Below are 72,089 nucleotides of genomic sequence, written 5' to 3'. Positions count from 1 at the left end.
ACGGCCTGTACCCTTAATGACTTTGTCACCCGTAGACCTGTCGGTCCGGCTGTAGCTAGCAGCGAGGTGCGGGGTTGTCAGTCCCGTATAGATCTATACACAACAGTCACGCTCTCGCTACAAGAGACTCTGGTCACAAGTGCTAGTCCTACACTCTTGCTTCTGTGAGAGTGTTACCAAGGACGTGCCTCAAACTTAGCCTAACAAATTTACAAGTAATAATACTAAAAATCATGTTTATGATTTGCATGAATCCTTTATAAAATAATACGTTTTACTACAAGATTCACAAGTTCATTATTCTAGTTTTGAAAACTGTTCCTACGAGTTGATTTCTTAATCGTTTGGTAAAGCTGTTTTCCTTGTTAAAAACATATTGAAAATATAATTATCTTAAGCAAAATAACATATTTTGAGCACAAGTTTCCTTATGCTTTTGCTTGTGTTCCCCCCTTGAAAATGTTAAAACACGGAAAATGTAGGGGTATGAACTCACCTCGAGCAATTCGAATGAAAGATCGATACGGAAAGCGGGATGTTCAAGTGAAGCCTTAAACACGATTTGATCCTAATTAACATGTAATGACACATAAAAGAGTCAAATGATGGTATTTCACCACTAGATGTGATGAAGAACCACTCTAACAACTTGGGACTACTTGCACTAAGTGTTAGGACCTCAAAGGATTGCATGAGGGAGGTGTATGGCCACCTTAAAGGTGTGTGCGGCCATGGGTGTGCGGCCCAAGGGGTGTGCGGTCGTACACCCATGATGGAAGGTGTTCTTTGGGTGTTTCAAGGTCCATACTTGCAAACCATGAAATGTTCTTGGTCCAAACTTAGTGGTAGTACAAGCCTAGGGTCTTAGAAGTGGGTTTGTGGCCCTATGGTGTGTGTGTATGGTCGCACAAATGTGTGTGCTGCTGCACAAGGGAGTGTGCTACCTCACACAGGAGTGTGCTGCTGCACACAGCAGTGTGTGGCCGTACACAGGAGTGTGCGGCCGCACACATGAGTGTGCTGCCGCACACAGGAGTGTGCTGCCGCACACATGAGTGTGTGGTCGCACTCCTTCAAAAAGATGAAGAACATGACGGGACTTTCATGATACAAGGCCTAGATCAAGAGGTTCTTCATTTACAACAAGTTAAGGGATGGATTACTCACGTTTTGAAGCCTTGGGAGGGTTTGTGGTTGAAGAAGCTTGAGAGAAATGGTGTTGTGTGCTGCCAAGGAGTTAAAGGAGTGAAAGGAAAGGGGTCTACCCTTTATATAGGAGTGAGGGTGCTGCCCAAAAGGGTGTGTGCTGCCAGGGAGTGGGTGTGCGGCCGCACACCCATGTGTACGGCCGTAGACTCCTCCAAGAGGTGTGTATGGCCCGATTTTCTCACTATTCAACACTCTAACTCATTCCTAAACTCAGCCTTGGTTATATATAAGCTTAGAACACTTAAATGAACCCTTAATTAGTACCATAAATCAGCAACACAAGTTGAATATTGATTGAGTTGATTAATTGTATAAGTTTGAAGTTCCGGGTTGTCACATCATCTCCCCGTTAGAGGGAATTTCGTCCCAAAATTCAAGGATAAAGTATAATCATGAACTTGGAAAGAGATGGGGGTACTTCTGCTTCATTGAATCCTCACGCTCCCAAGTGAATTCAGGACCCCGCTTGGCATTCCAGCGGACCTTCACTATCGGGATGCGACTCTGTTTTGTACGCTTGACTTCCCGATCCATGATTTCGACAGGTTCTTCCACGAAGTGTAGACCCTCGTCTAATTCGATCTCGTCGAGAGGAATCACAAGTGTCTCATCGGACAGACACTTCTTTAGGTTCGACACGTGGAAGACAGGATGGATGTTGCTGAGCTCTCGAGGTAACTGGAGTTTGTATGCTACGGGATCGATCCTAGCAAGGATCTCGAATGGTCCAACGTACCTTGGGTTTAGCTTTCCACGTTTTCCGAAACGTATCATGCCTTTCCAGGGCGAGACCTTCAGAAGGACACGGTCACCGACCTGGAATTCCAAGGGTTTTCGTCTCTTATCGGCGTAGCTCTTTTGTCTATCTCGTGAGGCTTTCAGTCGTTCTCGGATTTGCACAATCTTTTCAGTCGTCTCTCGGATAATTTCAGGACCAGTGAGAGTGCTGTCAGGGACTTGACCCTTGACTAGCTGCGTGTCACCCAATTCAACCCAGCACAGAGGGGATCTGCACTTGCGGCCATAGAGGGCTTCAAACGGCGCAGCCTTGATGCTGGTATGGTAGCTGTTGTTGTAGGAAAATTCAACCAAGGGAAGATGAGTGTCCCATGACGCGCCGAAGTCGATGACGCAGGCTCTCAACATATCTTCCAATGTCTGAATTGTTCTCTCACTCTGTCCATCAGTCTGCGGATGATAAGCCGTGCTCATATCCAATTTAGTTCCCAGAGCCTTCTGTAGTGATTGCCAGAATCTCGAGGTAAGCCTGCTATCTCGGTCGGAGATAATAGATACAGGTACCCTATGAAGGCGAACTATCTCTTGAATGTAGATTCGTGTGAGTCTCTCCATCTTGAAGTTTTCTTTGATTGGCAGGAAGTGGGCGGACTTCGTCAACCGATTATTTCGTCTTGTAAGCCTCATTCATAACAACCTCTCTGTACCCGCCGAACATTGGGGTCCAGATCCTGTTCATGAAGGAGTACACTCCGTCTCCCTTGACCTCCAAGTTCTTGTCCATTCCCCGCAAAGCTTCATCTGCCATGTTTTCGGGTTTTAAAGCTTCCAGCTGAGCCTCTCTGATTTGCGCGGACAGATGGGAACGGATGGTCAGTGTTAGTGCCTTCACCTTACGCCCTGAATGCTCCTTTCGGATGAGGGCATCTGCTACCACATTGGCCTTGTCGGGATGGTAGCGAATTTCGCACTCGTAGTCACTGAGTAGCTCTACCCATCGTCGTTGTCTCATGTTTAACTCCTTCTGATCAAAGATGTGTTGCAGGCTCTTATGGTCGGTGAAGATTGTGCACTTGGTTCCATAGAGATAGTGTCTCCAGATTTTCAATGCAAAGACCACTGCTCCCAAATCTAGGTCGTGAGTTGTGTAATTGACCTCGTGTGTTTTCAACTGCCTCGAGGCATAAGCGATGACCTTTCCTCGTTGCATGAGCACACAGCCTAGGCCCTGATTGGATGCATCACAATAGACCACGAAGTCTTCCGTCCCTTCGGGCAAGGACAAGATAGGTGCGCTGCACAGGGCCTGCTTCAATGTTTGAAATGCAGTGTCTTGCTTGGCTCCCCAACTAAAGGTTACACCTTTCTGTGTCAGGGTAGTTAAAGGCTTAGCGATCCTGGAGAAGTTCTGGATGAACCTACGATAATAGCCTGTGAGACCCAAGAATTGCCGGATTTCTGTGGGCGTCTTAGGTGCAGACCAATTCTCTATCGCTTTGATCTTGGTGTTGGATAAGGTGTCTAAGTCCATAACTATTTCTGGTATGTACTTGACCCGACCCGGCATGGTCCATTTGGGTTGCATGGCATCATGCATTTGGATAGACTAAATGAGAGAAATAACACTTGTGGTTTATTAATATATTATAAGTTCTAATATATTAATAGTATTATTTAATTAGTATTGATCAAGAATTATTCTAGGATTAATTAAGTGATCAAAAGATGACTAATTAAATATATTGGTTGATCATGTAAATCATCCATAACTTGTATAGTGGGCTAAAAGGCTCCATGGATAATCAAGTTGGGTTAAACTCATTGAATTCTCCATGGAGGCTCCATGGGAGTTACAAACCCATGGGTCATGGAAATGAAGAGTCATGCCACATTAGGGTTTACATGGTGTAACCCTAGATGCGACACACTATATAAGCAACATGTTCTCCACCAAAATCGGTGACACTAAGAAACAAGAGGGCTAGAGCCGATTTTGCAAGTGTAAGATTCTCTCAAAGTTTACTCCTTTGCATTTGGTGTTGTGTGAAGCATTTGAGGCATCACACTTGGGGTGCTAGGCTCACAAGGTTTCAAGGATCATAATCAACAACAAGGTAAGTTATTCTATCTTTCATTCAAGTTAAAAATGTTCCCCATGTATGCTAGATAGGAATATAACCTTGGAATTCAACTTTGCATGATTATTAGACAAACATAGATCCAAGGTTATTAGGGTTGCATGTACACTTAGGAAGTGTTAGAATGCTCAAAACCCATCAGTGGTATCAGAGCCTGGTTCGTTTGTTGTTTTTTTTTTTTGTGTGCAAACAGCTTGAAAAAAAAATCGTTTTTCTGTTTTCTGCTCGTATGAAAGTTTGCACATTTGTTGCTGGAAATGGACTAGAAACATTACCCTAAACTGTTTTGATGTTTTAAAGCTTGTTTTAGATGGTGTAATGTTTATGCTAATCCATTTACAATGACAATTATTAAAATTACAAGTTTTTTTTAAGTGTAATTTTTGATTCTTGAAAGTGTTCATATTCATGTTCTTGAACTTATGAAGATTAGATGATCATAGGAATTGTTTGTAACCTTCATGGTAGTTTAATTCATGATCATAATGTGTTTTAATGGAGTCCATAACTTGTCCTCAAGTTATGGAAAACCAAAAGTCTCACTTTTATTAAAGCCATTAAAAGAACACAAGAGTTATAAAAATGAAGAGTCTTCATTTTTATTACTCAATTAATTCATAAGTTATAAGAAATGAAAAGTTTTGGAAGCTTACAAAACTTGCCCTCCAGTTTTGGAACATGTAAAGTCTTGATTAAAACTTTAGTTCCAACCCTTAGATTTTTAAAAGTTAAAATTCAACCCTTATACTTTATAATATTATAAGTTACTAATATATATACATATGTATAACGTCAAGTCGTCTTACCGCTAGTACGCCTCATTCACGAAGCCGGTCTATAAGGGGGGTATAAGGTTGTTCCCTATAAAATGGCAACTTAATGGGTGTCCACTCTCACCCACCGCTTCCTTGATCGGTGGAGGGTCGTTAGCCGAATGGGTAAGACAAGGACTTATAAATTCTCATTAAAAGTATGATGAATATTGTAAAGTAACTAAATGCTTTTATTAAATTCCCAATCTTAGTTACTTTAGGAAAATGTGAATAAGGTGCTAATCCATGAAATTACACTTTACACTTTGTTTAAGTCGTTGGTGGAGCGTGTGTGGTTAACCGGCACACTAACTTGGACTTAACAAGGTAGGTAAAGGGTGACTTAAGGTTTACCATAGCATCGGTGGAGCGTGTGTGGTTTACCGGCACATCGATTGAGTGATAAACCTTGAGGGTACCAAGTGATTTGCATGGTTACTTCACACCTCGTTTTGTGATCCTCGGTATCCCAGTCACAAAACTTGGAGGGCACACTCGAGATTGAAACATTCCTTTGAAAAGTTCATTGAATCTCAAAAGAATCTAGGAATTTCTAAGAACCAATTGAAAACCTAATATTTATATTTCGTTTTTCATGGTGGAAATTGGTGAATCATCATTCACCTACCTTTCAAATATGTTATAGCTTGGATTACGGCATACCTCTTCTAAGTTATAATATATTGTGATTGGATCGTAGCCTCAATATTACATTTGGGTGTTTTATTAAGGACTCTCTTAATATCTAAACTAATCTTGTCCTCTTATTTCAGATGTCTTCAAACAATGCTGCTTCTGGCTCTAATCCTAATGGCTCCTTTACCCTTATGAACTTGTGTGGGAAAGTCACTTTTGATGGATCCAACTTCAATGAATGGATCAGAAACATCAGGATGATTACCCGCTACGAGGACAAAGAATATGTCCTTGACAAGGAGCTTAAGGAGATTGGTGAGACCACTGCAACTCCCCAGGAGATCGCTGACTTCCGGGCACATGAAAGGGATGCTACAAAAGTGGCATGCATCATGTTGGCCACCATGACAGCGGAACTCCAAAAGTCCTATGAGGACTTCTACCCTTTTGAAATGCACCAAGATCTGATGGAAAGATACCATCAAAGTGCACGACAAGAGAGGTATGAAATCATATGCTCTATCATAACAACCATGATGAAGGACGGGGAATCCATCACGAGCCACATGCAGAAAATGCAAAGGTATGTGGATCGGTTGCTGAAGCTTAATGTGAACTTCCCTGAGGAGCTTGCAATAGATATCATTTTGCACTCCTTACCATCGTGCTATGATCAATTCCGCATGACATATCACATGAATAAGGAAGAGGTCACACTCAGCAAACTTCAGGGACTCCTCAAGACCGTAGAAACAGGTCTTAAGGGTAAGTCAGTTGTTAACACTCCTACTCCAAACTCCGCCCCGGTTTTGGCAATCGGGAAAGGTAGAGGGAAGAAGAGGAAGAGCTCTTCGAAGGGTACCAAGGGTAGGACCCTTGATGGCTCTTCTTCAAGTGGAACCAAGAAAGGTTTTGTCACTTCTTCTTCTGACCCTAAAGAGGCTGAATGCTTCTATTTCCATGAAAAGTCACATTGGAAGCGGAACTGCCCAAAGTACCAGCAAGATGTGAAGGATGGGAAAGTTAAACCCAACCATGCAGGTATTTACACTATCTTATCTAATAACTCACCCCATTCTAACTCTTGGGTCCTTGATACCGGTTGTGGTATTCATATATGTTCTGATTTGCAGGGACTAAGAAGAAGTGAGAATGTGGAGCATGGAAGAATAAACTTAATCATGGGGAATAGGAAAGCTTTACCTGTCACCAAGATTGGAGTTTATACTTTATCGCTAAGTAGTGGGTTTAGTTTAGATTTGAATAAATGTTGTTATTCGCCAGAAATGGCAAGAAATATTATTTCCTTTCATGCATTGTATAAACAAGATTTCACCTTTTCATTTGATAATGAAGTTGGTTCGATTAATGCTTTCTTTAATAATGTTCTTTATTTTAAAGCATTACCTTGTGATGGTGTGTATGAAACTGTATCTGTGGTTGATAACTTAGTAAATAATGTATTGTGTATTGATTCTGTTAATGATAATAACTTGGATAAAGCATCATTATGGCATTGTCGTCTTGGACATATAAGCAAGAAACCCATAGGCCAACTCCAAAAGGATGGAGTATTGGAGTCATTTGACCTAAAGTCAGATGATAGTTGCGAATCATGATTACTTGGAAAAGTGACAAAGTCACCCTTCACAGGCTCTTGTGAGAGGGGTGAAGGTTTGTTGGATCTTATACACACGGATGTGTGTGGGCCCTTCAAACATGCCACAAGGGATGCTAATCGTTATTATTTGACTTTTACTGATGATTACAGTAGATATGGATATGTCTACTTAATCAAGCATAAGTCAGAGACTTTTGAGAGGTTTAAAGAGTTTAAACAGGAAGTCAAGAATCAATTGGGCAGGAACATTAAGATGCTTCGATCCGATCGAGGTGGTGAGTATCTTAGTTCAGAGTTCCTCGACTATCTTAGGGAATGTGGGATTGTCTCATAATTGACACCTCCCAGGACACCGCAGTTGAATGGTGTAGCTGAGAGACGTAATCGAACCTTGTTGGATATGGTTCGTTCCATGATGAGTCGAGCTTCGCTACCAATCTCATTTTGGGGGTATGCCTTAGAGACTGCCGCCCATATCCTTAATCTAGTTCCCACAAAGAAAGTTGGCAAAACTCCTCATGAGATGTGGACTGGTAAAGTACCCAAACTAGACCACATTAAGATTTGGGGTTGCGAGGCTTTCGTGAGACGCGAGACTCATGATAAGCTCGAACCTCAAAGTGAGAGGTGTATTTTCATCGGCTACCCACAGAAATCCTTTGGTTACCTCTTCTACAGACCTAGTGAGAATGTGGTCTTTGTAGCTAGGAGGGCTTTCTTTCGAGAGAGAGAGTTCATAAGCCAAGGAGATAGTGGGAGGCAAGTTGACCTTGAAGAAATTCAAAAGTCAAGTGGTGAAGGAACTTCAAACCCTAGCACTCAACTTGAGGAGGAAACTCCTGTTGAGCCAATTGACAAGTATGTACCTCTGAGGCATTCCACAAGGGTTAGGAATGCACCTGAGCATTACTATGGATTCCATATTACTGCGGAAGGTGATACACTTATCAGTGATGAGACACTGATAGGTCTGGATGAACCTAACAGTTACGCGGAAGCCATGGCAGGCCCTGAGTCAGCCAAGTGGAAAGAGGCAATGGACAGCGAGATACAGTCCATGTATGACAATCAAGTTTGGAACTTGGTTGAGAATGTACTAGGTCGTAAGACTGTAGGGTGCAAATGGATCTTCAAGAAGAAGACCGACATGGATGGTAATGTACATACTTATAAGGCACGACTGGTTGCAAAGGGTTTCTCACAAACTCCGGGAGTTGATTATGATGAGACCTTTTCTCCAGTGGCCAAGATTAAGTCTATTAGGGTTCTGTTAGCCATAGCCGCATTTCATGACTATGAAATATGGCAAATGGATGTCAAAATCGCTTTCCTTAATGGAAAGTTGGCTGATGATGTTTACATGAGTCAGCCAGAGGGTTTTGTCAACACAGAGTACCCTAATAGAGTGTGTAAGCTTGAGAAATCCATTTATGGGTTAAAGCAAGCACCTCGCAGATGGAATCTTTGCTTTGATGAGAAAGTCAAGGAATTTGGCTTTTCTAGGAGTGAAGATGAATCTTGTGTATATGTCAAGGCTAGTGGGAGTATAGTTAGCTTTTTGGTATTGTATGTGGATAACATACTACTCATAGGAAATGACATCCCAACTCTGTAGGAAGTTAAGTCCTGGCTTGGGAAGTGTTTCTCTATGAAGGACCTAGGAGAAGCTGCCTATATTCTAGGGATAAGGATCTTGAGAGACCGGAGTAAAAGACTAATTAGACTTAGTCAGAGTACTTACTTGGATAAGGTGTTGAAGAGATTCGGCATGCAGGACTCCAAGAAAGGAGAGTTACCCATCCAGAGTAACGCCAGATTGAGTAAGACACAAAGCCCTTGTACTGAGGCTGAGATAGCAGAAATGAGTTGAATACCTTATGCTTCGGCTGTAGGATCTATCATGTATGTTGTGACGTGTACTTGACCTGATGTAGCCTTTTCTTTGAGCATGGTTAGCAGGTATCAGGGGAACCCTGGCAAGGCACACTGGACTGCGGTAAAGAATATCCTCAAGTACCTACGGAGGACTAAGGACTGGGTCCTTATCCTCGGTGGGAGTGAAGACTTGAGAGTTGTAGGGTATAGTGATGCTAGCTTTCAGACTGATAGGGATAATTTCCGCTCTCAGTCAGGCTGGGTCTTTACCTTAAATAGAGGAGCAATTTGTTGGAAGAGTTCCAAGCAAGAGACAGTGGCTGATTCAACTTGCGAATCAGAGTATATAGCAGCTAGCGAGGCAGCAAAGGAGGCGATATGGTTGAAGAACTTCATTGGAGACCTTGGAGTTGTACCAGCTATTAAAGAGCCAATGGAAATTTTCTGTGATAGTGAAAGTGCAGTTGCCTTAGCCAAGGAACCAAGGGATCACGGGAGATCCAGACACATCGACAGAAAATACCATTTCATCAGACATCGAATAGAAGAAGGACTCCTCGTGGCAAAGAGGGTATCATCGGATGAGAATCCAGCAGATCCCCTCACGAAGGGACTGACTCGGGTTAAGCATCTCCAGCATGCTCGGAGCATAGGGCTGAAGGATGATATTAGATTTAGTAGTTAGATAACCTTGAAATTTGTAAAGTGTAATTGACATTAGATGATGAATAAAAGGTGTTTTATTTATGAGTAAAGTGTTGCTATCTCTTGTCGATCGTTTACTATATTTCTTTTGCATGTTTTGACTTCCAGAATAATTATGTTTGGTATATCATATTCTTCGAACCTCCACAGTCGGTCATATGTCGGAAGTAGGTATGAATCAAGACTGTCATGATTGGTTGCAGAGGTCTAAGTTGTTGGACATGGCTACAACACTCATGAGTGCTCATAAGTTCTGAGCATTGGACTCAACCCACGCTCACTGGAATCACTTCATGGAATTTATCTCGAGTGATCGTGAGACGGTAATATCATATAAGTCTTCAAACCTAGAGATATGATTTGTTACTTATGAGTTGGTTATGCATTGATTGTACGTTAACGCATTGGTAACTCGATGTTATAAAACGTGCTTTTGTGTATAATTCAATGACTGGTAGAACAAACATATGAGTCGAAGTTTATCTGTTCCTTCTTGGATTAGAAGCTAATATCTGGGCCCCTCGATGATTTTGTTTTGACCTATGTACCGGGCCCGGTCAGAACTAAGTTGATGTGTTCAATTAAGTTCTTTGTCAAACAAATCGGAAATCGGGAAACAAACTGCTGGACAATAAGTAAGACATTGTTCCATGTATTTGTCTGGCTGATATCTAGAACAGAGGATTATATGATCACTTATCTGAAATGGCGTATCATCATCTTCTCAGTTCCGAGAAACCTTGAAAAGAGCTACGATTGCTGATCGGTTCCTGAAGTCATACTTGCAGTTATAGTTATTAGACTTATCCAAGTGGGAGACTGTTGGATAAGGTGTCTAAGTCCATAACTATTTCTGGTATGTACTTGACCCGACCCGGCATGGTCCATTTGGGTTGCATGGCATCATGCATTTGGATAGACTAAATGAGAGAAATAACACTTGTGGTTTATTAATATATTATAAGTTCTAATATATTAATAGTATTATTTAATTAGTATTGATCAAGAATTAATCTAGGATTAATTAAGTGATCAAAAGATGACTAATTAAATATATGGGTGATCATGTAAATCATCCATAACTTGTATAGTGGGCTAAAAGGATCCATGGATAATCAAGTTGGGTTAAACCCATTGAATGCTCCATAGAGGCTCCATGGGAGTTACAAACCCATGGGTCATGGAAATGAAGAGTCATGCCACATTAGGGTTTACATGGTGTAACCCTAGATGTGACACACTATATAAGCAACATGTTCTCCACCAAAATCGGTGACACTAAGAAACTAGAGGGCTAGAGCCGATTTTGCAAGTGTAAGATTCTCTCAAAGTTTACTCCTTTGCATTTGGTGTTGTGTGAAGCATTTGAGGCATCACACTTGGGGTGCTAGGCTCACAAGGTTTCAAGGATCATAATCAACAACAAGGTAAGTTATTCTATCTTTCATTCAAGTTAAAAAGGTTCCCCATGTATGCTAGATAGGAATATAACCTTGGAATTCAACTTTGCATGATTATTAGACAAACATAGATCCAAGGTTATTAGGGTTGCATGTACACTTAGGAAGTGTTAGAATGCTCAAAACCCATCACTTGGAAGGGTCCACGTGTATGCCTTCTTTGCTAATCACGTGACCAAGGAAATTCACCTTCCTGATCCAGAACTCACACTTTGAAAATTTTGCATATAGCTTCTCCACCCTTAATGTTTCCAGCACCTGCCTCAAGTGCTGTTTATGATCGTTCTCACTCCGTGAATAGACCAGTATATCGTTGATGAATACGATCACGGACTTGTCTAGGAAAGGGCGGCACACCCAATTCATCAGGTCCATGAATACTGCCGGTGCGTTGGTTAGACCAAAGGGCATCACTACAAACTCGTAGTGTCCATAGCGAGTTCGGAATGCTGTTTTGGGCACATCATTCTCCTCAACTCGCAACTGATGGTACCCTGATCTCAGATCGATCTTTGAGAAATAACTGGCTCCCTGAAGTTGGTCGAAGAGATCGTCGATTATGGGTAAGGGATATCGGTTCTTGATGGTAAGATTGTTCAGCTCTCGGTAGTCGATACACTTCCGGAAAGATCCGTCTTTCTTCTTCACGAATAAGATCGGAGCTCCCCAGGGTGAGGAACTCGGCCTTATGAATCCTTTGCTGATCAGCTCATTGAGCTGGCTGGATAATTCCTGCATTTCCGCTGGCGCTAAGCGGTAAGGAGATTTAGCTACAGGAGTAGCTCCAGGGATTAAGTCGATACGAAACTCGACTTGACGCTCGGGAGGAATTCCAGGGAGATCTTCGGGAAAAACATCAGGAAAGTTACAGACTTTGGGGATGCTCTCGAGGTCTCTAACTTTTTGCGTTTCGTCGACAACATGAGCTAGGAATGCATGGCACTCCTTCCGCAGGTACTTCTGAGCTTTGATGCACGAAATGATACGGGGGTTTGAACTGAGCTTATCACCATAAATCATAATGGTTTCGCCAGAGGGAAGATTGAGACGGATAACCTTCTCGAAGCAAAGAATATCAGCATGATTGGGACTCAACCAATCCATGCCGATAATGACATCGAAGCTCTTGATGGACACAGGCATAAGGTCGATGGGAAAGGAGTAATTGTCTAGGGTAAGAGTACAGCCTATGAATATGTCGTTGGTGCTCTCCTTCGTTCCGTTAGCCATCTCGACAGTAAATGCTTCGGTTAAAGGTTGGGATTGACATTTGATTAGATGTTTGAATGCATGACTAAAAAAACTCCTCTCCGCACCAGAATCGAAAGGAATGCATGCATGAGAGTTGTCAAGGAGGAACGTACCCGTAACAACGGTAGGATCAGCGACCGCTTCCTCCTGGCCCATTGCCAGCACCCTTCCTGCATTTCCACCTGTTGTTGCCTTGGGACAATCTCTCTTGAAGTGCCCAACCTCTCCACAGCCATAACAGGCTTGGCTAGCACCCGCCCCAGGAGCCTGATTGGTTGGTTGGACTGGTCCTTTGCAAAATCGAGCTGTGTGTCCCTTCTTGCCACAGCTGGTGCACGACATCTCCCGGCACTGTCCCTGATGATGGTAGTTGCACTTGTTGCACAGAGGTAGTTTTCCAGCGTAGCGACTAGGGTTTGTTGGAGTAACGGGGACTGCAGCAGGAGTAGTAGCAGCATGGACTGCCACTATTTGTTGTTTCTTGGAGGGCTCCTGAGAGGACTGACCCTTGCGCTTGTTTCGAAATTTCTTCTTCCCACTACTCTCCTTCTGTGGTGCAGCAGTAGCCGTCACCTCGTCAAGATCGACTCCATGATCGATCAGAGTCTGAGCCAGATCCTTGGCGCTCTCAAATGTGGTCGGCCTCGCAGCCAAGACATTTCCTTTGGTTGGTTGCGTCAGCCTCCAGATGTACCTCTCGATTTTCTTGCTTTCCGTGGTGACCATTCCCGGACAGAGGAGTGCCAAGTCACAGAACCTAGCAGTGTAGGCGGCGATGTCAGAACCCTTCATCTTCAAGTTCCAAAGTTCGTGCTTCAACTTTTGCACCTCGCCCCTCGGGCAGTATTCAGCCAGCATGAGTTCCTTCAGTCTTTCCCAACCCATGGCATTAGCCACTGGCAGGGTTAGGGTTTTGACTCGACCATTCCACTAGGTCAAAGCTCTGTCAGTGAAGGTGCAGGCGGCGAACTTCACCTTGTTGGCTTCGGAACAGGCGCAAATTTCGAAGATGGATTCGATCTTCTCGAACCATCGAGTCAGAGCGATGACTCCTCCGTTTCCGTCGAAGGACTTGGGTTTCGCGGTCATGAAGTCCTTGTAGGAACATTCCTTTTGTTGTCCCTGGGTTCCGTCTGGCCTTTGAGGGTTGTTCCCACCTCCAGCCCCACCTGAGTTCACTTGAGCCATTGATGCAGTCACGGCGGCTGTAACTACGGCCTGAAACATGACGGGGTCGAACTGAGGGGGTGGTGGTGGCGGGGTGGTGTCGTTCCTTCTGATGGGTCTTGGTCGGGGAGGCATTTTGTTCTAGAAACAATCAGGAAGAAGAGGATGGTAAGTCCTCAAGATATATGAAACAAAATATATCTTATCCTGATAATTAAGTGTTCTACCAAGCGACAAGCAAGAAAGGTTACTAATGTAACTAAGTTATCGCTATGAAACAAATAGGCAGCAACACTAAGAATGAATTTCCTCACTGAATTTGGCTCTAGCAAAATACTCCTATAGTATTTTATGTTGACTGTTTTTTGTAAGTTTTAGACCTGCTGTAGCACCACCGTTACTCCCACGCACATGTTGGTCATGTTTTGACTGAATATAGTTGATCAGGCTATATTCACCCGAAACATGATTACATAACTGCCCAGGTTAAACCGCAGTGCCCTAACATCCAAATACTTTTTGTTTTGTTCTATTTATGACACGGATTCAGATACTCGGGTATACTTATATACTTTTATAAAAATAATTGTATTTCTCAAAGTATACTTTTAGTTTAGAGCGCTTAGGCCCCTTAATATTTATAGTTGTATACCATTTAAGGTCCGGTATACTTAGTTCGCTATAAACAAGGGCTCTGATACCAATCTGTCACACCCCGAAACCGTGATGGCGGAATCGTTCCGGGGTGGAGGACGTCATATGTAGTACCACAACATTTGTATAGCAAGCATAGTAAACACAACCAAACATTGAATACAATCATGAAAAGTGTTTACATTGGTTTGAAACTTGTCTTAAATACATCTAAAGTATGTAAAATATAGAAAAAAAAACATGACTCTTATTGCTCCGGCTCCTCTAATCCAAGAAGTACCTGTCTACTGATTCCCTGAGAATACAAGCAGTTTTGAAATATATCAGCATAAAGCTGGTGAGTTCATAAGCATTTAGTTTTGGTGGAAAAATGTTTCTTGACTCCTTTGAAAAGTGTTCCTCAAGAAAATCCTATATTTTCTTATGAAAAGCGTGTTTGAAAACCCATTCATTTCATGACTTCCAGGTTCGTACAGAACATGTACGAATCCAATGAGTCGTGGAATGAATATGAATATCCGTTGGTTGTAAAACAATCAGTTTGAATAGCCGGTTTATCCCGGGAAAAATCCTATATTTTCCCTGAAGGTTGAAGGTTGATTATCCGTTTTAAACTGAGGTTTGCAAGTATCTACCATACTCGTGTATATAAAAGCATTTTTCTTTTAAAAACCCTGGTTACACCCAGAGAAGTATATTAGTCTTAAAAACTAAATAAAAGAAAACCGTGACGAACTAAGTCTTGAAGATATTATTATTAATACCCTCCAGTAATTAAATCGGTTATTACTTTGAGGTTAGTTCACTTGATTCATTATTACAAAAGTAAATATCTGTTATCTAGGTTTTGAGTTTTATAACCATAACTGACTGGCTATAGCCCGCAACGGCCTGTACCCTTAATGACTTTGTCACCCGTAGACCTGCCGGTCCGGCTGTAGCTAGCAGCGAGGTGCGGGGTTGTCAGTCCCGTATAGATCTATACACAACAGTCACGCTCTCGCTACAAGAGACTCTGGTCACAAGTGCTAGTCCTACACTCTTGCTTCTGTGGGAGTGTTACCAAGGACGTGCCTCAAACTTAGCCTAACAAATTTACAAGTAATAATACTAAAAATCCTGTTTATGATTTGCATGAATCCTTTATAAAATAATACGTTTTACTACAAGATTCACAAGTTCATTATTCTAGTTTTGAAAACTATTCCTACGAGTTGATTTCTTAATCGTTTGGTAAAACTGTTTTCCTTGTTAAAAACATATTGAAAATATAATTATCTTAAGCAAAATAACATATTTTGAGCACAAGTTTCCTTATGCTTTTGCTTGTGTTCCCCCCTGAAAACGTTAAAACACGGAAAATGTAGGGGTATGAACTCACCTCGAGCGATTCGAATGAAAGATCGATACGAAAAGCGGGATGTTCAAGTGAAGCCTTGAACATGATTTGATCCTAATTAACATGTAATGACACATAAAGGAGTCAAATGATGGTATTTCACCACTAGATGTGATGAAGAACCACTCTAAGAACTTGGGACTACTTGCACTAAGTGTTAGGACCTCAAAGGATTGCATGAGGGAGGTGTATGGCCACCTTAAAGTTGTGTGCGGCCATGGGTGTGCGGCCCAAGGGGTGTGCGGTCGTACACCCATGATGGAAGGTGTTCTTTGGGTGTTTCAAGGTCCATACTTGCAATCCATGAAATGTTCTTGGTCCAAACTTAGTTGTAGTACAAGCCTAGGGTTTTAGAAGTGGGTTTGCGGCCCTATGGTGTGTGTGTGTATGGTCGCACAAATATGTGTGCTGCTGCACAAGGGAGTGTGCTGCCTCACACAGGAGTGTGCTGCCGCACACAGGAGTGTTGTGGCCGTACACAGGAGTGTGCTGCCGCACACAGGAGTGTGTGGTCGCACTCCTTCAAAGAGATGAAGAACAAGACGGGATTTTCATGATACAAGGCCTAGATCAAGAGGTACTTCATGCACAACAAGTTAAGGGATGGATTACTCACGTTTTGAAGCCTTGGGAGGGTTTGTGGTTGAAGAAGCTTGAGATAAATGGTGTTGTGTGCTGCCAAGGAGTTAAATGAATGAAAGGAAAGGGGTCTACCCTTTATATAGGAGTGAGGGTGCTGCCCAAAAGAGTGTGTGTTGCCAGGGAGTGGGTGTGCGGCCGCACACCCATGTGTATGGCCGTACACTCCTCCAAGAGGTGTGTATGGCCCGATTTTCTCATTATTCAACACTCTGACTCATTCCTAAACTCAGCCTTGGTTATATACAAGCTTAGAACACTTAAATGAACCCTTAATTAGTACCAGAAATCAGCAACACAAGTTGAATATTGATTGAGTTGATTAATTGTATAAGTTTGAAGTTCCGGGTTGTCACAACATTTTTTTTCGACAATCGATCGACACCTACCTGGTGTATTCTTCTGAATCGATTATAGGTCTCCCTCCCCTTTCGTCTTCTGTGTTCTAAATAGATACCTCATGTCAGCAATAATACGAGAATAAGGCTTTGGATGATTTCTTATTCAATAATTAAGGAACAAAGTCGATTCTTACCTATTAATCTGGAACCATAAATCGATTTATTCGACGTGTATGTGTTCGAGAATTTGGAACAAAATCGATGGTGACCCATAAATCTGAAACAAATTGATTTTGACCCACACCCAAACCATTGTCTCTCTACCTATTCCTATGTTTTTTTATGAGGCAATTGACACTTGATTGGATTCTTAAACGGGAAAAAAGATTATGGATGAAGAAGATAGGTGAAATAACTCACTATAAAATTAGTTTTAGATTCAATTTTTTTCATATTGCATTTGGGTTACCCACTTTAAATCTTGACAGGTCGACGATGGTTGAATCTTGATAGATTCGAAATCGATTTCGTATCTGATATGTCTTCAACTTCTCACTTGATTTCTTTTCTTGTTCTTGAAGAGAAAACCCAGAAACCTGCAGCTCTTTCATCCCCAAAATCAGGATTATTTTGAAAATGAAAGACAGAGTGAAAAGGGAGAGGAGAAATATGAAGAAGAAAATGAGAGAGGACGATTGCAGGGGTGATGTTGGAGTGTCGGTGCTCATCTGAATGGCGGTTAAAGGTGGTGGTGAACCAGTGACCAGTACCTATTTCCTCAGGTGAGCTTCTTGTTGAAATTCAAATATAAAATCAAGAGTAAACACAAGAAAAACCCAGATTTCTAAAATCTGATTTGATAACCTTTGTAGTCCTCCCTCTTTGAATTTGAAATTGTTTATGAAAGTTGAGAACTCAGATCAGATCAGATCAGATCAGGTGGGCGTAGGCGTGGAGTATTAGACTAGGATATATTTACACATTATTTGTACTTATCTATAAGTCAAAGGTGGTAAAATGTAATATTTGTATATATATATATATAGTTGCTATCAATGAGAAGGAAATTGATTTTGGCCTTACGTTCTATCTTGGTATCAGAGCAATCTGATGACCTAATATTCTTCAGTCGGCCCTACCATCCTCTGCTGCCGTTATTTTTTTTTTCTTTTACTCTCCTTTTCCTTCTCCACTGAATTCCTGCTGCTGTCTCTCTCTCCATGGATAAACTTCACCCAGCAATCACAGTGACAAACATCAAAAACTTCATACCAATCACCCTGGAACAAGAAACCGGTCCATATACATCATGGGCTGAACTTTTTAAGATACACTATCGTGCCTATGAAGTTCTAGATCACATTATTCCGGGTGAGACTGCTGCTCCTGCTACATCAGACAAAGAAAAATCTAAAGAAACTCCTGCTGTATCCAAGGAACTATGGAACCGTCTTAATGCAATCATTCTACAGTGGATATATGGTACAATTTCCATAGACCTTTTGAATACTATTATTAAACCTAATGTAGCTGCAGAGGCTGCATGGACTTCTCTGTCCAATATCTTTCGAGACAATCGGGCTACTAGGGCGATCTACCTGCAGAATCAATTCTCAAACACAAAGCTTTCCTCCTTTTCCAACATGGCTGCCTACTGCAAAGAACTAAAAATTCTTTCAGACAAACTCTCCAATATGGATACTGTTGGGTTTTGAGCATTCTAACACTCCTATGGTGTACATGCAACCCTATAAACCTTGGATCTATGTTTTCTCTATTATACATGCAAATATTAACTATTCCAAGGTTTCATCCTAACTAGCATATTATGAAGCACCTATACTACAAAGTTCTAGTTAGATGACATACCTTTTGATGTAGCTTGATGTCTTCAAGCTTTAAGAGCTTAGCCCCAATAGTGTGGAAGCCTCAAATGGAATCACAAATCACCAAAACACCTTGGAAGAACTTGAGAGAATATGTATGCACACTAAAATCGGCCCACTCTTATTTTCACACACTTGTGCCTATTTTGTGAGCTAAGGACCCCTTTATATATTATGGAGGATTAGGGTTACATCCATGTAAACCCTAATACCCATGACCTTTCATTTACATAGGATCCATGGGTTAAAAGCTCCATGAAAGCTTAGCCCAACCTAAATGAACTTGGCTCATTCCATATATATAAGAGTCCATATTTAATTAGTTCTTTTTGATCACTTAATTAATTCTAAATTAATTCTTGATCAATACTAATTAAATAATATGATTCCATATTAATATATTAGAACTTATAATATATTAATATAAATCATAAATATACTATTCTCAAAAGACTATCCATATAAATTGTGCCGGTGAAGTGCAACCCAAATGGACCATGCCGGGTCGGGTCAAGTACATACCAAATATAGTTATGGACTTAGACATTAATCCAACAGTCTCCCACTTGGATAAGTCTAAAACTATTATTGAGTATGACTTCAAAACCTAACTGGCAATCGTAGCTCTTAAAGCCGTTGTCGAACTCTGATCTTGTCAATGACTTGTCCATTAGATAAGGGATCATATATTCCTCCATTCTAGATATCATATGGACTCAGACATGGATTATAATCATTCTCTCTGTCCAATTGTTGTTTCCCGATTTTCGATTTATGATGACTGACTGATTGAACAAATTAAATCAGTCCTAGCTTGGCCAAGCACTCACATGTGTCATCGCTAAATCATCGAGGGGCCCATAGATATCGCTTTTATCCCGAAGGTAAAAGGAATGGATAAACTTCGACTCATATGGCTTGTTCTACTACTTGTTGAATCATACACAAAGGCACGTTTTATAACATCGAGTTACCAAATGCGTTTTCGTGCAATCAATGTATAACCAACTCATACTAACAACTCATATCTCTAGGTTTGAAGAATATAAGATATTATCGTCTCATGATCACTCGTGATAAAATCCATGAAGTGATTCAAATGAGCGCGGGTTGAATCCAATACTCATAACTTATGAGCACTCATGAGTGTTGTAGCACCACTTTGTCCACCAACTTGGACCTCTACAAACCAACCCATGACAGTCTTGATTCATATCTACTTCCAACATATGACCGACTGTGGATGGTTTGAATAACTTAATCATTCAGGAAGAGCGACTTAGTTATTCTGGAAGTCAAAACATGCAAAGTGAAACACAAGAATAAATGAATCAAATATGGTATCAAACCCTATGAATATAAAAAAACACTTTTATTTATCACCATACTGATTACTCATTATTCATTGTTTCGATTTAATCAACTTTATACTTGAATTAAAAACACTAGTTGTCCCATGCTCCAAGCATGTACACTATGTTTTTCTTAAACAATAGCTTTGCCATACACCAAGTATGCACTCTATGTTTGTCTATGATCCTTACATTGTGAAATAAACCAATTGAACATAATTTCAATGATTCTAATTTCACACTCCCAAATCCTTATCGAAAAATGTGAGAATTTCAAATTCCTATCATTTATCGAAATCTGTTTAGATTTTAAACTTATATGCACTGACCCTCCTGTAATGAATATGTACAAAGTCACAAAGACTTGTCAACAGTCATTATAAGGTATTCCAATAGAGATCAACTTCATGGAAACTAAGTCTCATATTCAAAGTACATTGCTTTGGACATGCGTCTTGCATTAAGTTTTCTAATCTTACACAGATAACTTCCACCTATGGAGACAACTCCATATTCTCATTTTGACTATCACTTCTGAATAAGAGATGCCTCTTTTCAGAATATGTCGATATGGTCCTTCCAAAATTAGCACTATACATCCAACTGTCCCTGAGCAACCAATCTTTGGTAAACCTCAGATTGTCCTCGACAATTGCTTAATCATTTTAGTTATATCCAATTCTAGACCTTTTCCCTTCTTAATGCCTCTGGGCATTTGGAAAAATTTAGAAATGACAAATATTATAGCACATGCAATCGATCCTGTACCCAAAGCAAATGGTACACGATTCATGATGTCTCACATAAAGACATGATTCTAGACCAGTCTTTTGCTACAATATTTTTATTTGCCATGTTTTCAAAATTTGACTATGAAGAGGGATGCCGTAATCATAATCGAATTTTGAGAACGCAATATATAGAATTTCCTTAAGTTGAACCAATCCAACATGAAATTCATATATATATTCTTGACTAAAGATGATTAAGGTCTCAATCTAAGCCTTTAGAACTGAAATGAAGTATATCCTCTCCCTTAATTATAGTAAAACAACTTTTTCAATCCCTGCAGCCTCACGAATTGAAACTTTTGTTTTCTATAATTAACATTGCTAACTTGCAACACTAACAATAATTATCATGCTCCCACTAACATGATGATTATTAGCATAACACTTATGCTCCCACTAGCTTTGACATGTACTCAGAAATCAGCTGGACTTCTAGAAATCAATACTTTATTGACTTTCTTACCAAAGTTCAGATTTCTGATACGAGATGCTTTGATAAAACTTTATCAAAATCATACACCTTTCCTTAGATAGCATGCATGTGTGTCTAAACAATTTCAGAACTATGAAAAGGGATGCCGTAATCATAGTCTCAATTATTTAGACCTTTTGCCATCTGCTTCAAATCTACTTGGTGGAAGTGTTTCCTCACCATCATTTTCATGAATCGGAGAGAAACCTTATGACCCTTAGATTTTATGGTGTATGTGTTCTTATCCATGTGAATCGTCAAAACCATAGTCACAAGACAAGGATAATGACAAATCCAAACTCATATGGACTGAACTTATGCAATCTTAACTTCTTGCCACCTGGCAGTATAGGGCCTGCCATTGCTTCCAAGTGGTTATGCAACCAATTGAGAACTTTCAGAACTCCTATGCAAAGCCAACTTTAACTGGAATGGGCACAGAATATGTCAACACGATAGGTTATAAACCTCAAGTCGTGTGCTAGTGAAGAACCTCAGGTTTTATTCTTGATTAGTTCTTGAAATTATTTTTAGGATCTTTAAGACTCCCACTGTCCTCTTGACATATAAGACTATCTTGCCAAATATTCAAGAGATAGTGCGGATTCTTTATCAAGACAAACACTTCACACAATTGGCCTTAGTTGGTCTTTGTTTTATCCAAAACATCACAACTTACCAATTTCAAATGTACAAGAGTAGGACACTTTTACTCTTACATTTGACAAGTGTTTTAAACCTTTCTTTAAGATATGTCACTCAATTTACAATCTTGGAGTATGACTCTAAGAATTGTTTTGGAACGAAGTATGACTCATCTTCCTGATCTAACCATTTCAACAATTCATGACTCCTCTTCTTAGTCATAAGAATGCACTAAGATGACCTTTAGAGGACTAATTGTGATATGATTTCTAAATCATTAAGATGATCACAAACATGATACTAAAGTACTCTCCCATCTTTTCAGTGTTGAGAAACTTTTATCTTTCTGCCTAATTTGATTATTCCCATTCGTTCTGCCATACATTGAGACTTTTCCAATGTTTCAGAATTATACTTAAACTTGTAAGTAAAACCATATTTACTAAACTTTAGTAAATCAAATAGTCTTAACGAGCTTTGTGGTGGACATGACCAGTGCACAAGAATGTGTACTCGATCCCTTTAGTCCTTCACTTGACTCACACATCCATGTGAACAAGTAATTAGTCTTGATTTTCCAATGCTTGAAAGTTCTCATTCATCATACTATTCAACTTGCATGATTCCAAGTTTCTGTCCAATTGAAACTTGGGCGATGAGGAACTTTCCTGATTTGGTAAATTTAGACACTACCACAAATGAAAGAATCAAATCCATTTTCCAATATTGCTGTCAGTGGAATCATATAAGCAACAATTTTCCACAAATGCCATTGTAAGGATACTTCAAATAAATAAAATTAAACAATTTTCTTTTATTTTAAAACTTTGCGGAAAAACTTATCCTTACAATCCACATGGAAAATTGTTGTTATCTATTCCTTAGCAATATATCATAACTGATGGGTTTTGAGCATTCTAACACTTCCTAAGTGTACATGCAACCCTAATAACCTTGGATCTATGTTTGTCTAATTATCATGCAAAGTTGAATTCCAAGGTTATATTCCTATCTAGCATACATGGGGAACATTTTTAACTTGAATGAAAGATAGAATAACTTACCTTGTTGTTGATTATGATCCTTGAAACCTTGTGAGCCTAGCACCCCAAGTGTGATGCCTCAAATGCTTCACACAACACCAAATGCAAAGGAGTAAACTTTGAGAGAATCTTACACTTGCAAAATTGGCTCTAGCCCTCTTGTTTCTTAGTGTCGCCGATTTTGGGGAGAACACCTTGGTTTATATAGTGTGTTGCATTAGGTAAACCCTAATGTAACATGACTCTTCATTTCATGATCCATGGGTTAACTCCATGGAGCATCCTATGGGTGGAACCCAACTTGATAATACATGGAGCCTCTTAGCCCACTATATAAGATATGGAAGATTTACATAATCTACCCATATATTTAATTAGTTATCTTTTGATCACTTAATTAATTCTAAATTAATTCTTGATCAAACTAATTAAATAATATTATTAATATATTAGAACTTATAATATATTAATAAACCATAAGTGTTATTTCTCTCATTTTAGTTTATCCAATTGCATGGTGTCATGCAACCCAAATGGACCATATCGGGTCGGGTCAAGTACATACCAGAAATAGTTATGGACTTAGACACCTTATCCAACAATAACTTCTTAAGCAACTGCTCAAAATTCTGATGCGATCGAAATCCACCTTCGCGATCAGAATCAGCATATACTTCCTTTAAGATTTCTCTCTATTCTTTGATTCTTAAAACATCAACATGTGACCCAATCACATCATGTAATGAGGATCTCAGAATAGAACTTAACAGAGTTAGATAATGGGCTCTACCTGATGTAGAGTCAAACTTATTGACTTTAACATCCTTAGGTAAATTTGGCAGCTTTGCAATCAACGCCCCTTCCTTTGGCAAAATAAACATATGGACCCTTTGGTAATGGGACTATCTCAGACTTAGCCTTTCTCTTTACCATTTGGTCAACCGGGTTGACTATGGCCAATCCCTTTCCATTGGGAAGAGAATGCTTTTTCTGCATTTCCAGTGTCACCATTGTCACTGTCCATAAAGTTTTTGGGAAGTTGATCTTCTAATCAAATTTGCTTTACTATCGTTCCAAATCATTGCTGATTCAGCAGCACCAAGCAAATAGATATGATCATTAAGGTTCATGTCATGGTCTGTTTCATAGTAGTCCCAAAGGAACTCACTATGTGACTTAGAAAGTGATTGAACATCCAACTTTCTCAAGACTTTGACACCCAACTCTCCCGGCTTGTCAATATGTGACTTCATCTCTAAGATGTGATCACACATAGACCTTGCTTGCCATTAGGGCTTGAGTGACCTTGAACTTGTGGGTTAGGGAGAATAATTGGAAGAGGTGGAGGAAGAGAAGTATGACTTCCATGAGCCAAACTCGGGAAGTCATATTCATTAGGAAAGCTTGGTTGGGAAGATCATTGTTGTCTAAACCAGACATCAACAATGGGAGAAATTCACGTAAAGTTGATTTAAGTCCTTAATATAACACCCAATATGATATATTAAGGCTAGGACCCAACAAACTATTTTATAACTTGGAAGAGGGATGCCGTAATCCAAGCTATAAAATATTTGAAGGTAGGTGAATGACGATTCACCAATTTCCACCAAGATAAACGAAATGTATTATTAGGTTTTAATTGGTTTTGAAACTCCTAGATTCTTTTGAGATTCATTGAACTTTTCAATGGCATGTTTCAATCTCGAGTGTGCCCTTCAGGTTTTGTGACTGGGATGTCGAGGATCACAAAACAAGGTGTGAAGTAACCATGCAAATATACTTGGTACCCTTAATATTTACCCCTCAATCGATGTGCCGGTTAACCACACACGCTCCAACGATATTATGATAAACATTAAGTTACCCTTTGCCTACCTTGTTAAGTCCATGTTAGTGTGCCGGTTAACCACACATGCTCCACTAACAGCTTAAACAAAGTGCAAAGTGTAATTTCATGGATTAGCACCTTATTCACATTTTCCTAAGTAACTAAGATTGGGAATTTATAAAAAGTTTAGTTACTTAGTATTTATCATTAATACTTTTAATGAAGGGAGAATTATAGTCCTTGTCCTACCTGTTCGGCTAACGACCTTCCACCAGTTAAGGAAGCGGTGGGTGAGAGTGGACACCCATTAAACTGCCATTTTATAGGCATTAACCTTATACCCCCCTTATAGACCGGCTTCGTGAATGAGGCCTACTAATGGTAAGACGACTTGCTCTTATACATATAATATATTAAACTTTTAATATTATAATAGTATAAGGGTGTATTTTAGACATTTAAAATACTTGGTGGTTTAATCTATTAATTAAACTATACTCTTAATTTAATTAAATTTAAACCATGTCATTATGAAATTATTAATTCTCTTTTAATTAAACACTTTAATTATCTATTAATAAAGTCCATAAGAGTTAATTGAATTATTCAATAAAACATCATAATTCCAATTATTAAATTCAAAATTAAAACCATTTAATTAATTGTTTAAGTTATGAACCCAAGAGTTTTAGAATTCAATTCTTTTTTTTTATCATAAAAAAAACTTTTTCCAAATTCCAAAACTTGAGGGCAAGTTTTGTAACTCTTGAAAACTTTTGGATTCCATAACTTATGGAGTTAATGGTGTTTTATGATGAAACTTTCCATGTTCCATAACTTAAGAACAAGTTATGGAATTCTTTAAAACATTAACACCAAATTTTGTTACTCCATAAAAACTTTGAATCAAAAAAAAAAATTTATTAAAAAAAAACTTTCATATCCATAACTTATGGAAGTTTCAAAAACCCTTAAGATCACAACTTTAAAAAAAAATTTTGAGCTCCAAAATTTTATGAAAAAATATGTAACTCCTTAAACATTTAGATCAAACTTTTAAAACTAATAAAATAATCATATCATTTTATCTTTTACTAAATTTGACCTAATTCAACTCATATAGCAAATGATTCCAATTTTACAAATAATTAGTTTTTCACAAAAACAAGTAATTATCTTAAAATTTGACAAACGTCATGTTTTTTTTTCCTTTTTTTTCAACTTGAAAAATAAAACATTTGCATCAATATAACAGAAAACAACTCATGGCTCTGATACCACTGTTGGGTTTTGAGCATTCTAACACTCCTATGGTGTACATACAACCCTATAAACCTTGGATCTATGTTTTCTCTATTATACATGCAAATATTAATTATTCCAAGGTTTCATCCTAACTAGCATATTATGAAGCACCTATACTACAAAGTTCTAGTTAGATGACATACCTTTTGATGTAGCTTGATGTCTTCAAGCTTTAAGAGCTTAGCCCCAATAGTGTGGAAGCCTCAAATGGAATCACAAATCACCAAAACACCTTGGAAGAACTTGAGAGAATATGTATGCATACTAAAATCGGCCCACTCTTATTTTCACACACTTGTGCCTATTTTGTGAGCTAAGGACCCCTTTATATATTATGGAGGATTAGGGTTACATCCATGTAAACCCTAATACCCATGACCTTTCATTTACATAGGATCCATGGGTTAAAAGCTCCATGGACCATCCATGAAAGCTTAGCCCAACCTAAATGAACTTGGCCCATTCCATATATATAAGAGTCCATATTTAATTAGTTCTTTTTGATCACTTAATTAATTCTAAATTAATTCTTGATCAATACTAATTAAATAATATGATTCCATATTAATATATTAGAACTTATAATATATTAATATAAATCATAAATATACTATTCTCAAAAGACTATCCATATAAATTGTGCCGGTGAAGTGCAACCCAAATGGACCATGTCGGGTCGGGTCAAGTACATACCAAATATAGTTATGGACTTAGACATTAATCTAACAGATGCTGCAGTCACCGAACAACAACTGGTCCTCCAACTAATTGCAGGTTTAACTGATCAATATGAAGGGGTTGCCATGCTAATTCAACAAACCACCCATTTACCTGATTTTTCTGAAGCAAGATCTCGGCTAATTCTGGAAGAATCTCGCAAGGCACATCAGACTTCTGGGACTGTACTTCTGTCCACTGTAGCAGCCCCTCCCTCCTCACAACTTCCTGCTGCCACATCCGGTTCTCATCAGGCTTTACAAACCACCAGTCACCCTTCTCAATCCTATCAGCGACATGGTGGTCGCGGGTCTGACTCTGCATGGCAGCGTGGACGTGGTCGTGGGGGACGAGGTCGTGGACGGGGTCGGTCTCGAGGCCATCCCACCTATGGTAACAATGCAGGTCCATATGGTTTCTACTCTCCACAGCCTTGGAACAATCAATCTTAACTCTGGAACTCGTTTAATCAGCCCTGGAATGCACCTCCTTGCCCCTACCCAACAACCCCTGGTCACCGAATACCTTCACAATCACCGGGGATACTTGGTGCACCACCCCCCCAAGTTGCTTATGCGTCATCAGAGTCATCATACACTCCAACCAACATAGAACAGGCCATGCATACGATGACTCTCAATGCGGACCAGAACTGGTACCTTGACACCGGGGCAACAAATCACATGACCAACACAATAGGTAATCTCTCAACTTATGTCAATAATAGCATGTTAAACAATATCGTCGTTGGTAATGGGTCTCAAATACATACTCTCGGTACTGGACACACAACCCTTAAACCACCTTATCCACCTCTCAAACTTCAAAATATTCTTATTGCACCTAATCTTATTAAAAATTTATTATCTGTTCGTCGTCTTACAACAGATAACCTAGTTTCTATTGAATTTGACCCGTTTGGCTTTCTTGTGAAGGATTTACAAACCAAGATTCCCATCCTCCGATGTGACAGCACCAGAGAACTTTACCCGCTTTCTTTACCTTCTACTCGCTTCACAAGTCCATCCACCTTTGCTGCTCTCTCTCAAGACATCTGGCACCATCGCTTGGGACACCCGGGCTCTTCTTTATTGCATGTTTTAAATAAACAAAAGTCTATTTCTGTTTCTAAGATTTCTGAAAAACGTTTATGTCAGTCATGTGTTTTTGGCAAACAAGTTAAATTACCTTTTCATGATTCTTTATCTAGTACTTCTCTTCCTTTTGATATCGTGCACAGTGACTTATGGACATCACCTGTGCTCAGCACGGGTGGTCATCGTTATTATATATTATTTTTGGATGATTATACTAATTTCTTGTGGACATATCCTTTATCAAACAAATCAAATACCTTTCATTCCTTTTCAATATTTCAAAAACTAATAAAAACCCAATTTGAACGTCCAATTAAAACTTTCCAATGCGACAACGGTACTGAATATAATAATCAGTCTTTTCACAATTTTTGTACCCAAAACGGAATGGTTTTCCGTTTCTCCTGTCCCTATACATCAGCTCAAAATGGCAAAGCCGAAAGAAAAATTAGATCCATAAACAATATTGTCCGCACTCTTCTCACCCACGCCTCTCTTCCCCCATCTTTTTGGTACCATGCACTTTCCATGGCCACATATCTTCTTAACATTCTACCCTCTAAAACCAAAAACAATCTCACCCCTACCCTTCTTCTGTATCGTCTCCACCCCACTTACACACACCTAAGAACATTTGGCTGCTTGTGTTACCCGTTACTTCCTTCCACCTCCATTCACAAGTTAGCAAACCGCTCATTCCCTTGTGTTTTCCTCGGGTACCCCTCGAACCATAGGGGGTACAAGTGCTATGATCTCTCTTCCCACAAAATCATCATTTGTCGTCATGTAGAATTTGATGAAAATATCTTCCCGTTTGCCAAAAACACACACCCAACACCTTCTTATGAATTTCTACACTCAAACCTCTCGTCTGAACCTCACCCATCTATTTGGGACTCTGTCCAAACTCCTACTCCTCCTTCTACAACTTGTAATCCACTTACTCAACCTCCTACCTAGCCCATAAACCAGCAAACCCCATCCACCCCTCCCCCTTCACACATGTCCAACCGAGACCCCTCTACACTGAAAACCTACAGTCGCCGATCCAAACAAAACCAAGCCTCACAACATCCTGCAACTTCTACCTCTCCTCCTCCTCAACAAAACTCAATCCCTGTCCAAAACAATCCAGGTAGAGCTAGACCTGTCCGCCATATCCAGACCCGTAGCATGACCGGAAACTCAAAGCCAAAACAATACCTCAACCTCAGTACCTCTTCCCTTGTACCTAATCCTAAAAACCCAGCCGAAGCCCTGACCTCTCCGGTTTGGATCCAAGCCATGACTGATGAGTTTCGTGCTCTTATCGATAATAATACTTGGGAGCTTATACCTCGTTGTCCGGACATGAATATAATACGGTGTATGTGGATATTTAAACACAAAACAAAATCTGATGGCTCACTTGAGCGCTATAAGGCGCGTTTAGTCTGTGATGGCAGGTCGCAACAGGTAGGAGTCGATTGTGCAGAAACTTTCAGTCCAGTGGTTAAACCGGCTACCATCAGAACCGTTCTCAGCATCGCCTTGCATCACAATTGGACTATAAACCAGTTGGATGTTAAAAATGCATTCCTTCACGGGCACCTATCCGAGACTGTCTATATGCATCAGCCTCCTGGTTTTAAGAATCGGCAGTTTCCTAACCATATTTGTCGTCTCAAACGTTCCCTTTATGGTCTCAAATAAGCTCCACGGGCCTGGTACCAACGATTTACAGATTATGTAACTTCTTTGGGCTTTCATCACAGTTCTAGCGATCACTCACTTTTTATTTATCGACACGGGGCAGACACAACTTATCTCCTTTTGTATGTTGACGACATCCTTTTGACTACTTATTCTTTGGCACTCAAAGATCGTCTCATGTCTCTGTTAGCCAAGGAATTTGCAATGAAAGATTTGGGTCCGCTGAGCTATTTTTTGGGTATTTCGGTCACTCGCCAACGTGGTGGACTTTTCCTATCTCAACAAAAATATGCCCAAGAGATTATGCATCGTGCTAAAATGGATAACTGCAACCTGGTTTACACTCCAGTTGATACAACCGGTAAACTTTCTGCGGATTCTGGGAACTTAATTGATGATCCTACCTCATACCGTAGCCTAGCCGGGGCCTTGCAATACTTAACCTTCACGAGACCAGACATTTCATATGCAGTTCAACAGATTTGTATGCATATGCATGCCCCACGATCCGGTCACCTCAATGCCTTGAAACGGATCCTTAGATACGTAAAAGGCACATTGTCTATAGGCCTTCATATGCGTCCCGGTCATCTTTCATCCCTTGTCTCTTATACCGATGCAGATTGGGCGGGATGCCCTGACACCAGGCGTTCCACATCTGGCTATTGCATCTACCTTGGGGAAAATCTTATTTCTTGGTCCTCGAAACGACAGACGACTATCTCCTGATCTAGTGTTGAGGCTGAATACAGAGGGGTAGCCAATGTAGTTGCTGAAATTTGTTGGCTCAGGAACCTTCTTCTTGAATTAGGTTCCCATCCGTCTCGGACCTCTATCGTCTACTGTGACAACATTAGTGCTATTTACATGACCGGTAATCCAGTTCAGCATCAACGCACCAAACACATTGAGATTGACATTCATTTTGTTCGAGACAAAGTGCAGCAGGGCCAGATTCGTGTTCTACATGTTCCTTCTCGATACAATTTTGCAGATATCTTCACCAAGGGTTTACCACGGGTTCTTTTCAATGACTTTCGTTCCAGTCTAAGCATTCGCAACCCTCCTCCTTAGACTGAGGGGGTGTATTAGACTAGGATATATTTACACATTAATTGTACTTATCTATAAGTCAAAGGTGGTAAACTGTAATATTTGTATCTATATATAGTTGCTATCAATGAGAAGGAAATTGATTTTGGCCTTACGTTCTATCTTGGAGGTTTTTGAAATTTAAGAACAATCCCACACTTTTCTTGAACATTGGAGCAAATATCGGTATTTATATGGTGAAAAGATAAAGAAATATGAAGAAAGGAAGTGAAACGATTTTGAAGTGTGTATGTTTTTTATTTTTCAATGTTTGTAACTATGTATGAGGTTTTTGCGTTGCAGGAGAGAGAGAGAGAGAGAGAGAGAGAGAGAGAGAGAGAGAGAGAGAGAGAGAGAGAGAGAGAGAGAGAGAGAGAGAGAGAGAGAGAGAGAGAGAGAGAGACCCTTTAATATTAAATAATTATATATTTTTTCTTTTTTTTATAAAATAAGGCAAATCTTCATAAATGGTCCCTGTGACAGTGAAATGACATAAATACCCTTCACTTAACGGCCAAAAGCTAACGGAGTTAACGAAAAGGACCATTTGTTAAAAGTTTTGAAACCACAGGGACCATCTGTGAGATTTTTAAAGATTAGGGACTAAACTTCAGATTTTCGGAAACCACATGGACCATTTTTGAAGTTTTGTCTAAAAAAAATAAAAAAACTCAAAGTTGGGGTCGTGAATTGGAGGAGTTGTGCAGAGCGGTCCTTTCGAGGTTTGTGTCTAGTTTTTGGATGAAAATTTGATTCGACCCTAGTTTTGTAGAAAATAGTTACAAATAAATGTTTTTTGGAGGTGGAATTGTGGAAACAAATTATCGTTGCATTGTTATCTCATTTGAGGGATGTAATCATTTAAGCATGTAAATGCAAAATGGAAAACTTAAAATTTAAGAAAACTGGAGTGGACTGGAATAAGAGAAAAGGGATCCAAGATCATGGAGTGGATTTTGTTGTGGGCTGTTAGCAATGTGGACATGGGGTACCTGCGTACATATTGGGGGCCTAGACAAATAAATGTGGGTTAAGGGATTTTTAAGTTTTGGAATCAAGTGGCTGAAGCCCAATTTTATTTACAATCAACGCCCATTTATTTCTAAATTAAGGTTTGAATTTTCTCAAAACAATAATACGAGTATATGGACGTGTTTGGTATGAAGCTTTTGAAAGCGTTTGGGAGCTTCTAGCTTTTAGCTTTTGACAAAACGCTCTAGTTTAAACAAAAAACTTCGTTTGGCGGTACGAGCGTTTAACTTTTAGTTTAAACAAAACGCTTCAATTCTAAAAGTTACTTCGTGTAGCGTTTAACAAAACGCTATCGAGCTTTTGAAATCATTTCCATAATTACCCTTAAAAATATATTTATATATTTATTTATTTTTAACCAATTGTCCTTTTATGTAATTTTATATATTTCAAAAGCTTCTAGCTACTTTTGCCAAACATTCATATAACAAATAAAAGCTACAACTTCCCGCTACCAGCTACCAGCTACCAGCTACACGTTACCAGCTACCCGCTACCAGCTAATCGCTACCCGCTTCCAGCTAACAGCTACTTTTGCCAAACACGCCCTATGTTTTTTTTTCTAACAATACTGATGGAATTTTGGACATGCATATGCTGCTAGTCTGCTACTAAGTAGAATATTTGTATTTTCTAGTCAAAGTAATTTGTAATGATTAAAAATGTTATTAGTTGCCAAATTTTAATAACTAACAGATTGAATAACCGGTAATTTGACATTATTTATTATAGAAAAATTAAATATTCTTTTATCTTACGGGTCTATTTACCTTCTAAAATAATGACATGTAAAATCCTTTAATTCTTTCTTATTTTTTTTTTCATTTTAATATTTGTTTTTGATCAAGAATAGAAAGATACATAAGAACAAAATGAGTTTTAGGCGGAAAAGTCCCTTTATTTTAGGAAATTTTTTTGATAAAGTCCTAAAAAAAATTTGAACAGAAAAGTCTCATTATTTTGAGAAAATCATATAAATAGTCATTTCCTGTTAAAATATAAAGAAAAGACTTTTTTGTTAATTTGGACAATATTTTAAATAATCATGACTTTTTTGTTCAATTTTTTTTAAGACTTTATTAAAAAATTCTCCAAAATAATACGATTTTTCTGTATAAAACCCAGAACAAAATTTAGTAAGATATTTGAGTTTATTTTTTTACAGTAAAGTCATAACTATCGGCAGTTTTTGACACGTTTACCCATTTTTTCCGGTTAGCCGGTAATTAGGATTTTACTGTCAAAAAAATAAAGTTTGGGACTTTCGTGTCAGATCATTGAAAATATTAGGACTTTAGTGTATTTTCGTAACGCAAGAACTTTTAATTGTGATTTTCGTCGTAGCACCATTGTTTTTGTTACCATCATCATTTTTACCCTAATACAATCACGATAAGGGGAAGCAGATGCAAAAGAAAGAGCGAGAGAGTGTGAGAAGACTTGTAAAACTTTCTTCTTGGTTCGCGGCCAAATCTTGAACCGATAAGTGGGGATAGATTGTATAAACACAAACAGCACACGCCTAGTAAAAAATGTGTGAATATGGAGAAGGGATAAGAATGACAGTTTTGTTTTTTCCGGTTTTTTAGTTCTCCATTTTTAAGACTACAAAAAGCCAACACAACATTGGTTCTTTCTTTCTTTCTTGATTATCTTCATTTTTTTCAATGTCGGTTTGTTGAGAATAAAAAAACTATTTAACAAGAATCAAACGTTGAGGATTTCAATAGGATTTAGCTGACCAAAACAGGTTTCAATAACTCTTATGCTTAAAGACTATTATACCATTAAATTTTTAACAAAAAAAGGGATATATACACTAAAGTCCTAATTTTTCAACGATTTCACAAAAAAATCCTAAACTTTATTTTTTTGACAGTAAAGTCATAATTCACGATTTGACAAGAAAGTCCTAAATTTTATTTTTTTGACAATAAAATGCTAATTATGGTTAACCGGAAAAAAAGGATAAATGTGTCAAAAACTACCGGTAATTACGAATTTACTGTAAAAAAAAATTAAAACTTTCTTGTTAATCGGATAAAAATATTGGTACTTTAGTTTCCCATATTATTTTCACTTTCATGGTCAAATTGATTACCAATTCGTTTATGAGTTCCAATTAAACGATGCGTGATTTTTCTTATTTAAGGTTTATAATTTTTTGTAGAGTTTGTTGATTTCTAATATGCTCCAACATCAATTATTCATGTTTTGCTTTTTATATATTATTATATTTTTTATCCTTTAATAGATATAAACAAATTGTTTTCTAATATTCTTTTTATTATGTTGATAGGTTTTACAAATATAAGACTTTAAGTATGCATACTTCGTAGATTTTTTATTTTAAATATATAACAAAAGTTTTAATCGAAAATAAGATTTTAGGTTTTTTCATGTTTTAGAAAGAGTATTAAGGTTTAAATATATAAATTTTTTTCATATATGATTTGTTTACCATAAGACTTATTTGATAAACATAATTATTTTATTTATTAAAAAAACATATGTTCTTAATAAATGAAACCTTTCACATATCTCATCAAATAAAATTATATTTTGTGTTGGGAGTTTGTTAGAAGAACATTATGGTATTATGTGTATATTTGTGGTTTAGTCTTGATTTAGCCTTAAGATATCATGCATAAAATTAACAATTACCCTATATAATTTTCCTTGGCATATCAATAAAAAAATATAATGCCATGTCTAGACTGGTGATATCCGATGGTGCTGCCATTCAGAAGTATCTTGAACCTTTGCTGATTGTAAAAAATTAAAGGACTATAATACCCCTAAAGAATACATGTACATCATGACTACATATTATTGATGACATTTAATTTGACTTAAGCGCTTAAAGTTGAACTAAAAATAATAAACAAAAATCCAAACAGCAATTGAAAGTCCTTAGTCTATCTAATTTCTATGGTTATAGTTGGATCTTTCATTAAAACGCCGGTTTACATTATAAATATATTTAGTTTTTTATTTCTTAGATTTTATTGTTGTCTATTATTTTATAGCAAGTTACTTATCATTTTGTGTTCATATATGTTTCTTATGTTATCTTATTTTCTAATTTTAAATAAAAAAAAAAGTTATCTTCATGATTGATTGTCCATGTTTTCTATTTTTTTTAATATTATATTTCATTGTACAACATGATCATTTTATCATTAATCTAGATAAAAAGAACGTTGTTCATATCTTCAAACCGTTTTATAATATTATACAGTTACAGACAAAACATCTATCTTTTAAAGCAACTATTTGCAAATATATGATTAATATTACATTTTTTAAAGTTTCAGTGTTGTTTTATTTTGTCAACCGTGTATTGGACAGGCTATAACATAGTAACATATAATGAACCCTTAGGGCCATTTATTTCACAATAATGTGAAAGCTCTTTCCAATTCCGATCGTCATCTACAACTTTGTAGTTAAACATTCTGTGTGATTTCAATTCTTTGAGCTTTTTCTCTATCTAAAAAAAACATGGAAAATGAATGAGCTAAAAATAAATTTCTTTTTTATCCCAGTATTGATAAAATATACACTTAAATAAATGTGAAAATCGAAATGACTTTAACCATCCTCATTCAAAGCAACTCATGAATATCTACCATCCGATTGATATATATTCTCAGTATTAGGGTGTTATATCTTCATCTTATCTTGTTATATTTGCACCAAAATAAAGAATATGGGTTCATTTTACATATTGATCGTAATTATTATTTTGGATGGAAACAATAGCCCCACCCTGAATTACCCAATAGAATCCCATGTTGATTGAATCATTGAATGAGGCCAATTAATGGGCCCTATGACATGTTTTATCTGGACTTGCAAAACCAAACACCAAGTAAAAGTTAAACCTAGAAAAAGAAAGGTGCTTTTTCAGGAGGCAAACTATATGTATGTGTTTTTTCATGTTTCATGTTATTACTAATGCCATTACAAAAGCTGCCATTCTTTACCATTATTATTCTTTGGTCCCAGGTTAGGGTAAAAGAATAACTTTAGCTTTTTATCGTTACAAACAGGTTTTTTTTTCTTCTTCTTTTTTGCTTCTGATTGATTCCTGGCTGTTGATGGATAGATCCAAACAAATGTTGGTTTTAAGGCTGCCTTTTGTTATATCATATATGGGAGAAGGTCAAACCAAATAAGTTTTCTAGGGTTAATTTCGATAATGAAAATAAGATATTCATGTCTTTAGCATAAGTGATGCCCACCTGTTTTTAATGTAATATTTCTTTTTCTTTTTTACATGGCATTTCTTTCAGTATTAGTCCATGTAAAATGCATTACAAGTTGGTCATGTTACGTTCTATTATGCACAATAAATGGGGCATAAATCTGTTTAGGGTGTGTCAATCGGTTTAGAGTGAAAAAAAAATGAATGGGTGAAAATTTGGATGATTTCCACCGAATGTCGGAATATGGGTTAGATTGAAAGAAAGCAGGCTTAATGGCTTATATTAAAATAAAATAAAAAAAAAATTAGCGAGCAAACTATTATTTCTTTCATTTTTATTTAATGGATTTTATGGAAGATTATTTAATGTAGTAAGATATAAATATGTCTACTTTATATTCATTTAATACAAAAAGAACAATGATATAGAAAGGGAAGAGGAGTTTTGTTTACCTACTTCTAACTTTTTACCAATCCATTTCTATCTAATTTCTTTTCTTCCATTTTTGAAAATGTTTTGTTCTTTTCTAAAATGTTTTGTAAACATAAAATGAAAGAAACGTTACCAACCTTTAGGAAACCAGTTGTCATATCAACTCTAGAATATGGGGGAAAAAAGATGTGTCATTTTATTTTCTGTTATTTACAAAAAGAAATTAACCTTTATTTTCTTTCTTATCACTCTCCCTCTTTGTTTATGTATTTATGTACATACCATGATATATATACATTGGGTCCTTTAATTCTCATAGTTGATAGTACAAAAAAATTGACCAAGCTAACTTACACATTCTCTAATAATACTTTTGAATCTGCATCTTTTTTAAGGGATTTGAAACATCACCTTGTTGGCTGATGAACACATTTCCAAAATATATCCTCCGATACGGTTAAACCAGAATCCATAGATTGATGTAAAATGACTCGTACATAAACCATACAAAATCTTATTTTCCCCGCATAACTCGTTTATAAAATATGTTTGCATTAGGCCATGCGGAGCGGAGCGGGAAACAGGTGCGGGAGGGCTTCTCTCTCACCGGAACACCGCACCGTCGGTGAGGGGAGCAGCCCGCGGGAAGGAGATGGGGGGAGGGGGTGCCGCACTCTCTCTCCTGTTTCTGTTGGCCAGTTTTTTTTTTTTTTATCTTTTTTTATATTTATAAAATTATATACCTATTAAAAAAATATAAAAAATATATCAAAATTCATTGTTTTTAATTCCCTACAAAATGAATATAATATATGTATGAAATATATTTTTTTAAAAAAAATATAAAAATAGTGAGGGGAGTTTTCCACTCATTCTTTGGGTTTAGGTAAGGGAAAGGAAGTGAGGGAAATGGTGGTGTAGCCCACAGAAAGTGAGGGAAACTCCTCACCCATACCCTCCGATCTTATGACTCTTCTTACACTAATGTGTTATTTCTCGACTCTTGAGCTTCAGATTATAATCATTGTTGACTAGTTTAGTATAGACTATTAGAGTTTCTATGGAATATAAATTTGGTGGGTTTATGTAATTGATTATGTATAACTCATGATAAAGAATAAAGGAAACCATGTAAAATAATAACATTATGGAACAAATCATGAAAGAATAAAAAAGAATATGTAAAAGAATGGAATTAAATAACCCGTTAACTCTTGTTAGATTTAAATATGAATAGTTATATTTGATTGTTCCATAGAAAAAAGGATTCATTATTTAGGTTTATGTTTTAAGTGATTTAGTTTTTCAAGTCATTATTTAGTTTTAATGTACTGTGACAGTAGTCACTCAAAAACCTTTTTAAATCTTTTTTCTACGTGTCTTTTTATATCATTTTATATTTATCATTTAATTTTTATCAACGTAGTCTTATCTTTTGTCGGCTAGCTTTTTTCAATTATTAACAATTTTTTTAGTTACAAGTTAGTTTTTTAAATATCAACTAGTTTTTCAACAAGGGAAAATGACACAAATGCCCTACGAACTTTCTAGGGTTTACCCGTTGAATCCCTAAAGTTTTTGTCGGGCTTTATGGGTCCCTAAACTAGGATACGACATGTTTTTTTAGTCATTGTCCACCTGTAATAGCAGGTTCACCATGCGATAGGGACCACTTAGACCAAAAAAAGTCACATTATGCCCCTATAAAGCCAAAAAAATAAGTTTGGGGATCAAAATGCTTATGCCACAAGATCGAAGTGATTTGGGAGAAGAATGAAAGATAGCAGCCCATTCGATTTCTTGTGTGTCTTCGTGTATACCAGCATCCAGCAACAAAAATCAACTTTATTAGTTGTCCTTATTTTATTCTAAAGCTGATTCACACTCAATTCGTATCCTCCCAAGAAACCGATCGTTGCTCTTCTTTCCGTCTTCACCCTCGATCGTCACACACACTCACCGAAGATCACAACCCTCTTCTCCTTCTAATAGATTCCCGATCACAGCCCCCTTCCACTCTTTTCTTTGATTCGATTTTAGCTCTTCAAGGAATTGACCCTTCCTTCCTTCTTCTCTGTTCAAAATCACACAAGCTAACTTTCCTTCTCCTCTACAAGTTGCAGGTTTAATGGATGTGAGGTTGAGAAGGATGTGTGGGTTTGATGAGGTTTACAGAGAAAACGAGAGTTAATCTTTTTTTTTCTTCGATTTGCAGGTGGTTGGCTATGGTGGCTGACTGGTCGTTTTTGTGGGTTATGGGTGCTCCGGTGGTGGCTGATTTCACAAGACAAGGGGGAGGAATAACGATGGTTGGATTGGGCTGTTGTGATATTGATTTGATGGTGATTAAGGTGGGTTATGGTGGTTGTAATGGTTGAATAAAATGTTGATGAGTAGTTGGTTCAGGTAGGGTGACGGGTTGACGGAGGAGGTTGTGAGGAAGGTGGAATAAGAGTGATATTGGGTGGAGATGAAGGTGAGACTAGCATTTTGATCCCCGAACTTACTTTTTTGGCTTTATAGGGGAACAATGTGAGTTTTTTTGGTCTAAATGGTCTCTGTCGCATGATAAACCGGGTATTACAGGTTGATAGGGACTAAAAAAGTAGGACGTATCCTAGTTTAGGGACCCATAAATCCCAACAAAAACTTTAGGAACTCAACGGGGAAACCCTAGAAAGTTCGTAGGGCATTTGTATCATTTTCCCTTTCAACAACTCTACTAAAAAGTAATGAAAAACAAGTTAAATAGTTTAAATTATTAATAACAAAGATTAGTTTAAAGCTAACGTATAATTACAAGAATAAATAAAAAATGATTAATTTCACTGTATAGGAACTCTTTGTTTTTGGTTAAAAAGATCTTTGATATTATTTTTTTGGCACTATTGTAGCATGAAGTATTTCTTGACCTGCTAAAAAAGGCATTAAACTCTTTTTTGTCCATTTATACAAGTAAAATAAGATAATGTGATATGTAATGTGATAACTCTATGCTTTGGAGGTTGTAAAGTCGAGCCATAAGGAAGAAGACCAAAATCTCGAGTTTTTAACTAACCAATTGTAGTTTCAAAAAATATTTAAGTTTGTAATTTATTACCAAATAATTTGTAACGTCCCATTTTCACGACCAAAATTTTTTATTTTTATTTAAAGTAAAACTCCTCAATTATAAACCATTTTAAGAAAACCATTTATTCTCAGTTACAAATAATGAAAATCAGAGTATTATAATGAGCGTGAAATTCTCAGTTACAGTCTTGTCTTCGTCTTCCCATAATCACTGATGATACCTGAAACCATAAACAACTGGGTAACGATAAAGATTAGTGAGTCTCTTCCAAAATATCTCATACGATAAACATATAAGCACACATCGGGTCCACTCAGCCATCGGGCTGGAATACCCAGGGTTTGTTGGCCTACCGCCTCAACCCAACCGATTTTCCAGAGCCTCCATGCCTACGACTTACAGTCGGCCCGCACCGGGTATCTTGGCCTACAGCACAAAGCAGGACCGCCTCAACCCACCACTACCATATGTCGACATATAAACAATCAAGGATCAAGTAGGCACATAATACTGATGGGTTTTAGGTAAAACAAATAAACTAGAAAACAATTCCTAAGTTCACATGCAACCTACTTTGGATCTATGTTTTAACTATTGAACATATAACTTTGAATTGCAAAACAAGAACCCTAGAGGAGAGAGGCTGATTTCGAAATTAACAAACTAGGGTTTAGGAGTTACATACCTTTCAATTGTTATAGCAAACAATTGATAATCCTCTTGATCTTGATATTGATCTTCTTGGAAGCTTAGCACCACAAATGTAATGCCTCTAATGGAATCACACCCAAGAACTAGCAAGAAGGAAACTTGGAGGAGAGAGGATGGAGAGAGTATGCAATTTCGGCCTTAGGGTTTCTTCCAAAGAAATCAGTGACCTCAAATGTGAGCCAGGAGGCTCCTTAAATAGCTGAGGGATCTAGGGTTTAGGGAAAACCCTAGTTATCCTTTGCTTAGGGCCTAAGCAAGATCCAAAGGCCTTATTTGGACCCCTTGGACGAAATCTCTAGGGTTTCCCCTAAGAATTTCGTCCACCTCCTTCCAAGGGGGTTCTGGAACCTTCCACTCAACTATTAGTTAATTTCAAACTAGTCCCTGCACTTTATAATTAATTCTTTTAACCCCAAAATTAATTCTGATTAATTTCTGGCTAACTATTAATTAAACATAATGATTTCTAATTAATATATTAATCTTTTAACATATTAATAAATCATTTATATTAATTCATTAATCTTATAAATTAATATCTCTCCTTTCATAATTTCTTTGTCCAGTTGCTAGGTTGAGGGCAACCCAAAAGGACTGTGCTGCTATCAATTCAAGTACATACCAATTATAGTTATGGGCTTAGACACCTAATCCAACAGTCTCCCACTTGGATAAGTCTGTAACTATAATTGCTAGTATGCCTTCTAAATTTGACCAGCAAATTGTAGCTTCCAAAAAGTTGCTGCCGAACTCTGACCCAGTCAGTTACGTGTCCTAAGATAAGTGATCATATAATCCTTCGTTCTGCTAGATATCCCTAGACATACGACATGGAATGTAATCAATCTCTTTGTCCAGAATCTATGTTTCCCGATTTCTGATTTGTGATGATGTAGGACTTCTAATCGAACACATCAATCTAGTCCTGGCTGGGCCCAGCACATAAGTCAACACCAAATCATCGAGGGGCCCACAGATATCGCTTTTCCTATTAGGGCAAAAGGAAGGAATAAACGTTGACTCATATGCTTGTATCTTTTACTCATCAAATTATACATGACAATACGTTTTATAACACCAAGTTACTGATGCGTTTTCGTATCACCAATGCATGACCGACTTGTAAATTGCAACTCATATATCTTCGTTTCAAGATTATAAGATATTATCGTCTCAGTATTACTCGTGATGATTTCCATGAAGTGATACTCTGAGCGAGGGTTTATCCAGTACTCAAATCTCAATTTCTGAGTACTCATGAACGTTGCAGCAATTCTATTGCCATGTCTATCCTTAGACAATCTACAATCCAGTTCATGACAGTCTTAATTCACTACTTACTTCCAAAAGTATGAGTGACTGTGGAGTTTGAATAATCTTATTATTCGGGAAGTAAAACATGCAAAAATGAAACACAATAATAAACAATTGACAAAAGGCAGAAACCAAACTTATAAATAATACTTTATTATTTAATCACCAAAAGTCAATTACATTTACTTTGTTACAAGTTTCAGAATAAAACTAATCTAACTACTAAAACTAATATCATCTCTCAGTCCTATGCTCTGAGCATGCTGAATATGCTTAGCCCTACTCAGACCCTTTGTGAGGGGATCTGCTGGGTTATCTTCAGATGACACCCTCTTTACTATAAGATGGCCTTCTTCAACTCTATGTCTGATGAAATGGTACTTTCTGTCGATATGTCTGGTCTTACCATGATCTCTCGGTTCCTTTGTCAAGGCAACCGCTCCTTCATTATCGCAGAATAGTTCCATAGGCTCCTGGATGGTTGGAACAACTCTGAGATCCCCGATGAAGTTCCTCAACCAAGCTGCTTCTTTCGACGCTTCACTTGCTGCTATGTACTCTGATTCACAAGTAGAATCAGCCACCGTATTTTGCTTGGAACTCTTCCAAGTAACTGCTCCTCCATTCAGTAAAAACACCCAGCCCGACTGAGAACGGAAGTTATCTCTATCCGTATGAAATCTGGCATCACTGTAACCATCTACTCTCAAAGTATCACTGCCACCAAGCACAAGGACCCAGTCCTTTGTCCTTCGCAAATACTTGAGTATATTCTTAACTGCTATCCAATGAGCTCTACCTGGGTTTCCCTGATAGCGACTGACCATGCTCAAAGCAAATGCCACATCAGGGCGAGTACATGTCATAGCGTACATGATCGATCCGACAGCGGAAGCGTAAGGTACACGACTCATGTCATCTATTTCAACATCTGTACTCGGGCATTGAGTCTTACTCAATTTGGTATTGCTCTGGATAGGTAGCTCTCCCTTCTTGGAATTTTCCATACTAAACCTCTTTAGTACCTTATCCAAGTATGTGCTCTGACTAAGTCTAATTAGTCTCTTCTTTCTATATCTCAATATTCTAATCCCAAGAATATAGGATGAACTCGACGAGTCCATAAGGGGACTTGGCGATTCGGGACGTCTGTCAGAGGGATTTTCGGGATTTTTTGCTGTTTTGCTGAAGGATAATTATCAAAATCGTTTTTGACTAACAAAAGATAATTACCATTTATTTGAATAATAAATTTCTTATGTGATAATATTTGATTATTTAAATTAATTGATGAATTATCTTGTAAATGAAATTGATTATGTCAAATTTAGATAATCATTAAATTAAATGTTTAATTTTAAATTATTTGTTATTTGATCCTATGTGTTTTGAAAAAGTTCAAAACTTTCCCTCAAGTTTTGAAATTTAAATTTTTGATTAAAAGTTTAATTTGAACTATTTAAATTCCGAACGCTAGAATTTTACAAGTTTAAAATTCAACCTTATACTTTATAATATTATAAGATTAATATATATATATATATATATATATATATATATATATATATGTATAACTTAAATGCTACTCTTACCGTTAGTAGGCCTCATTCACGAAGCCGATCTATAAGGGGGGGTATAAGGTTATGGCCTATAATATGGTCGTTTAATGGGTGTCCACTCTCACCCACCGCTTCCTTGATTGGTGGAGGGTCGTTAGCCGAACGGGTAGGATAGAGCAACCATTTCCTCATTAAAAGTATAATGAAATTATAAAAGTAACTAAATGTTTTTACAAAAAAATTCTCAATCTTAGTTACTTTAGGCAAAAGTGAATTGATGCAATTCCATGAAATTACACTTTGTACCCTTGCTAAGACGTTAGTGGAGCGTGTGTGGTTAACCGGCACACTAATTGGTTTCTAAGCAAAGGTGGCAAAGGGTGATTCATTGTTTGTCATAGTTCGATGGAGCGTGTGTGGTGAACCGACACATCGAATAGGTTACTGTAACAATGAGGGCACCATGTACATTTGCATGGTTATTCACACCCGCTTTGTGATCCTCGGCATCCCAGTCACAAACTTGAGTGGCATATCGATATTTAAACATGCCATTGAAACGTTCAATGAATCTCAAAAGATCTAGGAGTTTTCAATACATTTAAAACTTAGCTTTAATTTGTTTTCATTGTGGAAATTAGTGAATCGTCATTCACTTACCTTCAAATTATTTACTTGTTAGATTACGGCATCCCTCTTCTAATTTGTAAATAATATTGTTGGATCCTAGCCCTAATTTCTCATTTGGATGTTTAATTGGGGATTCATTTATAATCAAACTTTGTTCCTTTTCCTTTTCAGATGTCGAACGTCAACAACAACGCTTCTGGTTCAACTTCCTCTGGCTTGTTCTCACTCATGAATAGATATGTCGATCTTTGATGGGTCCAATTTCAATAATTGGATCCGCAACATTCGAATGGTCACTCGTTACGAGGACAAAGAGTATGTCCTCGATGAGAAGCTAAAGGAAATCAACATCAACACTGCCTCTGCTGAAGAGATCGTGGCCTTTGAGGCCCATGAGCGTGATGCCACGAAAGTCCATTGCATCATGCTAGTGACTATGACTGTAGAACTCCAGAAGTCATATGAGGACATGTACCCCTATGAAATGCATCAGGATCTGCTGGACCGGTACCACCAAAGCGCTAGGCAAGAAAGGTACGAGATCATCACTTCGATCATCACTACCAAAATGGATAATGGAGAGTCCCTTACTGCTCATCTACAAAAGATGCAGAGATATGTCGATCGCCTGCTAAAGCTAAATGTTAACTTTGATGAAGAGCTGGTAGTTGACATCATCCTTCATTCCTTGCCTCCCTGCTATAGCCAGTTCTGCATGACCTACCACATGAACAAGGAGGAGGTCACCTTGAGCAAGCTTCAAGGACTGTTGAGGACTGCTGAGAGCAACCTCAAAGATAAATCTATTGCATCATCTCCAACTCCTATTGTTGCCCCAGTCCTGGCAATTGGGCAAGGAAATGGTAAGAAGAGGAAGGCTCCCTCAAAGAGCCACCATAAGGGAAAGTCCCAACATGGCTCCTCTTCTAGTGGAACCAAGATTGGTTCTGCTAAACCCAACTCGAACCCCAAGGAGGCAGAGTGACACCACTGCCACGAAATAGGGCATTGGAAACGAAGCTGCCCGAAATATCTGCAAGACATCAAGGATGGAAAGATCAAGCCGTCCTACGCAGGTATTTACACTATTAAATCTAATGATTCATCACATGTTATTTCTTGGGTTCTTGATACAGGATGTGGTTTTCACATTTGTTCTGATTTGCAGGGCCTAAGAAGAAATAGGGATGTGGAGCATGGGAAGATAAATTTGATCATGGGGAACAGAAGATCGTCGTCTGTCACCAAGATCGGAGTTTACTCTTTAGTGCTCAATAGTGGATTAGGATTAGATTTAAATAATTGTTGCTATTCGCCAGATATGGCAAGAAACATCATTTCATTTCATGGTTTGTATAGACAGGGTTTTAGATATTCATTTGACAATGAAAATGGTTCTATTAATGCTTATCTTAATGGTGTTTTCTATTTTGAAGCATTACCTTGTAATGGAATATATGAAACTGTGATGGTTGTAGACAATTTAGGAAATGATGTGTTGTGTATTGATTCTTCCAATGATTTGGATAAAGCATGCTTGTGGCATTGTCGTCTTGGACATGTCAACAAGAAACGCATAGCCCAACTCCAAAAGGATGGAGTGTTGGAGTCATTCGACCTTAGGGACGATGACGTGTGCGAATCTTGTTTACTTCGAAAGATGACCAACTCACCCTTCACTGGCACTTGTGTGAGGGGTGAGGGTTTATTGGACCTCATACATACAGATGTATGTGGACCATTTAGATCCACCACAAGGGATGCGTGTCGCTTCTACGTGACTTTTACCGATGATTATAGCAGATATGGTTATATCTACTTAATCAGGCATAAGTCAGAAACCTTTGAAAAGTTCAAAGAGTTTAAACAAGAAGTGGAGAATCAGTTGGGCAGGAAAATCAAGATGCTTCGATCCGATCGAGGTGGAGAGTACTTAAGTCTTGAATTCCACGACTACCTCAAGGAATGCAAAATTGTTTCGCAATTAACGCCACCTAGGACACCACAATTGAATGGTGTGGTTGAGAGGCGTAATCGAACCTTGCTAGACATGGTTCGTTCCATGATGATTCGTGCTTCGCTACCTATCTCATTCTGGAGGTATGCCTTAGAGACTGCCGCCCATATCCTTAACTTAGTCCCTATGAAGAAGGTTGCCAAAACACCTCACGAGATGTGGACATGGAAAGCTCCCTCGTTGGCACACATCAAGGTTTGGGGTTGCGAGGCTTTCGTAAGACGAGAGACTCGCGACAAGATCGAACCTCGTAGTGAGCGATGTATTTTCATCGGCTACCCGCAGAAGTCCTTTGGATATCTCTTCTATAGACCGAGGGACAATGTTGTCTTCGTTGCAAGGAGAGGGGTTTTCTGAGAGCGAGAACTCATAAGCCAAGGGGACAGTGGGAGGCAAATCGATCTTGAAGAGCTTCAAGAGTCGAGCGATGAAGGAACCTCTAACACTGGCACTCAACCCGAGGAGGAAACTCAGGTTGAACCGATTGACGAGTCCTTACCTCTTAGATGTTCCGAAAGAGTTAGTGTTCCACCCCGGTTTTATGGTTTTCATATTACTACAGAAGGGGATACGTTCATTAGTGATAGTACACTAGTGAATCTCGACGAACCTAACAGCTATAAGGAAGCCATGGCAGGCCCGGAGTCTGCGAAATGGAAAGAGGCTATGGACAGCGAGATTCGGTCCATGTATGAGAACCAAGTTTGGAATTTGGTTGACAATGTGACAGGTTGTAAGACGGTCGGGTGCAAGTGGATCTTCAAGAAGAAGACCGACATGGATGGGAATGTACACACTTATAAGGCGTGATTGGTTGCGAAGGGGTTCACTCAAACTCCCGGAGTTTATTATGATGAAACTTTCTCACCAGTTGCGAAGATAAAGTCTATCAGGGTGATGTTGGCCATTGCTGCATTTCATGACTATGAAATATGGCAGATGGATGTCAAAACCGCCTTCCTTAACGGGAAGTTGGCTGAGGATGTTTACATGGCTCAGCCAGAGGGTTTTGTCAATGTGAAGCATCCCAATAGAGTGTGTAAGCTTGAGAAGTCCATTTATGGACTAAAACAAGCATCTCGCAGATGGAATCTTTGTTTGGATGAGAAAGTCAAAGAATTTCGTTTTCTGCGAAGCGAGGATGAATCATGTGTATATGTCAAAGCCAGTGGGAGTATAGTAAGCTTCCTCGTATTGTATGTCGATGACATACTACTCATAGGAAACGACATCCCAACCCTGAAGGACCTCCGAGAGGCTGCCTATATTCTGGGTATAAGGATAGTGAGAAACAGAAGTAAGAGACTAATATGACTTAGTCAGAATGCTTACTTGGACAAGGTACTAAAACGTTTTAGTATGGAGAATTCAAAGAAGGGAGAGTTACCAATCCAAAGTAATGCCAAGTTAAGTAAGACTCAAAGCCTAAGTACCGAAGTCGAGATAGCAGAAATAAGCCGAGTACCATACGCTTCCGCAGTTGGCTCGATTATGTATGCTATGACTTGTACTCGCCCTGATGTGGCCTTCGCTTTGAGCATGGTCAACAGATATCAAGGGAACCCTGGCAAAGCACATTGGACCGCAGTCAAGAATATTCTTAAGTACCTTCGGAGGACCAATGAATGGTTTCTAGTCCTCGGTGGGAGTGATAACTTAAGGGTGTGAGGGTATAGTGACGCCAGTTTTCAAACCGACAGGGACAACTACCATTCGCAGTCGGCCTGGGTCTTTACTCTAAATGGAGGAGCAGTGACTTGGAAGAGTTCCCAGCAGGAGACCGTAGCTGATTCAACGTGCGAATTAGAATATATAGCGGCGAGCGAAGCGTCAAAGGAGGCAATATGGTTGAAGAACTTCATTGGAGACCTTGGAGTTGTGCCAGCCATAAAGGAGCCCATGGAAATTTTCTGTGATAATGAAGAAGTGGTTGCCTTGACCAAGGAACCCAGGGATCATGGCAGATCTCGATATATCGACAGAAAATATCATTTTATTCGACATCGGGTGGAAGAATGACTCCTCGTAGTGAAGAGGGTATCGTCGGAGGATAACCCAGCAGATTCCCTTACGAAGGGACTGAGTAGGGTTAAGCACTTGCAGCACGCTAGGAGCATCGGGCTGAAGGACGATATTAGTTTAGATTGGATAGTTTAGAAACGTGTAATAGATAAATGTAATTGACATTTGATGATTAAATAAAAGGGTATTATTTATAAGTAAAGTTACTGTCATATGTTAATTATTTACCTATTGTTTCATTTGGCATGTTTTGACTTCCTGAATAAAAAGATTATTCGAATGTTCCACAATCGTTCATATTTTGGGAGTAGGTATGAAAGAAGATTGTCATGAATTGGTGTGTAGATTGTCTAAAGTGTATTAGACATAGCAAAGGTTTGCTACAACGTTCATGAGTGCTTATGAGTTCGATTTGAGCATTGGATTAGACCCGCGCTTGCTTGAATCACTTCATGGAATTTATCATGAGTGATCGCAAGACGATAATATCATATGGTCTTAAAACCTAGATATATGGTTTGTTGTTTACTAATTGGTTGTGCATTGATAATGCGTAAACGCATCAGTAACTTGATGTTATAAAACGCATTGTTGTGTATGATTTGATTAATGGATAGTAAATGCATATAAGTCGAAGTTTATTTGTTCCTTTTATCCTAAGAGGGTAAAAGTGATATCAGGGTCCCTCGATGATTTTGTTTGACTTATGTATCGGGCCCGGTCAGGACTGAATTGATGTGTTCAATTAACTTCTATGTCAGAAGAATCAGAGATCGAGAAACAACTGCTAGACAATAAGTATGACTATGTTCCATGTATTTGTCTGCACGATATCTAGAACAGAGGACTATACGATCCCTTATCTAGAGGACAAGTTACTGATAAGATCAGAGTTCGACAGCGTCTTTGAGAGCTACGATTGCTAATCGGATTGTGCTTGCATTTATAGTTACTAGACTTATCCAAGTGGGAGACTGTTGGATTAGTGTCTAAGCCCGTAACTATATTTGGTAAGTATTTGACCCGATTGTGCATGGTCCTTTTGGGTTGCCTTCACCAAAGCAACATGATATGATGATTTATGAATAAAGAGGTTATTATGATTTATTAATATGTTATATGAATAATATATTAAAGGAGAAATTATATAGTTAATTAATATTAGACAAGAATTAATTAAGAATTAATTATGTGGCTAAAAGAGATTAACTAAATAAAGGGGACTGGAACTGTCAATTGTGTGATAGTTGATTTGGGCTGAGAATCCTTTTGGATTTAATGGGTGGACGAAAATTAGAGTGGGAGCCCATCTAATTTCGTCCAAGGCCTTTATTCTAGAAGGTTCTTTGGACTGATTAAGGCCTAAGCTATCCAATTAGGGTTTTGACTGAAACCCTAACAGCACAAGTATATATAGACCCCTTAGGCTTCAGAAATCGGCTAACCCTACTTTTGAGAGTACCAGAGCCAACTTTAAGAGCTTCCAACCTCTCTCCAAGATCATCCTCTTGCTTGTGGTGTTTGTAAGCCATTAGAGGAGTGACATTTGTGACTCTAAGCTCCAAGGACAATAAGATTCAAGCTTTGAAGAAGAGGTAATCATCTAGATCTGTTTTGTTACGTCAATTTCGAATTATATACACTAGATCTAGGGTTTGAAAGACTTGGATGAATTGCATGTACAATAGAGAAGCCTAGATCCAAGCTTTAGGGTTTGCATGAGCACATAGGATGTTATTTTGTGTAAAACCCATCAGTACAGTGAGGCGAAACTCACCTGAAATGAAGAAACTCGAGACACCGTGATACGCTCCCTTCTACACTGCTTACTCCCGCGGATCCACTATCATCAGAACCATATAAAATCTTAATCACCAATCAAAACTCTCAAGTTTGACCTAAATTCAAACTTGGTCAAAAGTCAACTCAGACCGAGTATACCCAGCGTACTCGGCACGTACGCCCCGCATACTCGCGATCCAGATCGGGGCTCCCTCTGGAGTACGCCCTGCGTACGACCAGGTACGCCCAGCGTATGCGACGTCTTACCAACCTCATTTTTAAGGACTTAATCCCTTAAGCCACTTCGCCAAATTCTCAGTTCTAGTTCCAAATCACACTCCAAACCATAAAGTTTCCAACTTTATGGTTCTACATGTCTAAATCAAGCCCAACAACAAAACCATAACTTTCTTAACCACTAAAGCTCTTAACAACTTGCATGGGGGAAACTAAGGGGCCAAGATCATATTTTTATGACTCTAGACATGGAAAAACGTCCAAAAGGACAGCTCAAAAAGATTATGGTACCTCATACTCTGAATACCAAACTCATGGGACCAAAAGAACCACAAATCCAAGGCTAACAAGATCTAAATGAAATCAACATCAAGTTCAGAACTTTATACCTCCAAAGGATGCTAAAAAATGGTAGAATCGTGGATCCAAAGTGTTCCACTCTTCAAGGATGGTCTTCTCTTCTAACTTATTCCTTCAAGGACACCAAAATATACACAAAAACTCAAAAATGCACTTGAGAGGATTAGGGTTGGCTAAGGAACGATTTTCCAGATGGCGGCTGAGGAGGGGAAGGGGTCTTGAGCCATAAAGATGAATATTATATATATATATATATATATATATATATATATATATATATATATATATATATTGCTCAAACCCTAAATAATTAGGGTTTGGCCTGGCCGGAGTACGCCCATCGTACTCATGCAGGCATGCCTTTTCTTAAGTTGCCACTTGCGACCCTTTTTGCAAACAAATCTCACTCCAAGGGTTAAAAATATAATATTGGAAATTGAGGTATTACATAGTTATAATTTTGATTTAAAAAGAAATTAACTAAACAAATGAGTCTTGTCCATAGGTCTTCTTCCATCGCACCTTTTTTGCGTCAATGTCGTCAATATTGTCCTCGTTGTCGACCTCCATCCTTCAGTATTCTACCAATTTCTATTGCCCTTGTTGTCCTTAACAAATAGTGTGTACTTATCTCTTCTGGAATCTTAAGTAGTAAACAAGAAAATAGTGATTACAAATTCCATTTACTCTTTTTTTTACCATAGTCATAATTTTTGCAATCAAGACTTAGGAGCTAAATGTTCATCGTTCTCTCTCTCTCTCTCTCTCTCTCTCTCTCTCTCTCTCTCTCTCTCTCTCTCCATAAGATTAAGCAGGAACATTAGCAGTTAGAGACTCAAACGAAGATGTTGTAGATTTCAGAACTATTGAAAGTTGTGGAAAACGAACCGGCGCCGAAGAAGGTGGCGAGCTCATCGGTCTCTTTTGCAAAGAATTGAGGAGGAACAAAAACGTCGTAGGGAGAAAAAAATGATAGGAACACTCTTTGTTGCTTGCGTCACAATATAAGCCCAACTTCGGTCGACCTTTATCAGATCCTTCTCGAGAAAGCACAACCACAATGAGTAGGTTAACTTGCTAGGACAGGTGGGTGTCATACCATACCTTACCACAGTTATAGTTTGTCACGTCATCTTCACATCACCTCACAAAACTGGTAGGTGTCATACCACACACCAAACACACCTCAAAACACACACAAACGTGCGGTGAAGTTTCCTCGTGCAGCAGGCTTACCGCAACCCCTCTCGCCAATCGGTGTTGTGTTCAACGCATCACCACGGTGTGTGGTATAGGGGTGTACCGACCGAACTAAATGTCTTTCACAAAAGAGTGCAAGGTTCATTTTTTGGACAAAAAAATGTTCGGAGGAAAACGATCATTGTTTGACAAGTTTAATATATATATATATATATATATATATATATATATATATATATATATATATAAAAGGGTCCTCCTCCATTATAGTTATTTTCTTATTTTTATCATTTTCTTAATTTCTCAATTAGCCATATAACTATAACATATACATCTAACTATTCACTTTTAGAATGCTTTCCTTCATAAAAAATTAAATAAAAATACATTTTTCTTCATAAAATTTATCATAACTAAAACGTTTAAAAGTAGATCTTTAACAAACTAAACCATCAAATCTAAAGGCACATGTAATTATAATTACAAAAGTGTCCTTGTCAAATTTCAAGAGTTCTATTTGTGCAAACAGAGTTCTTTTTTTCCAACCAGCATCAGGTAGGCAGTTACAAAACGACAATACATATTTGTGGTTAAGATTCTTTTATTTTATGCATATGACTTTTCAAAATTCAACGTTCTTAAATTATTTAAATCATCGTAGTCATAACTCATATCAAGAATCAATTAGTTGTACAAATTCTGAGTTGTTAACAACCATTACCAAACCCTCCTTCATGTGCTTCGCAGATTCAACTTCATAAAAAGCCCAAAAGCTTAAAAAAAAAAAAAAAAAAAAAAATTGATTACATATGATTACCATTACAGACTGTTATTGCCTGAGAAGATGGGGAATCAAGCATCAAAAGCGATGATGAAGGGAGAACAGTTCTTCCATGACTTCTGGGACGATCAACCGAAGATGACGATGGAGAACTCGAAGATGAAGTGAACCGATTTGAACGGCTCCTTAGTTTCGTCTTAATCTCTGCTTCATTACACACTTTGTGATCTTCAATTCCAACTTTAGTCGAATTTATACTCGCTGGAACTATACAGTTGCACAGGAAACCTAATCATCACCGGAAAAAAGTGTCAGGAATTTCATTCGATCGCAAGAAAATGAACGTGTATCATTATGAACTGAAACAATTGAAATTAGTTAACAGCTTACCGATTCTAGCTAGACGATTGATCCAATTCGGTATAGGATTTCCGGTGAGTTGGAGACAAGCATCATTGCAGAAGTGATTGCAGTTTCTGGTGATTAGGTTATATGAAATCCCTGTGTAATCCTGAGATAGCATTTCCATGAATCCTCTCACATCTCTTAGACTCATCTCCGTCCATCCTATCAGGATCTGCTTCCTGAACGTGAATCCTTCGCACTGTTTCGGTTCTCCTTCGAAGATTCCAGTCGTCGGTTGTTCATGAGATCCAAAAGCGTACTCAACTCCATGAACTAGAAACGATATTGTACAGAAAAAACATGTTTAATTTAATGAAACTATGAGTGAGCATCTCAATTCATGAAATCAACTAAAACAACACCCAGATCGAACCTTGAACGCCGGAATGATAGACGCCGAGGCCAACCCAATAAGCGTATTCATTCATGGAGGTAAGATCATAAACATTCAGGTAAACCGGAACTGATCCAGGTTTTCTACATTTTATCGAATTAGTTCCCCTGCACAGCATCTTCAGTTGAAATTTGGAAATATGGTGAAGGAATCAAAAAGTGATTTAAAATTTGAATCCAATTATTTGACAGATATGAATGTGTGAGAGAGAATCTTAAGAATATGGAAGCGTATGGATGAAGGCGAAGCTTGTTGGTGCCATCGGCGACATATAAGCGCCGCATCATCTCCTTTCTCGCGGACCCACACGAATTTTGTATTCGATAAATATAATTCTACTTGTTTTATACATTTTTTTATTTTATCAAAGCAGAATATTTTATTTCTTTATTATAATAATAACTTTTCATAATTTCTTGAACTAAAGGGGTTCTTATATAGTGTGGCTATTACGGTTACACCATGTAAATCATGACTTTACCCATTCCTTATGCTCCATGGGTTTTAACCTCCATGGAGTATCCATGGATCACCACATGGGTTAAACCTAACATAAAGGAATCTTGGATCATAAGCCCACATATATAAGAATGAATGATTTACACAATCAATCCCCATATATTTAATTAGTCTCTTTTTGATCACTAAATTAAGTCCAAATTAATTCTTGATCAATACTAATTAAATAACATGATTTCATATTAATATATTAGAACTTATAATATATTAATATGTCACAAAATGTCTTTTCCTCATAAACGGTCTATCCAAATGTTCCGATGCCATGCAACCCAAATGGACCATGCCGAGTCGGGTCAAGTACATACCAATTATAGTTAGGACTTAGACACTAATCCAACAGTCTCCCACTTGGATAAGTCTAAAACTATTATTGCGTATGACTTCAGGAACCAACTGGCAATCGTAGCTCTCAAAAGCCGCTGTCGAACTCTGACCTTGTAGATGAACTCTGACCTTTGTCAATGACTTGTCCATTAGATAAGGGATCATATATTTCTCCATTCTAGATATCATATGGACTGAGACATGGATTATAATCATTTTCTCTGTCCATTTGTTGTTTCCCGATTTCCGATTTATGACGACTGACTAATTGAACAAATCAAATCAGTACTGGCTCGGCCGAGCACTTCCATTTGTCATCATCAAATCATCGAGGGGCCCACAGATATCGCTTTTATCCCGAAGGTAAAAGGAATGGATAAACTTCGACTCATATGGCTTGTTCTACTACTTGTTGAATCATACACAAATGCACGTTTTATAACACCGAGTTACCGAATGCGTTTTCGTGCAATCAATGTACAACCAACTCATAGTAACAACTCATATCTCTAGGTTTGAAGAATATAAGATATTATCGTCTCATGATCACTCGTGATAAAATCCATGAAGTGATTCCAATGAGCGCGGGTTGAATCCAATACTCAGAACTTATGAGCACTCATGAGTGTTGTAGCCCCTTGTCCAACATCGTAGACCTCTACAAGCCAACCCATGACAGTCTTGATTCATATCTACTTCCAACATATGACCGACTGTGGATAGTTTGAATAACTTAGTCAATCAGGAAGAACGACCTAGTTATTCTGGAAGTCAAAACATGCAAAATGAAACACAATAATAATAGAATCTAATATGGTATCAAAACCTATGAACATAAATAAAACACCTTTTATTTATCACCATATGATTACACATTATTCATTGTATACTGTTTCAGCTATCAACTTTATTCTTGAATTTAAAACAATAGTTGTCACATGCTCCAAGCATGTACACTATGTTTTCTAAACACTAGTCATGCCATACACCAAGTATGCATACTATGTTTGTCTATGATCTTCACTTTGTGAATTAGATCAATTGAACATAACTCCAATGATCCTCTTTCACAGTCCCAAATCCTTACTGCAAATGCAAGAATTCCAAATTCATGCCATTTACTAAAATCTGTTAGATTCTAAACTTATATGCATTGATCCTCCTGTAATGATTATGCACAGAGTCAGAAAGACTTGACAACAATCATTACAGAGCATTCCAAGGAGATCAACTCCTCGGAAACATCCTTCTTGCATTAAGTTTCCTAATCTTACACAGATTGAATAATTTCCAACTTTGAAACATTTCCATATTCCATTTTGACTATCACTTCTGAACAAGAGTTGCCTCCTTACAGATTATGTCAATATGGTCCTTCCAGAATTAACACTATACTTCCAACTGTCCTTGAGCAACCAATCTTTGGTAAACCTTAGATTGTCCTTGACAATTGCTTAATCCTTTTAGTCATATCCAGTTCTAGACCTTTTCCCTTCTTAATGCCCCAGGCATTTGGAAAATTTTAGAAAGGATAAATATAGCACATGTAATCGATCCTATATCCGAAGCATATGGGACACGAGTCATGATGTCTCACATAAAGACTAAACCAGTCTTTTGCTATAACATTTCCATTTCTATTTTCCAAGTTCTCATAATTCAGATTATGAAAAGGGATGTCGTAATCATAATCGAATTTTAGAACGCACATAATGGACCCATATATAGAATTTCCTTATGTTGAGTCATTCCAACATGAAATTCATATATATATATCCTTGACTAAATACGACTTAAAACCTCAATCTAAACTTTTAGAATTGAAATGAAGTATAATTTCCTCTCCCTTAATTATAGCAAAACAACTTTTTCAACCCCTGCAGCCTCACGAATTGAAACTTTTGTTTTCTATAATTAACATTGCTAACTTGCAATCTTTATCATAATTATCATGCTCCCACTAACATGATGATTATTAGCATAACACTCATGCTCCCACTAGCTTTGACATGTAATTAGAAATCAGCTGGACTTCTAGAAATTAATACTTTATTGACTTTCTTACCAAAGTTCAGATTTCTGATACTAGATTGCTTTGATAAAACTTTATCAATATCATACACCTTATCTTAGATAGCTCACAGGTGTGTCTAAACAATTTTAAGAACTATGAAAAGGGATGCTGTAATCATAGTCTCGATTGTTTAGACCTTTACCACTTCTCACAAGTCCATGTTATTGTGCTGGTTAACCACACACGCTCCACTAACGACTTTGAGAATGCAAATATCACAATTGCTATCTAGCTAAAATCTACTTAGTGAAAGTGTTTCCTCACCATCATTTTCATGAATCGGAGAGAAACCTTATGACACTTAGATTTTATGGTGTATGAGTTCCTATCCATATGATTTTTTTCAAAACCATAATCACAAGACAAGGTTATTGACAAATCCACACTTATATGGATTAAACTTGTGCAATCTTAAATTCTTGCCATTTGGCAGCTCAAGGGCCTGCCATTGCTTCCAAGTAGCTGTGCAACCAATTGAGAACTCTCAGAACTCCTATGCAAAGCCAACTTGAATAGGCACAGACATGTCGACACGATAGGTTATAAACCTCAAGTCGTGTGCTAGTGAAGAACTTCAGGTTTTATTCTTGATTAGTTCTTGAGACTTTCAAGACCTTTAAGACTCACACTGTCCTCTTGACATATAAGATTCTCTTGTCAAATATTCAAGAGATAGTGTGGATTCTAATCAAGACAAACACTTCACACAATTGGCCTTAGTTGGTCTTTGTTTTATCCAAAACATCACAACTTACCAATTTCAAATGTACAAGAGTAGAAAACTTTTATTCTTACATTTGACAAGTGTTTAAACCTTCTTTAAGACATGTCACTCAAGTTACAATCTTAGAGTATAACTCTAAGAATTGTTTTTGGAACGAAGTATAAATCATCTTCTTGATTTAACCACTTCAACAATTCATAGCTCCTCTTCTTAGCTACCAGAATGCGCTTAGAGGATGAATTGTGATAAGGTCTCTTAATCATTAAGATGATAATATAACATGATACTAAAGTACTCTCCCATCTTTTCAGATTTGAGAAACTTTTATCTTTCTGCCTAAGTTGATTCTTCTTATTCGCTCTGCCATACATTGAAACCTTTTCCAATGTCTCAGAATTACACTTAAGCTTGTAAGTATAACCATATTTACTGAATTTTAGTAAATAATGATGAATAGTCTTAACGATTATTTGTGGTGGGCTTGATCAGTGCATAAGAATGTGTACTCGATCCTTTACTTGACTCACACATCCATGTGAACAAGTAGTTAGTCTTAATTTTTCCAATGCTTGAAAGTTCTTATTCATCATGCTATACAACTTGCATGATTCCAAGTTTCTATCCAACTGAAACTTAGGTGATGAGAATCTTTCCTTATTTGGTAAATTTAGACACTACCACAAATGAAATAATCAAATTCATATTTCCACTCTTGCTCTTAATGGAATCTTATAAGCAACAAAAGTTTTCACAAATGCCATTGTAAGAATATTTTAAAATAAATAAAATCAAAAAAAAAATTTCTTTTATTTTAAAACTTTGCGGAAAAACTATCCTTACAATGCAAAAGCACATGAAAACTTTGTTGTTATTTATTCCTAAGCAATATATCATAACTCTTAAGAAGTAGCTCAAGAATCCGATCTTCAAACTATGCGATAGAAATCCATCTATGCCATCAGATTCAGCATATTCTTTCTTTAAGTTTCTTCACTTTTTCTTTGATTCTTAAAACATCAACATGTGACCCAGTCACATCATGTATCAAGAATCTCAGAATAGAAACTTAGCAGAGTTAGATAGTGGACTTTACCCGAAGTAGAGTCAAACTTATTGACTTTAATATCCTTAGGTAAATTTGGCAGCTTCGCAACCAATGCCCCTTTCTTTGGCAATAGACCCTTGATAATGGGACTATCTCAGACTTAGCCGTTCTCTTTACCATTTGGTCAACCGAGTTGACTATGGCCGATCCCTTTCCATTGGGAAGAGAGAGCTTTACTGGATATCCAATGTCATCATTGTCAATGTCCATAAAGTTTTAGGAAGTTGATCTTAGCAAATAGATAAGATCATTAAGGGTCTTGTCATAGTCTGTTCCATAGGAGTCCCAAAGGAACTCACTATGTGACTTAGAAAATAGTTGAGTCACCAACTTTCTCAAGACTTTGACACCCAACTCTCCCGGCTTGTCAATATCTGACTACTTCTCCAAGATGTGATCACATATAGACCTTTGCTTGAGTGACCTTAAACTTTTCAGGAACTTGTGGGTTAGGGAGAATAATTGGAGGAGGTGAAAGAAGTATGATTTCCATGGGACATCATCTTCATTTAGGAAAGCTTGTTTCAAGAGATTTGGGAAGATCATCTTTTGGGAGATATTCAAGAGAGTTGATTTAAAGTCCTTAATATAACACCCAATATGAAATATTAAGGCTAGGACCCAACAACCTATTTATAACTGGAAGAGGGATGTCGTAATCCAAGTTATAAAATAGTTGAAGGTAGGTAAATGACGATTTACCAATTTCCACCATGAAAAACGAAATATAATTAAGTTTTAATTGGATTTGAAACTCCTAGATCTTTTGAGATACATTGAACTTTCAATGGCATGTTTGAATCTCGATTGTGCCCTCTCAAGTTTGTGACTGGGATGCCGAGGATCACAAACAAGGTGTGAATAACCATGCAAATTGACTTGGTACCCTTAACTTTATCACCTAATCGATGTGCCGGTTAACCACACACGCTCCACCGATCTATAATAGAGTCAAGTTACCCTTTGCCACTCTTACTAGTCCTTATTAGTGTGCCGGTTAACCACACACGCTCCACTAATGACTTGGTAAGGTACAAAGTGTAATTTCATGGGTTAGCACCTTTTCACATTTTCCTAAGTAACTAAGATTGGGAATGTACAAGTGTTTAGTTACTTAGTATTTATCATTAATACTTTTAATGAAGGGAGAATTATAGTCCTTTCCTACCCGTTCGGCTAACGACCCTCCACCAGTCAAGGAAGCGGTGGGTGAGAGTGGACACCCATTAAACTACCATTTTATAGGCAGTAACCTTATACCCCCCTTATAGACCGGCTTTGTGAATGAGGCCTACTAACGGTAAGATTGACTTTATCTTATACATATCTATATAATTAAAATTATAATAATAGTATAAGGGTTTGAATTTTAACTTTTAAAATTCTAAGGGCTAACTTGGAATTAAAGTATTCATAAGAGAAAACTTTTCAAATTCCAAAACTTGAGGGCAAGTTTTGAAACTATTCAAAACTAATTGATTCCATAACTTATGTGTTTAAAGTAGTTTTAATTAAAAAAAAACTCTTCAAGTTCCATAACTTGACGACAAGTTATGGAAGACTTTAAACTAATAAAAGAATGTAACTTTTCTTTATTTTGTAATTTATGGAATTAATTAAGGTTACACATTTTATTACTTAATGAAGTGACTCTTGAACCTCCATAACTTGAGGACAAGACTCTTCATTTTTGTAACCATTACCAACTTTTATGAGTTTTATGAAACTTAAATGAGACTTTTCATATAACTTGAGGACAAGTTACAAAAACACATTTTAGAATCAACTCTTAGATTAAAACGGATTGAAAACACATAATCAATTAACTTTTCTATTAATCTAAGCAACTCATAAGAACAAGATAATTTAATAAAACTTTTTCATGTAATTAGCCTAATCACTAAACTAATACAAAACATGAATCTATTGACAATTATCTTTGAAATTGGATTAGTATGAACATTACCACATCAAAAACAGGATTATAGGTTCAAAAACAGCTTATGGTAATGTTCCTAGTCCATTTCTAGCCAAAAAACTCGAAGATATGCTGTCAGGGGCTCCTACTCGTCGAGTATATCAACCTACTCGCCGAGTAGGATGATTTTCTTCATGGACTCGGCGAGTTCATCAGTGGACTCGGCGAGTCCAGTGCCCAGAATGCCCGAAATTCGACTTTTTCAACATTTTTCAGCAATTTGCATCAAGTATAATTGAAAACAAGCCTAGGCTCTGATACCACTGATGGGTTTTGAGCATTCTAACACTCCTAAGTGTACATGCAACCCTAAATACCTTGGATCTATGTTTTCTCTATTATACATGCAAATATGATTATCCAAGGTATTATCCTAACTAGCATACCAAAACATTGATACTAGGATACTAAAATAGATAGAATACATACCTTGTTGTTGTTGCTTGACTCCATGAAGCTTGAGAGCCTAGTGCCCCAAGTGTGACACCTCAAATGGTTCACACAACATCATGAACTCTTGGAATAACCATGAGAAGAAGACATACATGTTCAAATCGGCTAGCCCTCAAAATATGTATCACTAGTGCCAATTTCTTGAACTAAAGGGGTTCTTATATAGTGTGGCTATTACGGTTACACCATGTAACTCATGACTTTACCCATTCCTTATGCTCCATGGGTTTTAACCTCCATGGAGTATCCATGGATCACCACATGGGTTAAACCCAACATAAAGGAATCTTGGATCATAAGCCCACATATATAAGAATGAATGATTTACACAATCAATCCCCATATATTTAATTAGTCTCTTTTTGATCACTAAATTAAGTCCAAATTAATTCTTGATCAATACTAATTAAATAACATGATTTCATATTAATATATTAGAACTTATAATATATTAATATGTCACAAAATGTCTTTTCCTCATAAACGGTCTATCCAAATGTTCCGATGCCATGCAACCCAAATGGACCATGCCGAGTCGGGTCAAGTACATTCCAATTATAGTTATGGACTTAGACACTAATCCAACAATTATTTCCTTTTCGTTTAACATATACAAACTCGAATTAAATGCTATTAATAATTGATTTCGGTTTTGATCTATAAAGTAATTATGCTCTTTAATTTGAATCCAAAATTGCGAGTATACCTTAAGTATTGCTACACTCCTCCTTTTCCATGAAGGACATGGCAGTAGCAGATGTGATACTTTGTGTAAGAGTTAGAATAAGTCTAGAAGGATACACTCTTACTCCATCCCATTATATCGAAAGTGTACTCAAGAAATTTAGACACTATGATGACAAGCCTGTATTCATCCTCTTTTATTCTTCTTATCATCTTAAGAATAATAAAGATGATAGTGTAGCTCAGTTACAATATACTCAAGTCCTTGGTAGCTTAATGTATATTATGATGTGTATAAGAGTGGACTTGGCATATAGTGTAAGTAGATTGTGAAAGATCTAGTATGATCAATAATCATATTAAAGTGATATTGCTAATTAACATATGATACTAATAGGTCACAAACGCTTAAGAATGCAATTTATTATGTATTGTCACATAATAATCTTGATCTTAAGTCAATTCGTGGGCAAGGATATGATGGTGCAAACAATATTTGAGGTAATTTCAAGGGTTTGCAAGCATTGATTTCAAATGATTATCCATATGCGTATTATGTTCATTGTTTTGCCCAACGATTTCAATTAGCATTAATAGCCACTTCACGAGGAGTTGTTGCATTACAGAAGTTTTTTACTCGATTATCTTTTGTTGTCAATGTTGTTGGTGCTTCCTCCAAGCGTGCCGACCAACTTAGAGATGCACAAGCCGAGGAAATTTCATATAAGATTTCTATTGATGAGTTAGAGACGGGTAGAGGTCTTAATCAAATTGGTACATTACAACGAGCTGGTGATACTAGATGGAGTTCTCACCTCAGATCAGTTTCGAGCTTAATCAAAATGTTTAGTCCAACTTGTGAGGTTTTACTTAAAATTATTAAAGATGGCATCGGTTCAATCAAAGGCGATGCAGATTCAGCATATGAGGCTATTACTACATTTGAGTTCATTTTTATTCTTCATCTCGAGAAAGAAATAATGGAGATCATTGATTTACTTTGTTAAGCTTTACAAAGACAATCTCAAGATATTTGTAACGCATTGAGGCTAGTTGCATCTACCAAATTGTTATTACAAAAAATGAAAGATGAAAGATGGGATGGTTTGCTCTCTCTTGTTATGTCATTTTGTCAGGAACGCAACATTGATATCCCTGATATGTCTTCTCCATACTTTAGTAGAGGGGCTCGAGCTCGTAACGAGTGTAGTGATCATACACTTGAACATCATTACCGAGTGGATATATTTTTCGAAGCAATTAATTTTCAAATAATGGAACTCAATCATCGATTCAACGATAGCTCAACGGAGTTGCTTCGACTTTCAACAACTTTAGATCCTAAAAGTGTTGATGAGCCTTTTCGAAGTGGTGATATAATTAAGTTAGTAGAGAAGTTTTATCCTGGAGATTTCAATGAACAAGAGAAAGTAGTTTTGAAGATACAACTTCAACATTATGAGATTGATGTCGTTCAACATGCAGATTATAAACTATTGACATCTATGTCAGAATTGTGTCAATGGTTGATAAAGACTAGAAGAGTAGCAAACTTTCATCTTATTTATAGAGTAGCTAGTCTCATACTTACTCTTTCAGTTTCTACTGCTACAACAGAAAGATCATTTTCAGCAATGAACCTCATTAAAACAAGGTTACAGAATAAAATGGAAGACGAGTTTTTAAATGACTCATTGGTTTTGCACTTCGAAAGGGAACTTGCTGAAAAGATTAGTTTAGAGACAATTATAGAAGACTTTAAAAATGCAAAAGATCGTCGCGTTCCACTTTGATTAACAATGTAACAATCTTTATATTAGTTTTTTTATTTAGACTTTTGATATGTCATTATTTTGAACCAAATAAAACTTGTTAATATAATTTAATTATGAAGTTTTGATATGTTATAATATAGTTCAATTATGAAGTTTTGATTCCGGCCCCCAAGCTGTAGTGTTTGTGTTCCGCCCCTGTTTATAAGAGCAGCTAAAAAATATTTCTTTCATTTGAAACGAATATAACATTTATATCAAACCACGTGCACTCAAATTATCTATTTATTCGGAGCGAAAAAGAAATGATAATTTATTTCAAAATTGTTTCAAGTATGAACTTTTCCATAAATAATTTATGTTTTTATCATGTTATATGAATTCGAACCTCTTCAAGTTCAACTCTCTAATGTACAACTACTAAAAACAAGGTTAAAACTTATGATAAGTCAAATTCAAGTTTATAAGGGCTAAAGTCAAGTTTTTATTGAATTCGAACCTTAATTGTTTTTTTGGGTCTAATTCTAATCAAACTTAATTTATTTGACATATTTGTTATAGATTTCTAGTTATGAGTCGTGTGTACTATATGAGCTGATTAAAAAAATTAAATATAAAGATCTTTAACATTAAGTAGTTTAAAGTAACTTTCAGAATAAATACAACTGTAATGATGACTAAGTACTTCAATCTATACTAATAAAAAAATTATTGACATATTTTAAAGAAACTATAAATAAGTAAGTACTTCAACATTGGATATCATATTTTTAAGTTTACAGTCATTGTCTAAAATTAATATTTATAATCTATCTACGCTTTTAACTCTTAATAATGCAACATACAACTACCCATGAGTGGACACTGGTTATCTCAAAAACTCTGGAAATTTCAAGAACAAATATGAAATTCGATGAACAGTTTCAGAATTTCGAACAAAACTTTCATTTTTTACTCAAAGCTAACAAAAAGTTAAACAAATATAGTAAATATGAACTATATACATTATTAGGGCATGAAATCAAACATTAGATTGAAAACTGTAACATTAAACACTTCGAAATAGACATTTCTTACGTAAGGAGAAAGATTTATTTGAAATTTGTTTTTGGAAAAAACAAAAAGGAACTCTAAAAGTTGAAGATCAAATCTGAAATGGGGAATTCGAAAGTAATTGGTCATTTTTCAAAAACAAAAAAATGGTTATTTTCTTTAAAAATCTCATTTTGAATGGTTAGTTTACTCAATATCCATTTTTAAATACAACAAATGGTTATTTTCTTTAAAAAAAACTCATTAAACTAATTTTTCAAAACTTGTTTGTAAATTGCATAAAATCAAAGTCAAAAGTGAATTTTACCATGTCATAGGTATTAATTAGTGAATTGTAGTAAATTGTGTCATTAAACTAATTTAATAATTTTAAAATTAGAAAAATCTATATTAATGAAATTGATATTTATTTATTATGAAATTAATTACAGTTATTACATATCAATATTACGTGAAATTTAATAAAATGGAAAAAAAAACTATAAAATGTCATGTGAAAAAAAAATTAATTTAAAATAAGCACAAAATTACATTTGGCAAAATGAGTGAGAGTATGTTATGTGACAAAAAAATCTTTATTTATTATATATATATATATATATATATATATATATATATATATATATATATATATAACTATTAGAGCTTTTAAAATCAGATTTTTTTATTAAACGTTGCTTCTTCCTTTTTTTTTTAAATCTTGGAGTTATTTAACAACTCTAATCTTTCTCCATTCTTGAGCCTTCCTAGGGGAAAAGTTATTGGGATATCAATTGAGCTTCAACTGGAACCAACATTTTCAAGCCAAACTACAATTAGTATCATTTCTAGACTTGTCAAAAGCTGACACGACACGATAATTCGACACAAATTCGATACGAAATAGCCGGGTCGGGTTAAGAGATTTCAACACCTTTAAGTAAATTGGTTGACATGAAACAAAAATTAAACGGGTTGAATTATGGTCAATACTTTCAATTTGAAGATAACTCAAATATGACCTCATTAATTATATATAATTTTCTTTTATAAATTTTATATTTTTATAAACATATTATATACTAGTTTATAACCCGTGAGAACTACAGTTTTAAAACTAAATAAATTTTCATAGTAAAAAAATCAAAATTATTAATCAATTATTTTAATTAAATTGTTAATTAAGAAATATTTTTTAGTTATATAAAATTATAATCGTTGATTTAAATAAATACGTGACCTTATAATTTGTATTAATGTTATTTTAATGATTATTCTAATGTTATTAATTTAATTTAATTAGAATGAAAATTTTGAAATTTGAAATTTGAAATGGAGATTTAATAGATTGACATGACATTAATTAAGGGACCTAATAGGATGACACATGTTAAAAGGAGAATAAACTTATTCTTTTATTAGAATAGGGAGATTATAGACTTGTGGTCGGCCAAAAATCAAAAATTAAAATTAAAATTAAAATTTAGGATGATTAAGTTGAATCAGATTAGGGTAATGAAAAGTGTGAAAGGGTTTCAAACTTCAAAGTGAGTTAATTTTATTCGTCATCACGACCTAGCCTCTTTCGTCCCCAAACTCTTACTTTTTCCATTTTGTTTTTTAAACTTACTATGAATTTTATTATTTCATGTATCACCCATTTTCCAACTTCCGATATGTAAATCTTTTTAATGTTTAAAAAGATTAGATAATAATAATAATAATAATAATAAAATGGAATATATTAGTCTAGGGTTCTAATTGCAATTTCTGGAAACAATTTATGTTAAGGTGTAAGCAGATCCTAGGGTTTGTTACCTCTTGCCAAAGACACTACTTAGTCCCCTTGGCACTTATTAGCAAGTGTGGACAACTAGAAACAAGAAAACAACTTTAAAATGTCTTTAAAACCTCTCACTCACATATAGTGAGATTTTTATTCTAAAATGTTTTATGTATAGTTTAGATAGTTTTAGCCATGGTTAAGCTTGTTCCCAGGTCCCTTTGACACCTAGGAACAAGATCGTGCTTCTGAAAAAAAAATTAACCATCTCGAAATGCTCTCGAAGTGTCATTTGCATGTGTTTATCGAGTTTTTACATATTAAACAAATCACGTTAGTATTTGAGCTCTTGGATCTATTCCAGATCATGTTACAAGTCTTACAAGTTTCTAGGACTAGTACTTGACATCCTTAACTCATTTGGTCGTGTGTTGGTGTCTAGAACCAAGAAGCAACATCATTTCGCTTGATTTTGACCTGAAAACCCGCAAACAGAAGAGCTTCACTTTTTGAATGTTTTTGGTCCATGAAATGTGATTTTAGATAAGTATTAATGTTAAAAACATAACCCACATCATGTATTACAAGTTTGGTTGGGTACGAGTGTTTAAAACGAGAAGTAAGCTCGGGTTTAGGGTAATGTGTGTGTTTGGTGTATGTAAACCTAAGAATACGTTTGGAATCATTCATACCCTAAAGGCATGTATAAAAAGATGTACAAAGTGTGTGGTTTAACGCTTATATAATCATATAAGAGAAGGCGTGTGTACAACATGATAATATAATAATTTTTCTAAAGTAAAAGTATAAATAAAGTACAATATGTGTATTATCTCGAAATGATCTAAGTAGAGTTATTGGCACGTGGTGTAGGTGTTTAGAGAGTGAATTCATCTTAGCCACTCTAGTGGTTTGATTATGTGTTTGCTGCTTCAGGTGAGTTTTCTCAAAATACTATATGTTGTAATATATGTCCCTTGTATGTTAGGATGTAGATATATTGTGGTATGTTGCTTAGTCAAGTATGCTAACTTAGTCTTTTGCTTGTTTATTGTCTAATTGTTATATAGTATGATATATTGATATGTTGATATGTTATGTTGGGGAGTTAACAATGGATCGACACGAGAATCGAGAGCCATATTACTCGTGTTCAATGTTAGATGTGCACGAGAGCCATTAACCCCTGGTATCACTAGAAATGCACTAGAGTTGTTAGTCGTGACTAGATGTGAACGAGAGTCGTTAGTTGTAGTCACTCGGATCAACATGAGAGTTGAGAGACTTGTTTGTATGCAAATCGACACTAGATTCGAGAGCCTTTGTTTGTATGCATTGTATGTGTATTCTGTCACGTGGTATTTTGGGGAAACTCACTAAGCTTTATGCTTACAGTTGTGGATTAAATATTTTCAGGTACTTCACCAGATCGTGGGAAGGGCAAGGTTTGATTGTACACACATGCATCAACATTATGTTTTGAGACTTCCACATAAATATGTTGTTTACTCTAATTTTGATACTTGGGTTTTCATGTTTATCAAACAATGAGTTTTCTTATCTGTTGAATGTTTGTGGAATAAATTGCTAATTTTTTAGAATGAAAAATTTTGTTTGAAAAATAAGACGTTACATTCCATCTCCCAACTTTGGTGTTTCACTTTTTTTTCTTTTCGCCTATTCGTCTCCTACTTTCCAACCAGTAAAATTTTTCAACCCGACATGACAAAACATATCTAAAAGGTTTAAACTCTAACCCGAAACACGATACAAAAATAAATGAGTTGACACGACACGACACGGAAATTAAATGGATCGGCTAAAAGTCAAACTTTCTCAACCTATTTAATGTCTTGACACTACACGTTTACCAAGTTATTCATTTTAATATGAAAAAAGAGTTTTATATTGTACTACAAAAATACAGTTTATATATATATATATATATATATATATATATATATATATATATATATATATATACACACCGTGTAACTAAATCTCTACACAAACATTTGTAACTAGCATCTATTGTGTAGCGTGTAACTAAATCCTAGCCATTGGATCAATGAAAAATAAAATCATTACTAAAAAAATGTTATTAATGAAATATACATTTATTATTAATTATATTTTGTCTTAATTTGGTTCTAGAAGGGTAAACTGGACTTTTTCTCAGTTTGATTTTAGGTAATGATTTAATGAAATTCGAATTTATAGGAAATAAATTTATTATTTTTATTTACATGAAAGAAGATTTTTTTGTTTAAGAATCATTCTGTTTAGAATGAAAAAAATTACAAATTTAAGAATTTTGTGAAAAATGTAAAATTGTTTGGATGAAATAAGAGATATTCTGGTAGGAATGGAAATAAATTACAATTACATATATGTTATTAGAGTGGCTATAAAAATACTAATACAAAACCATAATGCTTTTAAGAATGAAAATTTTACAAGAGAAATATCATAGATTACAAGCATAATTCTAAACATTCTCATTAGAATGAGAGAATTCTAACAACAAGGCATAATATAATTTGACGAGCTTTTGGGTTATTTCTTCTTTAATAGAGTCATCCTACTTGCATCTTAATTTCTCTTTTCTTTGGATTTCTATTTGTTTATAAACAAACTCTGTATCTTCCCGAGAACTAATGACTTGAAACCACTGTACAAAATTATATCGGGTGTCAAGAGAAGATTTTAGTATACAAAATGAGATACACACCACCATTAAGATTTTAACCCAAAATTATGTTACACACCACCACTTAGTTTTGTCAGATGTATGAACAGATGCATGAACGTATGCATAAATGTGTAGGAAAGAATGAAATAAATTACAATTTTAAATCTATTAATCTTCTGAGAATTAGAAAAAATAAAAATTATATATATATATATATTTTTTCTTTTAAGAATATGTATATTTCGAGTTTGGAGAAGCAGATTATGTAGAAGAATAAATCAAATTTAACAGTCAAGAAATCACAATTGTATGATCAATAACATTCTCATATAAAAGTATTACATGGATTCAAACAAAAAGAATTGTGATACATTGTAAAAAAACAAATTTTGCATCAAATTCAAACAAAAAAAGTCGAATTTAACAGTGAAGAAGGAAAAAAAATCAAGAATGTGGGATTTCACTGTTCAGAAATCAATTGCGTGGTTTCTTCAATTTGCGTCTTTGAATTCTCAGTTAGAATTCTTAACCTTATCATTCTCAAGAATAATTTTCTGTTACAAATCAAAAGAATGCTAAAAGAAAACCGATGCTTTCAAACATGATTTTCTTTAAGAAAAAATTAAAAACGATTGTTGAAAAAAAAACATCAATGAAAATCGAAAGTTAGAATTTGACCTGATAAAATTGGAACATGAAATCGGAGATAACATAATCTAGTTTCATGAATTATAATAATAAAAAAATGATTTGTTGAATTCAAATAAGAGAACTCAGTTGATATCTAAAAATGAGTCTCACTGCCCAAAAATGAGCATAGATAATTGAAAAAAAATCGAATTCAAATGAGAGAATTACTTCAAATGTTTTTGGGTTCTTCAATTTGTTTTACATAAACTTGTAAGTCATTAATTTTGATTTTAACTTTTTTTCTAAACAGGTTTTGTCAAGTCGCAGCCAGGCATCTTCAAGCACTCATTAGTCAAGGAATCGAAACCCACATTGAAGGAGATCATTTTTTGAAATCGAAACCTGTAGAATCATTTTTTCAAACCGTTTAATTTTTGTGTTTTTCTTCTACCACTTCAATGTAGATTAATGGTGAATTTTTATTCTCGAACACCAAAAAAAGAAATTAAAAGCATTATGTGGTGATTATTGGTTTCAAATTATCATGATTTCATTAATCGATGTTGTATGAAAATTAGATGTCTCGTATGATTGAGGAAAATCCAATAACAAAAACGATTTCAGAAAACGGGAGAAGAGAAATTTCCTGAATGGGGTCGATCGTAGACACTGGAGTCGGAGGTGGAAGATGGTGGCGCTGAAGCGAGAAGATGGAGGAGGACAACCGACGACTAACATAATGTTTTAAACAAAGAGCTTTTGTCGGTGTAATTTCGAGTGATGGGAGGATAATCGATTAGATGAGGCATAATGGAGGTGAAGTCGATGACCTATGGAGAAACCCTAGATGACCAGTCGAAGATGAGGCTTCCATTTAGGAGTTGGGTAAAAGAAACCCTAGATGGAGGCTGGTGATGAACACGTACCTATGTATAGAAGGGAAAGAGAGAAACCATTATACCATAACTAGGTTATAACCCGTGGACACCACGGATGAGAAAGAAAAAAATATAAATAAATCATAAGGTAAATGCAAAAACATTGATGCAAACTAAATGCAAGTAATAATAATAATAATAATAATAATAATAATAATAATATTAACTTTTCCAACATTGAATTAAATAAACAATACTTGTCAAATTTTTGGGCTTAATTAGACAAGAGAATGTAAAGGTTAAAATTCCAAAACTATAACTTCCCTTTATTGATTTTAAATGAATAAGACATCTACAAATGGATTTCCAATCCAATTAACCCTTTAACTGTTTTGATTAGCAAGTGCTTCTAGGGATGAGCAACGAAACCGAGTACCCGCTTTTGGAACCGGAACCGCCTTAGAACCGTCGATTCCGGTTTTCATATATATATATATATATATATATATATATATATATATATATATATATATATATATATATATATATATATATATAAAGTGTCAAATAGTCTAAGATAAATTTAAACGTGTTATTAGTTTATTTCTAGCTAAACTTTTGTACAATGAAGAGTGAAGACCTTTTGATTCATAGAAACTCCACTATAAACATTAATTTAAATGGTCTATAATAAGATGGTAATTATGATCTCTTAATATCCATGTGTTTAGAATGGTCTTTATGCTAATTCATTTATCCACTAACCAACTTGTAAGTAAATAATAGTTATAGACTTCGGTTATTAGCATCACTAAAACATGTGGCGATGAAAGTTACACATTGGATGTGTATGAAGTTATAAAAGAACAGAGAGCGACAATATGTAAATATTCATTAATAATTTCATTTGGTTTTCAACATATTTTTACGACATTTGGTTTTGAACGTATATAACATCATAATTGTATTGATAACTAATTTATAATGTTTATTAATAAACAACTCACTAATAGTTTTTAGTTAATAATATATGATTACTTTGTGGTTTATAATGATTAAATTATAATAAAGAAAATTACGAACCGGGTACCCGGTACCGAAACCGGTTCCAACGGTTCTGGTTCCGGTTTCAAGATTCCAAGAACCGGCGGTTCCGGTTCTAAAGAATTAGGGCTGGTACCCGCCCTTGCTCATCCCTAAGTGCTTCTACACAATGTCATGCAACAGAGGTAAACGTGATAGTTGATACCCAAAAGATATTTTCCTAAACAAACAAATGTCCTGCATGTACCTGTACACCACATACAAGGTCAGAAATGTAATTTGTAAAAGTTGCCAACATAAACAGTGAAATCAACCCGGTTAGAGTGTTAGAAGGAAAACAACTATTGTTCTCATATTTTTATATAAGTTCAATACCATTCCAGCACTTCAATTTCAGATTTCTGCACATCTGAGTTACGAGGGGCATAAGGAAAGATGTAACTTCCTAAAATACCCTTTATAAAGGGTCTTGGAAGGTGTCACTCTCTTTTTTCTCCTTCCATCTGTGTATACACACAAACTCAACTATCAATTGAATAGACATGAAAGTTTCTAAAACCCAAAATAATCTGAGAATAAAAATCCCCTTTAATCTAAGAAATTAAAATAACATGCACATAAACAACTGTGGAAAAGTTGATACATATATGGTTTCTTTATTTCAAAAGTACACAATTTTCTCCTTTTTGTTCATATTGGTTATAGATCCAAGTTCCTCCTGTTCAGCAGTCATCTCCAATCTGATGACTACTGAAATCATGTCCCGGCAAAAAAGAAAAAAAAAATTCAAATTGAAAGTAGAAATAGAAACATAAAAAAATTATTGATTAAAATATCCAAGTGAAAGGATTTAGCGCTGCAGATCTTTATATCCAAATCGATATCATTGTATACTTCATACCAGATTGTAAATTTACCTTCAGATACAAATACATGTATGGATGAAAAACAAACAAAATTGTCAAAAACATGATTCACCTGGAAAGGGAGAAGTCGATCCTTTAGTTTCTTTGTTTCTTCATAAAACTTGATTCTGTTTTAAATTTCCACCTTCAATAGACCTTGAATCTGTAAGAAAACTATTTTCTTTTTTGTTTAGGAATGTAACTGAATTCAAATATTAGCAAGAAAAAATGAGCAAGCCTTAGGTTTTGATGTACAAAAACCAGAAAGGAAGATAAGAAAATCAATGAAACCATCGGACATACCTGATTATGGAGAAATTAAAAAAAGAACAAAATAATAATAATAATAAAAGACAATCATATACAATCAGCTCCTACATGAAAAACGTAACTTCATCCACCTTTTTTTGTTTCTTAAGCAGCCTTCTTAAGCCTATTTCCCAAAAAATCAAAGAAACCATCAAACGTACCTAACAACTTCAGACTCCTATGGCTAAAAATGCATCAAGCACAACAAATACAATCTAGTTCAACCAACAAATTGATTTAGGGCTAAAGATCGAAAACCAAATAAAAAAATCAAACTTGGTTTTATACCGTCTAAAAGCTTTGATAAAGATTATTGCTTCGATTTAGGGCACCGTTCACGTTTATATAGATGAAAAGCATTGATAGAGATAACTGCTACCAGATAAATCGATTGAAGCCCATGATTTGTAGATATTGATTATTTGTTGATCGGAAAGATGTTCTTGTTCATG

At 36.5% G+C, this 72,089-nt stretch overlaps 3 protein-coding genes across 3 annotated transcripts; 2 read left to right on the top strand and 1 right to left on the bottom strand.

Moving 5' to 3' along the window:
- The first annotated feature begins 17,865 nt into the window (after positions 1 to 17,865).
- On the top strand, positions 17,866 to 18,360 carry LOC145114252 (uncharacterized). The gene has a single exon (XM_079050255.1). The coding sequence runs from the start codon at positions 17,866 to 17,868 to the stop codon at positions 18,358 to 18,360; it is 495 nt and encodes a 164-aa protein (XP_078906381.1).
- Positions 18,361 to 51,767: 33,407 nt separating this feature from the next.
- LOC145136435 (deSI-like protein At4g17486) lies at positions 51,768 to 52,979 on the bottom strand. Its single transcript, XM_079070586.1, has 3 exons — positions 52,708 to 52,979; positions 52,320 to 52,607; positions 51,768 to 52,217 (listed from the first exon to the last, which is right to left on the bottom strand). The coding sequence occupies exons 1-3, from the start codon at positions 52,844 to 52,846 to the stop codon at positions 51,952 to 51,954; spliced, it is 693 nt and encodes a 230-aa protein (XP_078926712.1). The 5' UTR covers positions 52,847 to 52,979; the 3' UTR covers positions 51,768 to 51,951.
- Positions 52,980 to 61,674: 8,695 nt separating this feature from the next.
- LOC145114242 (uncharacterized) lies at positions 61,675 to 62,385 on the top strand. Its single transcript, XM_079050248.1, has one exon. It carries the CDS (start codon positions 61,675 to 61,677, stop codon positions 62,383 to 62,385), a length of 711 nt encoding a protein of 236 aa, XP_078906374.1.
- The last annotated feature ends 9,704 nt before the right edge of the window (positions 62,386 to 72,089 follow it).

The sequence above is a fragment of the Lactuca virosa genome, chromosome 1, assembly GCF_052849685.1.
Source record: "Lactuca virosa cultivar CGN04683 chromosome 1, Lactuca_virosa_CGN04683_v6, whole genome shotgun sequence".
NCBI lineage: Eukaryota > Viridiplantae > Streptophyta > Magnoliopsida > Asterales > Asteraceae > Lactuca > Lactuca virosa.
Note: the sequence above shows the minus strand (reverse complement) of the source record. Positions and strands in the feature narration are given on the sequence as shown.

What these genes read in the sequence shown, in the direction of transcription:
- LOC145136435 (XM_079070586.1), bottom strand. Translation starts at nt 52,846, where the DNA reads ATGCTGTGCAGGGGAACTAATTCGATAAAATGTAGAAAACCTGGATCA. An exon ending in CTATCATTCCGGCGTTCAAG is followed by an intron (nt 52,608 to 52,707) that starts GTTCGATCTGGG and finishes TATCGTTTCTAG; the next exon opens with TTCATGGAGTTGAGTACGCT. An exon ending in CAATCGTCTAGCTAGAATCG is followed by an intron (nt 52,218 to 52,319) that starts GTAAGCTGTTAA and finishes GGTGATGATTAG; the next exon opens with GTTTCCTGTGCAACTGTATA.
- LOC145114242 (XM_079050248.1), top strand. Translation starts at nt 61,675, where the DNA reads ATGAAAGATGAAAGATGGGATGGTTTGCTCTCTCTTGTTATGTCATTT.
- LOC145114252 (XM_079050255.1), top strand. Translation starts at nt 17,866, where the DNA reads ATGGATAAACTTCACCCAGCAATCACAGTGACAAACATCAAAAACTTC.